Source organism: Carlito syrichta, unplaced genomic scaffold, assembly GCF_000164805.1.
Source record: "Carlito syrichta isolate Samal-C Ts95f unplaced genomic scaffold, Tarsius_syrichta-2.0.1 Scaffold304392, whole genome shotgun sequence".
Lineage (NCBI taxonomy): Eukaryota > Metazoa > Chordata > Mammalia > Primates > Tarsiidae > Carlito > Carlito syrichta.
This window is the reverse complement of record NW_007248488.1, coordinates 284,091-356,179: the sequence shown is the minus strand read 5'-3', so window position 1 is coordinate 356,179 and position 72,089 is coordinate 284,091.

The window sequence follows — 72,089 nt, the reverse complement described above, 5'->3', positions numbered from 1 at the left end:
TCTACATCTTTCAAACAAAATAAATAAAAAATAAAATAAAATAAAATTAGCCTAAACTTCAATAAACATTTTCCAAAAGAAGATATATAAATGGCCAGTACGTACATGGTAAGATGTTCAACACCACTATCAGGTATATGCACATTAAAGCCACAATAAGCTATCACTTCACACCTGTTAGGATGGCTATTCTCAATAGGTCACCAGATGACCTATTGGTGAGATTATGGAGCAAGAAAACCCCTGCACAGTGTTGGTGGCAGTGCAAATTGTTACTGTGGAAAATAATATGAAAGTTCCTCAAAAATAAAAAATAAAACTGCCAAGTGATCTAGCAATTTCATTTCTGGATATATATCTAAAGGGAATGAAATCACCACTTCATAAATATTTCTGTAGTTCCAGTCATTGTAGCACTACTCACAATAGCCAAGATATGAAAGCAATGTAAGTACCTGCTGAAAGAGTAATAGAAAAAAAATATTATAATATACTATTCAGCCTTAAAAAAATGAATGTGATCCCGGCATTTATGAAAACATGGATAAACCTGGAGTACACTACACCAAGTAAAATAAGTCAGACACAGAGAAACAGATACTGATATAACTTATATATGGAATCAAAAAAAGTTGAACTCATAGAAACACAGAGTAGAATGGTGGCTACCAGAATTAGGGGTGGAGGAAAATCAGTTTATGTTGATCAAAGGTTATCAGATGAATAACTTTACAGAAAAAGTCATAGCATAATTAAGGTTTAAACTTTACAAATATTTTAACAATTCAAGTTAAGGTTTTGTACTTTTAACAATTTAAGTTTTGGAGCTCCAATGTACAGTGTGGTTATAGTTAATATTAATGGATAATATAATGTCCAATGATAATAATGAAAAGTCCTAAGATCTTAAGTGTCCTGACCACTTACATACAAAACAAGTGTAACTGGGTGAGGTGATGGATATGTTAATTAGCTTGACTGTGGTAATCATTTCACCATGCATATGTATATCACATAATCATGTTGTCAACCTTGACTACATAAAATTCTTATTAGTCAATCATACCTCAACAAAGCTGGGGGAAAAAAAAGACCCATAGTAACTACAACCAGTAGAGGAATGCAGATTGGAAACCATGCATCTTAAGGGCATGGAATCAGACTAAACTGGGCTCACCTTTGTTCCGTTAGTTATAAGATGTGATTTCTGGAAAACCCTTAACTTTCCTGCTCTTTGAGGTTCTTAAAATCCCCTTCACAGGATGTTATGGTGAATGAAATGGGAATTATATGTATCAAGCACTCAGCACATTCAGAGGTAAGTAACTGGTTATTATTAACATTAACAGTAGAAACAGTATCACAAGGTCAGAGAAAAAGTCATAATGCCCTTTTCAGCTTTAACTCATCTTTTTAATAATACTTTCTACTTGATAGGCCCAGTGAAAGATGGTCATATCCAGACTCTTAAATTTTAATCACCACTGATAAATTATATAGTGCAGGTGCTGCTCTGAAGGCAGCTTTTGGAATGGAGGCTAAACTTCCACTAGTGGTTGGAAGTGGATAAATTAATTTATCTTTTCATCTTGGGTGAGCCCTTGGAGAAAATCATTATCATAAAACATTGTAAATCTATAGACTTGGCAGCTTTTGCCCTGCAGAGTCTCAGGATTGAGTAAATATGGAGATTTAGAGATTTACTGTCTTTTCCTTTGAAGAGGTGATTTCCCTTGGTAGGAGAAGATGGACATGGCAATGGAAAAAAAAAGAGATCTTGTTTTAACTTTGAACCTGCACCAGCTTTGAAATACATATATCCCTTTATCAGGCTAGATTTCATAGCTGCAAAGCCATTTTTATTAAATTACAATATTAAACTTTAGAGCAAATATGAGCTGTGGGAAAAGATCTTACTCAATATATGCACCTATCATGAATCAACATTGAAGTCTGCAAATCATTATCAACATTTCCTCTGAGGCCTGGTGAGGCGGAGAAATATCATTAGTATACATTGTCAAGCCAAGAAATTGAAAATGAAAAATAAAAGTAACAATTCAACCTACAAGTCAAAGGTCTCATTTGTTTGAAACAAACAAGAAAGTTTTGAAGAAAACGTTTGAGTAAGATTCTCACAATAATTATCAGGATTTGTTATCTAAATCTCTCGTGAGGTGCACACAATCAAGACGATTATATATTCTTCACATATGCTTGGATATTCCTTGTTTGAACAAAATCGTTTTATCAAGTTTCTTGAAGAATGGCTAAAGGGGGACTTTTATTCACTTGAGAACATGAGTCCTTGAAGTTAAGAACTTTTTCACCTGAAGTAAGCTATACATGGCAGCACATAACAAAGGGGGATACAAGCTACAAGCTCAATAGTATTATGTAAATAGAACAAAAGAAAATGAAGAAGAGTAAGTTTTAGGAATGATATGCTGATTCCTCAATAATGAAAAACCTTGTGACTTGAAATAGGTGGATGGTTGATGTGTGTGTGTGTGTGTGTGTGTGTGTGTGTGTGTGTGTGTGTGTGTGTAAGAGAGAGAGGGAGAAACAGATGGAGGTGGGGGAAAGACAGAGATAGATCTAAATCTGTCATGAGGTGCACAAAATTAAAGCCATTATATATTTTTTACAATGCATGGATACCCCCCCTTATTTGAACACTCCTAAGAGGGAGTAAAAGTAATATATGTTTGTGATCATGATCCAAGATCTCCAACTTTACTGCTACCAACAGAGACCAAGCCTTTTTGTGCTAAGAAAACTCTTCCCTTTTATCCTTTTGTCATTAATACCACTGAAAACAAAATGCTAGACAATTGGCTTAAAAGAGTAGTAATTTTCCCTCCAGCTTTTGTATGTTAATAGAGAATCAGTAAAATATGAGACAATTAAAAAGAGAGATAGCATATGAGAATGTCAAGTAGATACATAATCTGAATACCAAAAATATAGTAATGGCTTTCAAAAATATAACCCAGAATACATATATTGTGCTCTCCAAAAGATAATCAAGATAAAGCTATATCATTTATTTCATTTAACACTATTTAACAAGTTCAGGTTGAAAGATAAATTATTTAGAAATCCCCTATATCCGGAAGTGTCTGCCTCCATTGAAGTTCAAACACCTTTCAGAACATCTCCTCTGAACATCTAGAATAGCCATCCCACCCTCTCACTGCCTCTGCTCTTTTTTAAAAAAAATTTTATTTTAAAGATTTGGGGTACAATTCAGAGTTAGGTATATGAATGTTCATTATGCAGGTACCCTTGTTGATGAGGTGTGCCCCCACTCCCCTAACAGTTTCCCACTACTGCCAATTGCCCCCTTCCCAGGAAGTTTCCCACCACTGCCAATCGTCTTCTTATAGTATTACAATAATTGTTCTAGGTCCGCTTATAAGTAAGAACACGTGAGTCTGTTTCTGTGATAGATCTCTCAGTATTACAGGCTCTAAGTCCATCCAAGTTGCTGTGAAGTTCATAATTTTGTCCTTATTTATGGCTGAGTAATATTCCTTTGTGTCTATGTAACACTTTTTTTTATACAGTCCTCTTTCAATGGGCAGCATGGTTGGTTATATGTTTTTGCTGTTGTGAACAATGCTGCAATAAACATGTGTGTGCAGATATCTTTTTCATACAGTGATTTGAGTTCCTCCAGGTATATTTTCAGTAGGTGGATTGTGGGGTCATATGGAAGGTTGATTTTAATTTTTTTATTTTTTTTAATTTTTGAGTTGGAGTCTCACTCTGTGGCCCTGACTGGAGTGCAGTGGCCGCTACTGGTCACCACAGCCTCTACCTGCTGGGCTCCACCGATCCTTCTGCCTCAGCCTTCCAAGTAGCTGGAACTACAGGCGCGCGCTACCACACCCAGCTAATTTTTTTGATTCATTGTAGAGATGAGGTCTCATCAAGTTGCCCAGGTGGGTCTCGAACCCTCAGGTTCAGGGAAGGTTAATTTTTAGATCTTTGTGTCTGTTCTTTTAACTCCTGGTGCCCACTAGGGTTTTCCTTAAGATAACTTCGGTAAAAGAGGTCTCATGTGTCTCCTGACGCTCTCTCTGGTACAATTTAACTTAGCAAGTTGTGCTGCAATCCCTGTAGTCATTTTTGTCATTATAAAACCAAAGAATAGGTGTGCAAAAATACAATTGTATTTCACTTTCCCTGCCTCACTCCCAGACCTTTGTTAAAATCCTGTACTTTGACAACTTACTTCAGCTACAATAACGGAGAAAAAAATATGCACCCAATCCTCAACAAAAAAAACAGCCTGACACTGTTAATTTGTAGTTACTTTCTACAAATATTCTTGTTCTATAAAGTTTTAAAAATATGTTCCTAAAAGTCTGATTATAAATATGTTCATATCACTAATTTCAATAGCAGAGAGTCTTTTGTGTTATTTTAATGTCATATAACAAAGAAACAGGAAATAGTTTTAATTTTAGCATATATTTATTGCTCAAATGCTATATTTGAGCATATTATATAGCACATATTCCCTATTGTTAAAAAAGTTGTAAAATTTAAACCTTAATGACTCCATGACTTTTTCTGTAATGTTATTAGAGAACATTTTTACTAAAGTGGATATTGGAAAACTGTAGTTTTTAGCAGTAAAAGAATTTATCATTTAAATGTAGGTAATTCATCAAGAGTACACCAAGAAAAAAAAACAAATGGAACTGTTTACAAATATTATATATATCCACAGTGAAATATTATCCTGAGAAAATATTTTCAACATCTATTATTCACAAAATATTGAAAAATAATCATTAGAAGAATGAACACAATCTACATTTGCTTTTTACACTCTTTGCTGGTGGGGAAATAACACAGTGAACACCAGAAATATATTTCTCAACAATGAATTCTAAACACAAATTTGTACAATAAGTCATTTATTTTTCACTGTAATTACCAAGCACACATTTTAATTAGGTACATAGAGTCCAAAGGTGGAAGACTGGCTACCGCATTGGTACCACTGCCTGCATTTCTGTCTGGACTTAGTCAATCAAAGTTGCTTTATGTTAGCTGCGACTTTGGAAACTTGATGATTCCATTTAGATTTTAGTGTGAGAACAAGAAACAAAACTCTTCATAAACAATTAAGAATTTATTAATAGTTTATCTCTTCTGGGGTGCATTTTAAAGACTATATATTTGTTTATGTTTATATAAATAGAAAAAAACAGAAAAATACACACTGGGCTAATTTCTAGAAATGAATGAGCCACCATTACCACCCTGGTTGCCCACGGAGGCATAGAACTAGGAAGTCAAGAGAGGAGCAAGGGATTGACTTTCTAAATTAATCTTTGCATTACTTGACTACATATAATGATAAATAAGGTAGTCTCAAGAAAAATATAAACAATATTAAAAAATTCTTCAAAGTCCTCACCTAATGATTCTCAACCACTATTTTAAACAACAAAGTTCTTTTCTGACACTTTTATCTTATGCTTCTTTATTGTCTGCCTTTTCTTGCTTTTTCTACTTCTTTTGTACTTTCTCCTTTTTTGGGGAAGCGTATAAACAGACCCTTAAATAAAACTTTACTATATAAACCACAAAAAAGAAACAAAACTGCAAAGATTTAACACAAATAAGGGCAGAAAACTAAGACCTATATACCCATTAACCACCAATACCTCTATTATTATTCTTAGGGTCTGCCCAGAAAATATGCAAAACCACAGCATTTTGCAGAATTCATAATGAAAACTGTATCCTTAATTTTTTAAAAAATCAGCATTGATAAAATTTTACTTATCATTTCAGGCCTACAATATTTTAACAATGAGGTTGCCCACCTACAAACTCACATAATTCCACTAAGGTAATAAACTTTTCCCACTATATCTTTATCTCTGAAATTTCAGTGTCTTTACCGCTGAAGTGAAATTTTCCATATTAGTTTTTGGTCAATAAAAGGTATAATTTGAATTTCTAAACAATGTTATTCAAAATGTTATCGAAATTATGTTCGCTTCCCTAGTTAATAGAAAATGCTCTGAAAATGATATCCTCATGCTTCAGCAAGACAATTTTAGCATCTTATCAGATTACTTGTTTATAGAAAACAAACCACCTGACATAATCTGAAAGATATTTAAATGATGATAATGTATTCATGCCTCCTTTTGCTTTTCTTCTTTGCTATCAGTGGCCTTGTTACCTATGTTCATAGATGCAGTTAAGTAAATCAGTTCCAAGTGATTAATAATTAAGTTTGAGACTGATGGTGATCTTATTTATTTGAAGCCAGGAGGATGAAATCTTTGTGGTAAAGAGAAAGGGATAAAACACATACTAAGTGATAATATCTTATGTACTGACTTTTCTATAAATAATTTATCAATATATAAAGTATTTATAATGTATATGTAATATATTTGATCAATACATGTATGTTAGCCGGGCTCGGTGGCTCAGCCTGTAATCCCGCGCCTTTGGGAGGCTGAAGAGAGTGGATTGCCTGAGCCCGCGGGTTCAAGACCCACCGGGGCAGGCGAGACCTCATCTCTACAATAAATCAAAAAATTAGCCGGGCGTGGTAGTGCGCACCTGTAATTCCGGCTACTCGGAAGGCTGAGGCGGAAGAATTGCCGGAGCCCAGCGGGTCGAGGCTGCGGTGGGGCGACAGAGTGAGACTCCAACTCAAAAAAAAAAAAAAGTATGTTTACTTTTATTACAAAAATACATGGCCATTGGGTGAAATTTAAACAAAGGAAAGCAAGAAAAAGGAAAGGAACAAAAAAAATCTGTCACTATCTTATGCTCAGGGACAACATTTGTTAACACACTGATGTTTCCTGAATATTTTTTGTTTCCTCTTAATACATAAAACTATAAGTTCTAATTTATACAAAATTAATTTAAGTTTATATTAAGGTATACATTTTCTTACTTTTATTTTACTTAAATTAAATCAGGAACATTTTTCTATATCATTAAATATTTATTTAAATGTGGTTTTTAATTAGCTCCCTTATATTCCATAATACTGTGACTTATTTAATCATTCAACTATTAGGCATTTAGATTGTTCCCATATTTCACTACTATAAACAGTTCTTGGTAAGGATCTTTGAACATAGATCTTAGAACACATCTCTGAGTATTTCTTTATACTAGATGACTATAAGTGGAATTACTCAGACCACATAAGTACAAAATTCAAGGCTTTAAGATCAGGCTGCCAAATTACTCTTAAAGTTTTAATACTTTGTAGTAATCTCAAAGGGTTTTTCTAAGAAAACGCTTTCATCTGTAGTAAAGAATATTTTCTCCCCAAAGATATTTCTTTCTTTCTATCATTTTTGTAGTAAAGAAACTTAATATGAGATATACGCTTTTAACACATTTTTAGGTGTGTAATATAATATTTTTAGCTACAGGCATGGTGTTGGTTGATGAGGAACTGCTATTCATTCAGTGTATAGTTTCAGTTATTCAAGATAAATATATTCTAGAAATCTGCCCAACAAAAAATAATGAATTTCTCAACTAATTTACTCACTTTTATTCCTCTAAAAGCAGTTCACCTCAAACAATTTTCTTATGACAACCAAAACATAATATTTTTACATTCCTTTCTCAAAATGGGTGACACTAGGAGTAGTGAGTTTATCTTTCACTATTCTCCATTAAATTTTCTCAATCAGTACTATCAAAAAAGTTATTAAAAGTCATATTACAGAGGTACAATCTAGAGATTGTTTAGGCAATACCAATAAAGTCTATAAAACTGTAGTTTTGAGTATCCATATTTGATTTATGTTATTTTTTAAATATTTTGGCCAGATTGATGACATACAGCATCTTGAATCATAACAATGAAAATTAACTGTAAAAAGTTTCTAAAAATACTCTAACAGTATAGTAGTTAAGTAAATTTATGAATATATCACATACAGAATATAAGAAGCTATTAAAAAGTAGTAGAAAATCTTAGACATTGTGAGTATAATTGCTAAAGTGCTCTTAAAGTAAAAGTTCTAAAAAGATATAGTCTCTAATAAATAATTCAAAAGTACAAAGAAATAAATGCCAAAAATAGCCCTAGAGGTTACATGATCAAACCATAAAATTCAATAGATGATTTATAAAATTTCCTGAAAAAAGAAGAGTAAAATTGGACCATGAAAAATCAAATACAAATTAAAAGAGATTTTTCCGGAGTTGAAGACATAAATCTTCTAATTAAAAGCTTCCATTAGTGGTTCAAAAAAATAAGGAAAAATAGTTTCAGATGTGTACTCCTTATTGTGAAACTTCAGAGTACCAAAAATAAGAATAAAAGGTTGACAATTAAGTTTGCAAATATATTCTAGAAAAAGCACTACAAACTTCATTGCTGTGTATCACTGTGGTCACCTTGAAGTACTCCCCTTGGAAAGTTATGTACTCCTGTCAGCACCTAGTCCACCGTCAAAGCAATTTTGGAACTTTTTTTCTGGAATGATCATCAGAGCAGTCATCATATTACACTTGATGTCCTAAATGTCATCAAAATATTTTCCCTTCAATAGTTCTTTTAATGTGGGGTAAAGAAAAAGTCACTGGGGCCAGACCAGGTGCATAGGGAGGGTGTCCCATACAATTATTCGTTTATTGGCTAAAACCTCTCTCACAGACGGTGCTTTTTCAGCTGGTGCATTGTTGTAATGCAAGAGCTCCTTCAGGACAATTTTTGTACACTCCTTTCTCATGCCATGATTTTCAGTTAAGATTTTCCTGTTTCTCTACTGGTGTTTGTTTGGTCTGCTATGCTTCTCACAGATAGCCAATGGCTTTGATGCACAATTCAATGAATTTTCACAATGTTTTCATCAATTCTGCTCTTTACTGGCCATCCTGACCTCTCGTCATCAGTAATATTTTCTCTCCCCTAAGAAAAATGCTTAATCCATTTGTACACTGCCATTTTCTTCATAATGTTATCCCCATTAACTTGAACTAACATTTCCTGATTTTACTTCCACTCTTGCCACGTTTAACAAGAAATTCAATGTTTGTTCATTTCTCTAATTCATGATTAGACATTCTCGCAGTGGCACACAAAAATACGCAACAACAATAATGAATACCAATCAGCAAGATACCACTGCACATTTACACAAGCACACCTGTGAGACACTGATATACCAAGGTTATGAAACCTTACTGAATTGAATTATTTGTACAGTGCTACCAACAGAAATGCACGGTGGCAAGTTTGCAAAATTAATTGTCAGATCTCATATCTAAAAGTTTCTAATCAGAAAAGCAAAGCAATAAAGGAGGTTTATATCCCTTTGGCTAAAATTAGTACACTGTACAAGTATACTTGCACAGTGTACTAATGATAATGCAGCAATTTTATCAAAATTGTGAGACAATTTTAACCTGGAGTTTTATTATTCATATGTATAGAATTATATAGATAGCTATATTTAGCCATGTAAGGACTTGGGAAGTTTGCCTTCTACATTTTTGCATGTTAGGTAGAAAATCACTCAAGCAAAGGAGACATTTACTAAGAAAAGCAAACCATGTCTGCAAGGCAAAGTGGTTTCAACTTTGACAAGCAATTAAAAAAGCTCCACTGTAACTAATGTCACCAAGAGTAGGGCAAAACAAAACAAAACAATACAAAAAAAACCCCAAAAAAACAGAAAACAACAACAACAAAATGATTTAGGTAGAGTCAGAAAAATCTTATGTTAATATTTGAGAAAGGAATTTTTGAGAATGTAGGGACTAGTTTAGAGCATATAAGTTTGAAAGTGTATAAAGACATAGGGAAAGGTTAGAGTAATAATAATATTTTTTAAGCAATGTAAAAGGTTATTATTGATAAAATATGTAGATAAAAGTAAGAGAAAAACTGAATATAAGGTAATACATTAATGTAGTTGTCAAGTATTTGGCAAAGACAATAAAGTAAATAATATAAACAAGTTAAAATTTATCTCTTAATTTAGAAAAGGGAAAAGTATCCTCTACAGAGTTTAAGACATCAATTTCCTTATTACTATTACATATTTGTGAATACTTATGTGTTAATATAGGAACTAGATTTCTTTGACTCTACAATGAATATAAACTATAATACAGATACAAAAATATGGTATAGTATGTAAAAAACACTTAGAAATAAAATAAGTGAACATCAGATAAGTAAACGCTATATTTATTTTTATTGGCCATATGAAGAGTAGTTTGAGAGAAGTTCAGTGGCGGGGTAAAAAATGAAGGCTGTAGTTGTTGCTGCCATTTGGTGATGTGTGACAGTGAGACAGGTAATTAAAAGTATAAATATCCAAGATTTACTCAGTAGAACATGATCCTACATTGAAATACAACTACCTCAACTATACATACTCTTACCAAAAATATACCACGAACGTACTTTTCATATGCAAGCTGACTCGTTATCATCAGTTTTATATTCAGATTGTGGGTTTTGAGTAAAAATTGTGTGAATCATTTTAGCAAATATTTAGATAATGAGAATTAAAATAATAAGGCATACATAGATTAATTCTAAATATAAAGTCACCTGTCATTCTTTTTCTTTTAATTATAATTCAATGAGGATTTATTTTTCTCTAAGATGTAATATACGGTTTATTATTTCCTTTGTTACACATTAAATTATTGAATTTATTGATTTGTTTTCGAATACAGATAATTGTCTTGTTTTCCGTCTAGAAACAATATACATACATTGTTTTAATATTTTGTTTAGAAAATTATGTATAAATTGAATGATTTCTTTTCTTATTCTTTATTATTTGCACTATTATTTAATGTTCTTACATAAAACTAAAACTCAATTTGGAATCTCTTGATCAGGCTCTATAGAATGTTCAATAGCATTCACTTGTAACCATATCAAACACTGTCACCTTAAACATATATATCAATTATACATATTATATTATTTCATCCATATGTCAAATGAGGGTGTCTATATATGTGAGGAAACCTATTACAATAAAATTTTAGTACAGTCTTTATAAATTATTAATTTGTAAACTATTTGCTAGTATTTAGAAATTAGTATTTGATTTTAAAAGAATCAAAGTAATCAGTGTAGGAGTAAAAAATGTAGGAGCATAGAACCAATATAGGAAGGATGAATCTAAGAATAGATGATAAAAATTGTGAACCAAGATCATATCGTTACACAGTACAGGGAAGACAATAATTGAAATTGATTCAGCTAGAAAGGCTTGAACAGAGGCCAGGAGAGAAAACTATAGAACATAATTCAATTAGATAGATGTGTGAACATTGAGGAAAAATTGTAATTTAGAAATTAATAATACTCTGAAGCACATTCAAAAGTATCTTACCTTCTCTGTAACAATAAAAACAACAAAAGGGGTTGCTTAAAATAGTCACCTTAGAATCAAAATATTTGAAAACTGATAAACAGAATTTAAATGGTAAACCATGCCAATCCACTTAGGAAGTCCACTTCTACTAGATTGTATGCTGAAAATTCCTCTCAGTGTAGTAAACAATTTAAACTTTATTAATAGTTGTTTTATTAAGACCTGGGCAAATGAATACAGAGGACAAATGCCTAATCAGGAAGAACTAAATTTTACCTCAAGGACTAATTCTAAAAAGAAAACTTTAAATAGATCATAGCTGTGGTGGAAGTGCACTGAGGTGAACCAGGTAGTGTTTCCATTGAAGATTTTTTCAGCATTTGGTCACAAAGAAACGTTGATTTTAATGTTTAGTGAAGATGATGATTATTTCATGTATGTATTGGATTAATAATAAAAACTTAGGTATCCAATAGTCTCAAAGACATATACATGTGACTGTAGGTGTATGGTAGGCCTTTTCTGTATCAAAATGATTAATTGCACTTAAGTTTATTGTAGTTAGACTTTTATGTCTGCTATGAGAGCATAATTAGCCAACAAGTATTTGTCACATTGTAGACTATTATTTAGTATAGACTGATTTCTGTCAATGAAGATAAAATATATAAAATACACATATGGATACAAAATAAAATTTTAAATTTTTATAGCCTCTACCTAGAGGCAATCTCTATCACTACATTGGGAAATATATATTCTAGCTACTTATAAAATGACAGCTTAGTACTATTATTTCAAGAGCGAATGCTTCATGCTCATAAAATATATTAGCGTGAATTCAATAGTATAATTCATATTTTAAAAAGTCAAATGATGACAACTTGGTCAAACAGTGAAAAATCTCTTTAAACAAAATACTTCTAATTGAGAAACACACACACAACATACAAACACACACATAGGTATGTTGTATATGTCATATGTTTTTGGAAATGCAGGTTACCATATATCATTTTCATGATAACTAATAGAGGTAATACTCATATGTTTAAAGTATTTGGTCAATACCTGGCTTAGAATAAAAGTTCCATAAATTTTTGTTTTCAGTTGCTATATCATGAATTGGACTAATATGTATTATGCTCTTTATGTTGCTAAATAATATGAATATAAATAAGATCTTAGAGGAATATAAAAAAACTATCCACAACATTCATGCTAATTGTAAATGCTTAAGGACTTCCATTAGGTTTTATTTGAATTACTGCAAATTCCTAAAAGTACTATGTCTACATTTGTGGTGAAATTATAATTTGCTATTTTTTACATTTTTCTTTCTTTTAATTATTCCAAATTTGAGAAATATTCTTGTATTTGTATTTTACATATTGCCTTTTTACATGAAAATCATATTGCTAAAGTTGAAGATAATCAATTATTCTTCAGGAAGGTTAAACACTCATTTGCTGATCACAAAAAAGTTATATCAATTATCAAATGTAGTAAATGTCCTAAAGTATATCTCTGCCATAAATGAAGAAAATATTCAAGGTAATTAACTGGTAATTAATATCATTTTAATTAAATATTTCTGGTTGAAGCTTCATTCATCCTCCTGACAACTTGTCTTAACTTTTATTTTTAAATTGTAATTTTTCCACATCTTGTGTGATTATACCTACCTTTACTACTTCTTTAGTATCAGAAAATATTTAATGTTCATCATACCAGAACAATTGTGTTTCAATAACCTTCTCGAGAAGCACTTCAGAGTTCCATAAGCTTACTTAAATATACATTTCTAATACTCTTTCTTTTCACTGATAACATCTCTTTTCCCTTTCCTGATGTTATAAAACGCTATTTGTGATTTTGCTTCCTTTGAAATAATTAATCAACTCCTTCCCAGATTGGTTTTATTTTCAATTAAAATAACAAAACATGTTAGCAATGCTTTGTAAGAATGACCTTGACAACGTATGACGTACTGCATTGATTTTCCAGAATTGTTGAGGTATATAGTCAATTCTGAATTCTTCCTGCTACCATCTCTGGCAAGTCTCTTGCAGGACAATGCTTTTCCTTTCTTGTTTTGAGACATGTAATTAGGATCACTTGTTTATTTTTCGGGTCAAATTAACTTTAAGGTATTTGAGGAAGCATGTTAGTCATCCCCTTGGCATATGCTTAAGGCACAATTTAAACTAGTTGATCAAAGTATTATTTTTACCATTTATGCGAAGCCTTCCCTACAGCAGCAAAGTTTATGAAGCACTACAGTTAAAGCTACTAATCTAGATAAGTCTTAATAATTTCTTTCATAGGTGTAATCTTCATCTCAGGTAGGAGCTAAAACTTTCTCCTTTTCCATTTATGGCTTTTCAGGCCATTAAAATAGTATTACATGGTCTGAAGTAATAAAATGCTGATTAACAACCTGGTGGCCAGAAATGTTAATGTAGATTCCTAAAGCACCACTAAATAACATATACAGTGAATTGAAAAAAATCTATCTCAATAGACACCTAAAATAAAAAAAACTTAAGTAAAATAATACTATTTCCTAATACCCTTAACTTTCTTCTCTCTCAAGTCCTCTTTGAAAGCAATTCAGCAAGGATAATATATACATTATGTAATACTACTTAAAATCTTTCAAAAGGTATGTCAAGGTTCTTTCTTATTAACTAAATCCAAATTGATTTTGAAGAGAGAAAAGAGTATGTAGATTAAAAAAAAACAAGTCGAAGGTCACAAAAATGATAATCCAACTGTCATTAATATTAATGAAACATTCCCAAAAATAATCATCATAGACTTAGATTTGATTCAATATCTGTGTTATAAATCTAGAGAGTAAAACCCACAACGTCATAAAAAATGATTAAACTCTAAGTTGTTGAAATCACCAACGAGGTTAGAATCAAAGTATTTAAAAAGTCCAAAGAAAAACATAGGTGGGGAAAAATTATAAATTTTGGATCTAGGTATTTTTGTATGCTATACTGTAATGTATTAGTATGCAGTATAAGAAACAGAAAAGTCTGATATCAAATTAGGGATCAATATCTAATTAGCTAGGTGACCTTGGATACTAAAGATTATAATAATGGTCTAATGATAATATTAATAATTAATGTAATAACAACAGTTAACATGTATTGGATACTTTCTACTGGTCAGATATTGCATTAATTGTGTCCATGCATTCCATAATCTTCCCTACATTCTACTTATAATGTTATCACCGTTTATAGAACAGGTAATCCGATTGTGAAAAATAAAAGTAACACCCAAATTCATACAGCTTGAGAGTGGTGGAACTAGAATTTAAATATGCATTGTGTGACCCCAGGAACTGTATTCTTAAATTCTAGATTATGCTACCTCTTGATCATAAAAATTTTCTAAGTATAAATTTTTTTCACTTATAAGTGGAAATTCACCTGAGAAGCATAGTGGTATCCTCTCCCTAAAAAAATTTTAAAATTTGCTGAGTATGGTGGTGCACGCTTATAGTTCTAGATACTTGGAAGGCTGAGATGGGAGAATTGTTTGGGTCCAAGATTTAGATGCTGCCTTGAGCTATGATAGCACCTGAGCAACAGAGGAAGATCCTTCCTCTTAATTAACTAATCAATTAATTAGTTACTATTATAACTTAAATGTATAGGCTTGCTGTGAGTGTTCAAGTTTATTTTATTTTATTGTATTGTATTATAGAGATGTGAGTAATAAGTACTACACAAGGAGACTGCATGCAGGTGAAGTTTGGGCCTCCAACAGGCCACCACTTCCCCTGGTTTGGACTCAATTTTTCAAGTAAAAAATATTTAAACAACACTTACTAGCATTGGGCAATATGCTAAGTCTGGGGATACAAATATTTCTTTTCATTTTGGAAACTTCGGCATACTGAGAAATAATGAACAAATGGGTAATTAGGATAGAACGCGATGAGACATTTTTGATAGTGCTCCTTTCCTGACACTGATATCTAAATATCTCTAATTTAATTTGCCTCCACTTCCAATATATTAAGTCTAATCACTTGTCATCTTTATTGCTAAAATCCTAGATCAAGTAAAAAATCAATGTAACCTCCAGGGTACAAAGAAGACTTAATTAGCCAACTTGGGAACTGGACAAACTGATATAGAAATGAATATAAGGGACAGTTAGCACACAAACCAACTGTCAGGTCCTAAATAAAGAGAAGTCCATAGTGACTCCCTGAGCTTGTGTTAGATTTAACGATGACAAAGAGTTCAGAACACAGACTTTAAGGAAAGGGGAAACTACTTTGGTTAAGGTGAAAGAGAACACTTAGTATCTTAGTAATACTAAATGTTGGTTTGCTGGAAGAGAAGAATATCATAGGAGATACACCCAAAACAAGAGAAATTGAGTAGAATCATATGTAATCTCATCGGAGACTATGAAGATTTTGGAAAATAATCTTAGAGTTACAGAGATTCATTAATAAGTTTTAAACATGAGAAAATTTGTTAAATGTTGCAAAATATTCTATTGTCTTAATAACAATCTTCATAGCTGAGATATTTAGATCATTTGCAATTAATGTGAGTTTTCATATTGTTAGTTTTAAATTGATCATATTCTATTTGTTTTCTATTTTTCTATTTTTTGTCTTTTATCCTTTTTGGCCTTCTTTTAAATTAATTTAAAATATTTTAAAACTGTTTTATCTTTTTGTTGACTTATTAGCTACAATTCATTGTTTCTTCACTTTATGATTGCTTTAACTTATAATGGTCTACCTTCAGGTGTTATGATAGCACTTTCCCATCTCTTCCTTTCTGTACTTGTGCTATTATTGTCATCCCTTGTAATATTATTTATTCTTTAAATTTCATAATATATTATAATTTTTGTTTAAACCGTTATTTGTCATACACTATATATACATATATATATATTTGTGCATATAACTACCATTTATAGTGACTTTCATTCCATATTTACATCTAATTGTTTTTTTTTAATGTTCTTTTTTGTTGTTGTTTTTCTCCACCCTAAAGAAAATACTATTTTTGTAGTACAAGACTGCTGGTGATGTCTAAACAACTCTTTATGTCACACTGGTTGGAAAATGGGTTGACAGTTTTTTCTTTCAGTATTTTAAAAATGCTATTCCACTATTTTCTCATTTGGATACTTTCTGTGGGAAATAAATAACTCTTATCTTTGTTTCTTTTTATGTAATACCTATGTATTAAATACATAATTATGTTTTAAAAGATATATCCGTCTTCTGTTTGCTTTAATGATTTTCTATCACACTGTTTTTAGAGATTTGATTATGTTGTGGCTTGAAGTTGTTTCTTCTTTCTCTCTTGTACTCGAGTCTTATTGACAATATTGGACTTAGGGTTCATAATTTTATTCAACTTTGGAAAAATTTCAACCATTATTTCTTAAATTTTTTTGTCCCTTTTTTACTATATTTGATACATCCTATCTTTGGGAAACTCTAATCGCATCTACAAGAGGTCTCTTGAAGTTGTCCCACAGGACAACTTCATACTCATTCATACTTCCTTCATTATATTTTATTCTCTGGGTTTTATTTTGTATAGTTTTTATTGCTATGTTTAAGAGTTTACTAATCTTTTTCTGCAATGTCTAGTCTGCTACTAATCCTGTCAAGTGTAATTTTTATCTCACAAATTGTAGGTTTTATGTTTAAAAGCTTAATTCGTTTAAATATATATATATTTAATCTAAATATATACATGAAATATACATATTTGTGGGTCAACTTTTTTAACATATAGAAAGCAGCTATAATAACTTTTAAAGTACCTGTATATTGATTCTAACACCTGTGTTAGTTAGGGTCACTTTTGATTTATAATTTTTTCCTCATTATGGCTTATTTTTTCTTGCTTCTTTATGCCTTATAATTTTTACTGGATATAAAATATTATGAGTTTTACCTGGACATTAGATTTTTTTTATGACAAACATATTTTTAGCTTTGTTTTGGGATGCAGCTTAATTACTTAGAAACAGTGTTATCTTTTAAGACAAATTTTTTTTAAGATTTTCTAAAGAAGTACTGGAACTGTGTTAAGTATCCTTAATGATTATGGAAGACTGAGTACCTTTATGACTGAAGTAAGATCCTTTTGTGTACTCTATTCAATGCTCTGTGACCCATGAGGTTTTCTAGTTAGTCTAATGGGAACAAGTACAATATCTAGCCCCTTGTGGGCACCAGGCACTCTCCTTTTTACACAGATTATCCTATCAGAGAGATTTCCTCACAGATATGCGCTGATTGTGTGTTGAACAAACAGAGAATACCAGAGGGTGTCCTCTGTGGACGTCTAGTGTTCTTTGTTTGTGCCACTCTGTCTTCTTCGATACTCTGACCTGTAAGGTTTATGTGCTTAGAAAATTCTAGTTTGTCCTGACCCTCAGGTACATCTTTTCAACTCAGGAACTCTTCCTGGATCTAGATGACTTACCTCTTCCTGCACCATGGATTGGAATCTCTATTAAGACAGCAAATGAAACTGCTTGTATGGCTGACTTTGATTTTCATCAGTTAGGTTCTTCTTGTCCATATTTAGTTTATCACAAACTGTTGTCATATATTTTGTTGGTTTGTTGTTTTTGTTGTTAGTTTGGACAGCAGTACAATTCAAGACCCCGTGGATCTATCTTGTACAGAGTCAGGAGTTCTTTGTTCTTGGATTTAGCCAGATACCTGGCATTTAGTTAAAGACGGTATACATCCCTCTGTTCTTATAACTGACCAATAGGATAAAAGCAGAAATAATATGTGCAATTCTGGTCTACTCCTGTTAAAGGAACACAGCTGCACCCACTTGTCCCTTTGCCCAGTTGCTAATTGTGATATGATGAAAACAAAGACAGATGCCTGGAGTTAAGAAGACCATAACTGCTCTACTGGCTTGTACATCTTATCTCAAGGCTGTCAAGTGAGGAAAACCTTGTAGTTTGATAAAACACTGAATTCTTGCTGACTTGTGTGACTGAAAGTAGGTTGATAAAAATGCCCAGAATACAAGTATAAGATAGTGGTTCTCAAACTTGGCTGCACTGTAGATTCAGCTGAGGAGTTTAAGAAAATATATTGAATATTAGATTTCTCCTCCAGATATTCTGATTTAATTCCTATGGGGTATAATCTCAGCATCATGGCATCTAAAAACTCCACAGGGAGTTCTAATATGCAGCAAAATTTTATAACTACTTTTATTAAAAATGTTAATACTTATGGAAAAACAGAAAAATCATGTGCTCCCAAAAGAGAATGGTAATGAATAAGAAATGTTACAGAAATAAATCTAGGAGAATGTAGTGTTATGAACCATTTATGCATATAGTAGGTCCTAAAAGAATAAATGTCTATATCCCACTTTTGAATTTCACATGTTATCAAAATAACTGGGTTTGACAATGTGTTTGAGATACCTAGAGCAACTCACAAGATCAGAACCTCAACGTCATCTATAAAACACAGATAGTAATTCATTGCATTTTACCTCATCACTATAAGGATAATAAGGTATATGGCAGTAACTTACAACAATAATGTCATATCATTCCTAAGTGAAGTAATTAAAATCAAGTTATATTTCATGCCCAACTTTACATGTTTAACTTTTGCAGGAAGACAGCCTATCTATGTTTAATAAAAGTGTCTCAGAAAACCAAAAATGTTGGATGAGTTTAAATTATATACGATTGTTTGAACTTCCGTTTCTTCCCAGTGGCATAACTTTATCATCAATGTAATACTTAGAAACATTCCATTAATCATGTTGCTGATTAAATTGGCAGTTAGTAACAAGAAAAGACAATGTTGTCAGAAGCATAGGTTCCCTTTTCACTGTTGAACTTGCAACCAGGTACTCATTTTATAGAGCAATAGCAAAAAAAAAAAAAAAGCCATCATATTTCATGCCTAGAGAAGTTTACAGTGAATACTGGCAAAAATATATGATTTGCAATCCGCCTATAGATATTCAGGTTCAGCCTTGGAATGGAAGCATTAGGAGACACACTTATTGAACCTACTTAAAGTTTAGACTGACAAAAAAGATAAATACATCATGGGGAATAGCCCTGCCTAGAGAAAAGATTAAAAGGGTGACTTAACAGGTTATTTGCAACTCTAATTTCTTTGACTCTATGGAATTAGGAATAGTAAAGTGATCGTGGCTGTTCTGATTAGAACACTTAGTGAGAGCAAGCAATTAAATCCCAAGTGAATCAATAAATGACTAGCAGTTTAGAGGCAGTAAAATAGGGACTTACATCGTCATCTAAATATTAGATACCAAGAATGGAAAGGCAATGCAGCTACATAACATATTTGGAGGATACATCTAGATTCCCACGACTTGACCTTCAAACTAGTCTTCAAACAAATCCTGAATTGAATATAAAAGAATTTACACTAGGATAAACCAAAGAATTACATCAAACTAAGACTTATTTGGTGAAGCATATCACATTTTTATAGGTTGAAAAAAGCTTCAATTTAAAGAAAGTCTGGTTTCCTGAAAGAAAGAAGAACTTTTTTTTTTTGAGTTGGAGTCTCACTCTGTCACCCAGACATCCAGACTGGAGTGCAGTAGCCGCTCCCGGCCACTGCAGCCTCGACCTGCTGGGCTCTGGTGATCCTTCCACCTCAGCCGTAACTATAGACACTTGGAAAATGTATAAATTTGTTTAGTATAAATTTAATATAACAATCCTATGAAGTTTTCTATTATTGGAATGACTGTTTTAGTAGAGTTACTTTTTTGTTCCCCACTCTGTTAATAGTATGCTATTAGTATATTTATACAATAAACACTTTTTTGTGGTATGTGTGAGTGTTAATTAGCTCTAGTTCTACCTTTTGAGAAACTCAAATTCTTTTAGTATAAAAATTATATATTTAATATTAAAATACAAGATAGTAAGTGATGTAGACCACAAAATTATATCATTAAAATTATATAGGTGATAGGCAATATTTTCAAACAATGTATCTGACAAAGAATTAATATCTAGAATTTAAAAATAACTCTCAAAATCAACTGTAAAAATCAAACAGTCCAATTAGAGAATGAGGAAAAGTCAAGAATATATATATATTCTTTTTTTTCTGAGTTGGAGTCTCACTCTGTCACCCAGACACCCAGACTGGAGTGCAGTAGCCGCTCCCGGCCACTGCAGCCTCGACCTGCTGGGCTCTGGTGATCTTTCCGCCTCAGCCGTAACTACAGGCACACGCTACCACGCCCAGCTGATTTTGATTTATTGTAGAGATGAGGTCTCGCCAAGTTTCCCAGGTGGGTCTCAAACCCGCAGGCTTAAGCAATCTACTCACCTCAGCCTCCCAAGGCACAGGATTACAAGCTAAGTCACCAAGCCCGGCTGTGAATATATATTTCAATTAAGAGGATCTACAGATGGCAAGTAAGCACGTGAAAAAATGTAAAACATTATTAGTCAGTAAGGAAATACAAATTAAGACCACTACATTATATCATTCATACCTATCAGAATTAGTCCAAAATACATAAGAAGCTCAAACAACTCAATAGTAAAAAATCAAATATCTCAATTTTTTTTTAAAAAAGGACCTGAATAGACATTTCTCATAAGAAGACTTATAAGTGACCAACAGATATATAAAAAACTGCTCAACATCACTAATTATCAGGGAAATGTTAATTAAAACCACAATAAAATATTACTTCACACCTGTCAGAATAGCTATTTTCAAAAAGATAAAAGATAAATGTTGGCAAGAATGTGGAGGAGAAAAAAAAAACCCTTTACACTGTTGGTGAGTATGTAAATTAGTACAACTCATTATGAAAAATAGTATGGAGACTCCTCAAAAAATTAAAAATAAAACTATTATATGACCTAGCAATCCCACTACTGAGCATATAACCAAAGGGAACAAAATCAGTATGTTAAAGTTATATATGTCCGTGCCCCCATGTATATTGTAGCATTGTTCACAATAGCCAAGATGTGTAATCAACCTCTGTTCATCCATGAATGAATCAATAAATAAAATGTATTATTTATGCTTAATGGAATACTTCTCAACCTTAAAAAGAAAGAAACTGGACTGGGCATGGTGGCTCATGCCTATAATTCCAGCACTTTGGGAGGCCGAGGTGAGAGGATTGCCTGAGCCCACGGGTTAGAGACCAGCCTAGGCAACTTGGTGAGACCTCATTTCTACAATAATTCAAAAAAATTAGCTAGGCGTGGTTTGTGCACCTGTAGTTCCGCTTACTTTGAAGGCTGAGGTGAAGGATTGCAGAGCCCAGCAGGTTGATGCTAGGTGACTTTGAGCATGACACTGCACTCCAGTCTGGACAACAGAGTGAGATTCCAACTCAAAAAACAAACAAAAAAAAAGTAGATGAAGGAACTTTGTGATTTTTGTGATTGATATGGAGCAGTTCTGTACCTTGCTTGTGGTAATGATTACATCACTTTGCATTTTTTTTTAATTGCATAGAACTTAACACACATACAAACACACACACAAACAGCAAATAATGAGTGAATCTAAAATCAGTGAATTCCAAATAAACTCTGTGAATTATACTAACTTCCTAGTTTTGATATTGTACTATAATTTTGTAAGATATTACCACTGAATAGCACTGGGGAATAAATGGATGCCAGAAAAACAAAACTGTCCTCTACAGTTTTGTTTCTGTTTTTGCTAATTTATGTGACTCTCTGTTTCAAAAATGAATAAATGATATGGGTATTCAGAGTGAGGAGAGCAGAGGTCATTTTGTGGAAACAAAATGGGTGAAGAGATTTTAAGAACAAGAAGAATTTAGATTGTATAACCTTTAGAGGGGTCTGTGTTCACAACAGAAGGACTTGTATAGAGATGCAAGTGTTTAAAATATAGAGATCACATGGAGCAATTCTACAGAGATTCAGTCTAGGGTAAATGAGGTAGTGAGAGATAAGCTAGGAACTTAGGTCAGACATTGACTTAGGTCATACTTAGACATTGTAGAGTGCTTAAAAATGTTCAGATAAGAAGTCTGATATCAATAATTATGTAGCTGATAAGTGATGGAAGGCTTGTGAGATGGTAAGGAAAATGATTGAAGCTGTGCTGAATTGACTCAAGATAGAGTAAACACAGAATTGTGTGGAATATATTTCAGTAGCACAGATGATAGATAATGATGCTATGCTAAATCAGAGCAAATTTGGTGAAAATGAAATCTATCATTTCTAAGAATTGATTGGCTGTAGGATGCATAAAAGAGATTGAATCTGTGACTCTCGAGATGTGTCTGTAAGCAGATGAAGCTATTGAGCATAAAAGCTTCTTTGCACTGTAAATACAGTTTGTGTTTGTTCTCCCAGAAATCGTTTTTCGAGGTTCATATCATTTTACCTTTGTTAGGATTGGGCACTTAACTGAGCCAACATATGTGAATACACACACACACACACACCTTTATCAGTATGATTTTCTTAAATGAAAGTATCTTTTCATGAAAGAAAAGACAAAAAAGGAAATAAAGAACAAGTGTATTTCTTTTAGCCTATGCTTCACAAGTACATGACAGAAGACTGAATGTATTTTACTCACCTTACATTCAGCTGTGTTCTACTAGAAAGTATTTAATTTTTTAAGATTCTTTATACTTTTAATAAATGTGTGTATCTTGTTTTTATTTTTAAATAATAATTTGCTTTTAAAATCAACCTTAATAAAATCAAAATTTATAATCTAAAATTCCATTTATGTACCTTTGTTGAAGGTGAAGGGAAAAGAATAATGCAGTTTTGAGAAACAAATATTAATGTCTTATTTACTTGAGGCTTTTCATATGGAGCATTTTGCTTTCAAAAAAACATGCAAAATAAATACTAGTAAAGAGTTTTGAAGAACACTATACCTTCCTCTATAGTTCTTAAATAAGGCCTATACTCAAACCATTCCCTTCTCTTTATTGTGGATTGATATTGTGTGTAATTACTATGTTTCACATATACTTTGCCTTTATCTATTTCAGAAGTACTCATTCGCTTTTCCAAAACCTCAGGCTCTAAATCCAGGCTTTTGCAGACCACTGATCAAAATCTACATGCTATTTCTCAAAGTAACTACTTGAAGATAAATTGCAAAAATCAAAGCAAAATATAATCTCTTGCCACAATTGAAAGCACAGGTTGAAGTAAATGAAAACCTTTCTTGGAATCAATATTGTTTATGAAGTATGTAGATAAAGGTCTGCTTTTTTTTTTTTCATGGAAAGTCTGCCAGTTTTCAGACCTTAAGACCACAGGTAAACATCTATGGTTCAGAAAAATCCCATATACAGTTACAGTTACTCCTTAGTTCATGACACAGCATCATAATCAGTCTGCATAAGTATCTCCTCTTTTAAAATTATTCATTTCCTTTTATTCCCATATTCCTCTTCCATTTCCTTCCATTTATAGACAACCATTCTGATACAGGTAACACATATTCTTTAGTCTATTTATGTTCTTATAAAATGGGTATGCTGTTTTTGATGTATTTTAGTTTACATACTAAAATTGTGTAAATTTTTTTCTGTGTATTAACCTTTATGGTGTTTAGAACTGTGTTTAAGATCTGCCTTATCTATGATCTGTAAATCTGATCTGTTACATAGAATCCCTATCTAGTGTAGCATTGTATGAATATGTATTTATCACATCTTGTCTCTACACTACCCCAGAAAGGGAATGAAGGTGACAATCTCCTCCCTACTACTGACAGATTAATGAACATTCTTACAAGTGGTTTTTTTGTTTTTTGTTTTTAATGGACCTGTGTGTGTGTTCAAAAGAATAACTGCTAGATAAAGACATGTGTATACTTAATTTAACTAAGAGCTGCCAGTTTCCTCTTCAAAGCCAGCATACTAGTCAACCATTCAATCATCAGATCACTGGGCTATCTATCCACGCATCTCTTTTAATACTGACATTAGCTAGCATTTACTTTTTCCCTGTCTGATATAAAGTGATAATTCATTGTTGTTTTATTCATTATGTCTCCAATACATAATGAATTTTACGATCTCTTTACATCTGTTGTACTTTTAGTTTTATTCTTATGTAAATTGCCTGTGCATATATATTGCCATTTTTCATTCCAATTTGCCAGTGTGTGTGTGTGTGTGTGTGTGTGTGTTGGGTGTTTGTGTGTGTGTGCATGTGTCTGTGAGTGTAGTTGATTTGTAGCCATTTCTGTTGTCTTCTTTGCTCTTTTTTCTCTTATCAAGGCTTTAGAAATACAATTCAAAAATTGTAGTATATAGACAATCTACATCAGCATAAATTTAGGACACTATTAAAACTTTTATTTCTAGTTCAAAAACCAAGGATTCTATGTCTTAATAATTCACTAGATGTCACTTATGAAAACTATATTATGACATCTAATAAAGTTTGCTTTATCTTCAAAATAATAACTCATTACTATGAGACAGTGGAGGTAAAAAGTGAAAAAACAATGCAAGGTATTAAGTTTATAAAGATTAAGCTGGTCTGTATATAAAGATCAGTCTAATCTGATGCATGAATCATCATTTCCAAAAAATTGAGCAGCTATTCTTTTTCTTTATATATTAATAGATACACAGTTTAATAATATTTGTAAATTTTGTTCACAAAAATTTTGAAACATTCACTGTTTAAAATGAGATTAAGATTTGCTTGCTCTTCATAGTTTGCATTTAGACATTGTATATATGTATTATATATTTTCAAAGTATCTGTAGTTGATGCTTATAAGATCATAAAATTATAAATTCCACATCATTTAAGCAGTGGGTAGAAAAGTAGTAAATGTTATAGGCTATAAGTATCAGCTTCCAATGGATAATGAAGATTCTTAATATTAAAAAAAAATTTAGGCACAGGTGTTTTGAAATAACAAATCCTAACATATGCAAGGATCCTGAATGTCTAACTCAGATATTAAACATTTTTATAAATGCTAAGCTAGTTATGATGGCACAGGGGAAAAATTTCACTTAAAACTATAATATATGCTTATCAGAATTTGATTTTTCAACTTCAATCCTGTGGGAAAAATAATATCAATGATATATTATTGTTGCTATAACTTTAATAATCTCAATAGATAAAAAAGTTGCTCTTTTTTAAATGTTAAGAATCTTTGTAATAATATTTTCTCAGTACAAAAAAAGGGGGGAATGAAATATCTAACATCAATAATAGCCTGTAATAGCTTGCTTAACATAAGTAACTCCATTTTGTAACTGATTCTCCATTTTAGTTGATCATACCCAGAGATGACCCCCCCGTATAACCTTCCCATAATCACAAATTGTAACCTTCCCGTGATCACAAGCCCACACCTCTGTTCCCCCTCAGTGCTTGGAAACTCCCTAATTGCAAATTCCATAGCTATCTGTACCCTTGCACAACCAAAACCAAATGTTCTGCCAAAAATGTGATCATAACTCTACAGCTTTTGTGGTTTTTCCTTTATAAACCCCCTGTTTACTCTGTTTGGGATTGAGAGTTCTTTGTGGCACTAGCCTGCTCTCAACAGCCGGCTAAAAAAGGACTCAAATTGGACTCTCTGTGTGTTGGCAACTCCTATCTCACAGTCTGGCTATAACATTACCATTCTTCTAAAATCCTACATTTAAAACACAATGTATGTTCTTGATTTACATCAATATGCTGTAATCTCATAAATGCCAATGTAACTGGCAGTGATTAATTTAACATCTTCTAATTCAGAATCAAGCAGTAATTGATGTATTAGACTTTCAGTAAAAGGCCTGTATTTATTATTTTTAAAATAAAATTAATATTTTATAAATTACAGCCATCATGTTTATGGCTTTATTGCTCCCTAATATTTTAGCAGATTATAATTTGTAAACATGCAAACAAACTAGTAGTGATAAAAAAGCAAAAGCAAATATCTGCCTTTGGCAAGTTTGATCTAACTTGTCAATTTCTTTGTTATGCTTCTCCTAAGCAAACTCTATACCCTAAGTCACTTTACATGTTTCAATTTTGGTACTTGCTGCCGGTAGCTAATTGCTTGAGTGGTTAACTTTAGAAAAGTGGGTATATTTTTGCAGAGTAATTTTATGTTTTTAAAATGAGTAACTTTATGAGCTTCCCCCCATTTTTTTTTTTTTTTTTTTTTAAGTCGAAGGATCAGGATCATGGCTTATTATAGCCTTAATCTTCAGGACTCAGACCATTCTTCTGCTTCAGCCTCTTGGATAGCTGGAACTACAGGTTTGGGCTGCCACTACACCTGGCTTAATTTTTTTATTTTTTTGTAAAGACAAGGCCTAGACCGCTTTCAAACTCCTGGGATCAAACAGCCCTCCCACCTCAGCCTCCGAAAGTGCTGGGATTACAGGCAGGAGCCACCATGTCTGACCTTTCCCCTATTTTTTTGATAGTTTATTTCCCATAATCATAGAATTCAGGTTTGGGTAGCCCCTACTCAATACATTCCCAAATGCTTGTCCCAAATATTTATGTGTGTACATAGTCTTATACTGAAGTATATTAAAGGATTAGTTGATAGAAAACGATGTTTATGTTGTAAGGTACGGAGAGCTGTTCTTCCCTTTTTTCCCAGTGATAAATTTTTTCTAGGAAAAATATATGGTCAGGATATCAACTGTATTTCCCAATTCCCTCTGCATTTTGTTGGGGTCATAGGAACAAGTTTTGCTAGTTTAATAACAGTAGAAGTGTTGTGCAACACCTTCTGGGAAAATCTCTTAGAGACAATAAATGCACTCTTATTCTTTTTTCTGTTTTTAACTATTTTTCCATAATTTCCATCACACTGCCCAAAATGCTGACTGCCAACTTATTGAGCTATGGGAATAAGAACCATAATCTGCAGATAGAAAAAGAAGAGAACTCAATAAAGATGAGCCTTCAACATTTTAAACAAGAGAAAAATATTCTAATAGTGACAGAAAGTGACAGGTTAATCCAGATATATAATTTTGTTTCTACTAATAAATTACATATATTTTTTTAAGATTTTATTTTATTGATTTTGGAATAGTGATGTGAAATAATTCTCTGATGCGTTTAATTTGGTTTCTCAGATACAGGGACTGAGTATAAGTAGTTTATAATGTAATTCAAGCGTGTGCAATTCAGGACTAGTAAATGTAAGACAGGGAATGGAGATATTGTCAAAAAGATGCCAAACTGTAAAACACTTTTAAAATGGTTTATTCTGAAGCAAACTTGAAGACCTAGACCGATGATGTTTTGGCCCCAGGAGGTTCTGAAAATATATGCTCACCATGGTTAAATGGTGACTTGGTGATATATAATTTTAGGGTGGCAGAAGTTACAAAAACCTAAATCAATTCATGTGAGATTTTCATTGGTTTGGACAGAGAAGGAGGGACATTTCTAAGCAGAGGCTTGAAGGTCACAGGTAGATTCAAAGATTTCTTGACTGGTAATTTGTAGTTCTTTAACTTGCATTTCTTTGATGACTAGTGAGGCTGAGCATTTTTTCATGTATCTTTCGCTGTTGATATATCTTCTTTTGAGAAGTGCCTATTCATATATTTTGCCCACTTTGTAATGGGGCTGTTTGTTTTTTTCTTTTTTGGCATGATTGAGTTCCTCATAGACCCTAGATGTTAAGCCTTTGCCAGATATAGAGATGGGAAATATTTTTTTCCCATTCTGTGGGCTGTCTCCCTGCTCTCTTGATGGTTTCTTTGACTTTACAGAAGCATGTAGTCTGATGAGTTCCCACTTGTCTATCTTATCTCTTGTGGCATGGGCACTTGGGATTTTGATCAGGAATTGCTTACCCGTTTCAATTTCCATAAGGGTGTCTCCTGCATTTTCTAAGGTTCTTATAGTTTCCAAGGTTCTTAGAGTTGATATTTGTGTATGGTGATACGTAGGAGTCTTGTTTTAATCTTCTGTGTGTGGTACACCAGTTTTCCCAGCACCATTTATTGAATAGGTTAAAACCACACTGAGATACCACCTAACTCCAGTCAGGATGGCCATCATCAATAACTCAAAAAACTACAGATTCTGTAGAGGATGCAGGGAAAAGTGAGCACTTCTACACTATTGGTGAGTATGTAAAATAGTACAACCTCTGTGGAAAATATTTTGGTCATTCCTAAAAGATCTAAAAATTGACTTCCCATATGCCCCTGTAATTCCCATTCTGAGAAGATACTCAGAGGAACTCAAATCAATCTATGAAATAGATACCTGCATATGCATGTTTATTGCTGCATTGTTCACAATAGCACAGACATGGAACTAACCATGCTGCCCATCGAAAATTACACAGCCATAACAAAGGACAAAATTATGAACTTTGCAGCAACTTGGATTGACTAAGAGTCTGTGATACTGAGTGATCTATCACAGAAACAGAGAACTAAGTACCACAAGTTCTCACTCATAAGCAGGCCTTGAACAATTATCATAAGACTATAAGAACGGGATTGGCAGTAGGGGGAAACTGCAGAGTGGGGTGCCTCATCAACAAGGGTACTGATACAGACACCTACTAATATCTTTCCATATTGTCAGAGCCCCTAGAGAAGGGCATAGCAAGGGTGCAAGCCCTCCTGTACATTCCTGAACAATACTCCTGAAAGCTAATAAAAGGTGAGCTTCTCCTTATTTCCTATGCACTTCCAGTAAGTAGCTTCAGGGGATCCTTTACTTCCCTGTAGCCTATCCCAATCAGCAGAAAGATGCAAATCTCCTTTTACCCCCTTTTTCTGAGTTGTTACAAGATTGAATAATATAGTATCAGTGTAATTATAAGCCTTGTGATTTATATAACTTTTGTATCAATGTAATCGTAAATTTTGTGATTTGTATAATGCTTGCCTAATGTATGATATCTTAGGCCCTTTACTCTACAGCAAGTTTGATTAACACTTCTGCCAGGCCCTACTGATAAAAGCTATGAGATACCTTTGATACCTGGCACCAGGAAGTCTGGACCAAAAAATGTCACTATCAATAAATGTGGCTGAAACTCAAGTTCTAGAAAATGCTCTGCTGGTCACATGGCTAATGCATAGGTACTAACAACTTTGCACTTATAAGAGTGAACCATAAAAGCCTGGAGGGTGAGCAGAACCATATTAGAAAGCTTGAGTCTGGCTCTGCTCTCTGGATTCTAACTCAGAAATAAACTTCTTTCTACCAGTTCCCTGCCCCTTTGATTTATTGGTATCAAGAGGAGCAGCCAAGCAATACTAGGACCATGATAGTACCTGTATAATGAACATTTGTATACCTAACACTGAATTGTACTCGACATCTTTAAAATAAAAAATAAAATAAAATAAAAAGGAAAAAAATTCGTAGTTCTTATCTGAAAATTTGGGGAATCAGGGAGAGAAGATGTTTTCCTGAGATAAGAGGTTGAAAGACTCCAGGTTTGTTGATATGTAGATGAAGTCCCATATGTGGTAGACTTGGCAGAGGATAGACAAGTATCTTACAAGGCTCCCAGGTGTCTGAGAATCCACAAGATGACTTACCAGGGCCATAAAATACTTTTATTTCGTCAAACTCGGTGGCTCAGCCAGTAATCCCAGAGCTTTGGGAGGCCGAGGTGAGTGGATTGCCTGAGCCCATGGGTTCGAGACCAACCTGGGCAACTTGGCGAGACCTCATCTCTACAGTAAATCAAAAATTAGCCAGGCGTGGTAGCGCACACCTGTAGTTCCAGCTACTTGGAAGGCTGAGGCAGGAGGACTGCCGGAGCCCAGCAGGTCAAGGCTGCAGTGGCCAGGAGTGGCTACTGCACTCCAGTCTGGTTGACAGAGTGAGATGCCAACTCAGAAAGAAAAAAATTTTATTTCTTTATTATTTATTTTGTGATGTTATGCCAGAGTCAGGTTGGAAAACAAACTTTGGGATATAAATAATAGTACCCTGTCTGGTGATTTCATATTAGTTGTGACTTCCCCAAGCCCCTTAGGAATTTGGATCAGAGGGAAAAAAAATGGTCAGATTTAGTCCTCAGAGAAAATTCAAAAACACGTATTAATAGATGTATTTTCATTGTGAAAAACAGGGCTCAAACACACTAGTTGAAACTATGTGAAACACACCTCTGAATTGTCAGACAAGAGATGAGTATGCTGATGTGCTTTGCCCAGGAGACAGTACCTTTCTCACTCTTCAAGATTTCAACAAACTCCTGCAATACCTGAGACAGTGCTGTCTCAAACTCCTAAGAGAGAAGTGAGCCATTCAGGCATCTAAATAGAAAGCTATCAGTATGTTGAAATGGCTTATTACAACTTTAGGTAATATACATGGACCACAGGGATTTAGGACAGGACATCGACAGTATCTGCTAAAATTGATGATTATGAATCCACATTTGGGATATAACATAGAGATCAACATCAAGTGTTGAAAATACTTTATCATTCTTCTTATGTAAACTGTTTAGCTTAATTATGCCATTTACAAAAACTGTGGATAAATTGATTAATTGCATTAATTTTTCCCCTATCAATATGTAGGCAAAAAATAAAAAAGAATGTGACCAAACTAAATGCTAATCTATAAGACCCAGGTTCCAGAAACTTTTAATTTTTCTCCAAAAATAGGTAAAGAAGAAATGGAATAAAAGCAATTTTTTTATCCTTAATTATTTTTGTGTTATAAATATCTTGCACATCATATGCTAGAAATGAACTTTGTGCTAGAATATCTAACTCCTTTCCCCAGGGAAGTCAAATAACTCAATGTACTGAATCTTTAAAAAATTAATTAAAAAAAAAAACTCTTGGGGTTAGGTTTTATTATAACACACTGGTCAGGATTCTATTTTGAAAGTAGAAATAGATGTAACATTTTGCACTAAAGCAATAAGACATGTAGGAGTGAAATGAAAAACATGTATATGTGTTATTTACCTTCACTTTATACTTAAAATGAGAGAATGTCTGTGTTGACAAGATTGCCAGGTACTTTTCCAACTATGGAATTACTCCCTTTCTTCAAATTCAATAGGAAGGGCAGAATGTTCATCAAAGCAAGTAGAAAACTTCATGCACAATTTCTCAGTCATTTTAATGAAAATACTGTCTTTAATTCCCCATGCTTGCAATAAGCACATCTTTTAAGACGATGCTTTAATCTATTTAATTGTTTTTGAAGTTTGATATTTCTTCCTTGAAAATGACTTCGCTACTAAGTTGTTTTTATTCATTCTGAAGAAGTGGAGCATAGCCATTTTATTCACATTTTAAGCAATGTCTTTAAAGAAAAACATCAAAAAGCAAATACCATTATAGAATAACAATTAGAATGTTAGAAATCTAATAAAATATAATAAAGATATTATTTGCAAGTGTATGTGTGTGTAGTTCAATATTAACATATTAATCTTATTACAAAACCAAAATAGTACAATTTATTTTTTTAAATTTTGTACTTTTTGCACTTTAGGAAATTTTATGCTTTCTTTATGCAAAGGGCTAAATTTTGATTTGAGTTATACTGTTCTTACCATTTTTTGACTCTAAGATGAGATAAATATTATAGACTTCTGGTTTACCATAAAATTCATAAAATTAAAATCTCATCAAGGAAAGATTTATACCCAACTAATGGGACTTTGACAATGAGAGAATGTTTCCAGATAAACTAATCCAAGAGCTTTCCTTGCAGTCAATTAAAGATGAGAGGCAGAAACTGGAAAAAAAAGCAAGGAAATTTGTTTCTGCAATCAGGTCATAGGGAGACAGGCAGCATCATTACCAAAACCCTGCTGAAAGGCAGTATCACTTATTCAGACTTTACATTCCATATCTCTACACACACTCCTAGGGCTAAATTAACAATAGCATGACTCAAGATCTCCTAATAATCCTTCATTTATCCCAAAGCTAAGTTTCTTAAGAGGGAAACAGAAAGTTACAACAGTTGAAAGAAGTTACCTTGGTACATTTAGATAAACAACTTGAGAAAGGTAAGAAATTCTTGTTCCTATAGCTTTGGCTAATAACATCCCCGACTGTCAGTTATACCCATGATTTCTATTATAGGGTAGTTGACCCTTTCTGTTTGAACATTTGAATGACCTCTCCTCTGATTTTTTGCATCATATACGGCTTTGACCATATGCTAGGGTGTTTTAATAATACATGATACACAACACTGAAACAATAAATAAAACAATAATCATATACCAAAACAGTTATTATTAATTTACCCATACCAAAAGGGAATCCTTAAGCCAGAGGGAATCATGAAAATAGGTTAAAAAAACCAGTTCAGGCCAGGTTCGGTAACTCAGCTGTGATCCCAGCTCTTTGGGAAGCCAAGGTGAGTGGATTGCCTGAGCCCACAGGTTTGAGACCAGCCTGTGAAACTTGGAGAGACCTTGTCTCTACAATCAATCAAAAATTAGCTGGGTGTGGCAGCACATGCCTGTAGTTCCAGTTACTTGGAAGGCTGAGGCGGAATGATTGCTGGAGCCCAGCAGGTCAACATTGGGATGACCATGAGCGAAACACTGCTCCAGTCTAGGCGACGGAGTGAGACTCCAACTCAAAAACAAAAACAAAAACAAAAAACAGTCCAAAGTTCCATCTAAAAAGGGCACAGTGCATTATAGTCCTTGAGCTGCTGATAGGGAGGGCAGGTTTCAGCATCTAGATGGGGTAGAAGCCATTCACCAAAGATCATCTAGTTTCTTTAGTTTGTCCTTCTTTATCTGTTATGTGACATTATGCCAGAGTCAGATTGGAAAACAAACTTTAGTATAGAGGGTAATAAGGTAATAAAAACCCTTTCTGGCAAGTTCTTATCAGGCAGTGACTTCCCAAGTCTTTTAGATAGGAATTTAGGTAAGAGAAAAAGATCAGGTTTAGTTCTCAGTGCCCTCTACATGGACTTCATGTGTGGGTCAATAAACAGCAGGAGGTCCCATGTCACTAGAAAGACTTATTCTTACGGTTGTCTATTCCATTTACCTGGCAAGGTACCACAGAGTTAGAAGGCCTATCCCTAGCCACATTAGCAATGTTGGATTATAGAGAAAGGACATGGTTTGACCTGATTTTACAGCCAATTGTTTAAGGGCAAAGAGGGAATCAGGACCAGAGCTCAGTCTGAAAGAACATATCTGTATCAGGTCTATATTAAAAGCTATCATGATCTGGGCCCTTGACTTTGTCCTTTTCCTTTTCTTGTATCTGGCATAGCATTTATGAGAGACACGTATAACTCTAAATTAACTTCATCTCTCAAAAAAATAGCCCGTACGATCTCACATGAATAGTACCTAGGCCTAGGGAGATTTAATAACTTTAACTTTTGACTCTTCGTCTCATAAAGGAAGTTCATTTTGACTGTCACCTTCTCTTGGGCCTGAAGATGAGATGCTGATATACAGGATTTAGCAAGTGCTACTGCCTTTTCCAGTCCCAAGAGCCAAAGCCCTGTTACTTAACATCACAATAATTAGTTAATAGGAAATATTCATTGAAACAGGATGATAATCAAAATTTTAAAAGAAATGCCAAAAGTTACATGGATTTAAGAAAAATTATCTTTTAAAGCCCAATTTCCCAAAGAAATAAAAAACCTAATAAGGCAACATAGGAATTATTTTGATGAAATGCAAAATCTTTTTTTCTCAGGCTAGTTACCAAAGAAGGAAAATAAGAATCTAAACCCAATAATTAGAACCTGCTGAAAAACAAGGAGTGTTCAAACATTTTTCCTTATCTGCACATCAAGCCTGACCAACCTGCCAGCAGAAACTCAGACTTATATGAGTGCAAGCCTATCCTTTAAATTTATGTTTAACATAATAATCATTGTAAAAGTCTGTCAAGTTCCCTGTTAAAGACAAATACTCAAGCCCACCCCTAAACTCATCAAAGGTGGGAAGATAATCTTTCAGGAGCAGTTATTTACAGCCCAGTCTTTATCATAATAATAGAACTGGAGGGAGAACAAAAAGTTACAGGATCAGACAAAAAGTTGAAGGAGAGAGCTACTATCTCAAGTTTTCCCAAGGGAATAAAAAGCTGAATGCAGTGAGATACAATAAAAGTTGAACTTCTGAAATATAAGTCTTAAAAGTCTTCAAAAATAAAGACTATAGAACCAAAAATCAAAACCTCTTGCAATCTTACCAAGAACAAATTAATAATACCCAAAAGCCTGTCCCAACATAAGGAAACAAAATTCAGAAAAATCATTACAAATAATTTATTTTCAATTAGAACCCACTTAATCATTTACAAAAATTCCCTTCACAAATTCCCCTTCATTAATCCAATTCCAGCTTACATAGACCATATGACTGTCAAATAGAATTCACTTATTTTCCATATTAAAATAAAAGACAGAGACAAGACAGACAATTATAAAAAGCAAAACCAAAGGATATCCCAAAAGTGCAAACAAGTTACAATCACCTTCCTTGACACTTACAAGTGGTCATTACAAGCCCAAATGAGAAGAGGGTTAAATTTCCAGCTTCTAGTCTGGTCTGACTTAAACCAAAGGATATTCCAAAGGGGCAAACAAGTTACAACCACCTTCCAAGATGCCTGAAACAGCTATTAATCCCAAATGAGAAGGAATTAAACCCCCAGCTTATGATCTGGTCTGACTTACTCATGAGTGCCTTTGCTCACAACAAAACAGATAGGTATAAACAATGAAACCAAAGTGAAAGGACAGACTGAGTGGAAAGTCATTTTTCATCTTGTTCTTAAACCGTGACACAGTGATGAGAAAGTAGAAGCTATGCTTTTGGAGAAATGCACACTTTAGGTATAATTAACTTTACCGACTTTATCTTTTCAGAAACAGACTTCCAGGTATCAGAGGTATCTCATAGTGGCAATCAAGCTTGCCTAGAGTAAAGGGAATTTACAAGGTCTACAACATCATGCATTGGGCAAGGACTGTAAAAGTCAGGAAACTTGTAATTACAAAAGTTATAACCGCTCAGAGGGAGAGCAGGTGGGGATTCAATCTTCCAGTAAGTTGGGCACTACCTACAGGGAAGCCCCGAAGCTACCCACTGGGAATGCCTAGGAGATAAGGGGAGGTGCACCCTCCACTAGATCTAGGGAAGGTTGTTTGGGAAGGTGCAGGGGAATTAGAATCCTTGTCATGCCCTTCTCTAGGGGCTATGATAATGTGGGCAAACATTAATGGGTCTCTGTGTCACAGGTTCTCCAAGTCATCCACAGGTGGTTGATAAAGAAGTCAAAGCAGTCAGAGCAGTCATATACAACATCTCCAAAAAAAGGATTTAAGCCAGGACTCTGGGGGACTACAATGCGACCCTCACCTAGAGTGTAGACCCACTCCCTGTTTGTGGGGAGTGAACTTTTCTTAAATAAATCTTTTCTTCTCTCACCTCTGTGTGTTGCAATTCTTTACAATCTACTCGGATCTCTGGGTTCCCAGCATGGCACTCCCGGCTTGCCGCCCCAGCGGTGTTCGCCCCTTGCTCCATCCATTTTCCCTCACCCTGTCCAGTACCCTAACACAAAGGATATCCCAAAAGTGCAAACGTGTTACAACTACCTTTACCAGGTGATTGCAAATGGCTATTAAAAGTTCAACAAGAAGGGGTTAAATTACCAGTTTAAGATCCAGCTTGACTTGTGCATGAGTAAGTCTACTCCCAACCTCCATTTTCTCCCAGTCAGTCACAGGGATGTCCATGGTTGACAGGGATGTACGTCAGAGAGCCTCCAAGTGAAAGGGATCCAGCAGCTGCAGGGACTTTCCATAGGACATCCCAGACTCACCAAATTTGTTCCCAGATAAAGTAGTTCAGCTGCTTCCTTAATAGTCAATTGAAGACAAGAGGCATAAACTGGAAAAAAAGGGAATTTCTTTCTATAATCAGGTTAGGGGGTGGCATCATTACCAAAACCCTGCTCAAAGACAGTACCATTTACTCAGAGTTTATATTCCATATCCCCTCACCTACCCAAGAGACTAAATTAACAAAAACATAATTGAAGATCTTCTAAAAACCCTTCACCTACCCTAAGATTAAATTCCTTAAGGGGGGAACAGAAAGTTACAAAAATCAAAAGAAGCTACCTTGGTACATTGAGATAAACAACTTTGAATTAAACATGAGCAATGTAAGAAACCCCCATTCCCAAAGTCCTGGCCTATAACAAGAAGACATGCTATAAAAAAATTCTTCAAAACAAAAAAGTATGGGTATCCAGATTTTATAGGTTTTGGTTGCTGGCACAGTGCTTCTTGGTCATGAGACAAGAACTTGAGAATCTAAGCTGACAGTGCAGTTGAAAATTCCTGCAATGATAGCATCTTATAAAGTTAAACACCTATTTACTCCTAGGTATATATCCAAGAGAAAGGGAAATATATGTCTGTACAAATGTAAGTTTCTAAATGTTTATGGCAACTTTATTTAAAACAACCAAAATCCAAAACCACTCTCTGATGTTGTGAAATATATATTTGGTCTTCCTCCCTGTTTCCTGGCATACAACTCCTAAAATCTTTGGCATCCTTCATATGCTAATATTGACTAATAGCTCAAGATGGGACTGGTCACCTGACTTTCAGCCCCACCCCCAACCTCCTAGAAGGGTAGATGGACTAAAGATCAAGTTGATAACTAATGGCCAATAGTTTAATCAATCATGTCTATATAACAAAACCTCCATAAAACTCTAAGAGGACAGGGTTCAGAGAGTTTACAGATAGCTGAACCCCTGAGGGTTCTGGAAGAGAGGGCATGGAAGTATGACACCCCTTTCCATATGCTTGCCCTATGCATTTCTTCATCTATATTTTTTTTATAATAGCCAGTAAACGTGTTTTCCTGAGTTCTGTGAGCTGCTCTAAAAAAATTAATCAAACCTAAAGAGAAGGTCATTGTAACCCCAACTTAAAGCCAGTCTGTGAAAAGTTCTAGAGGCCTACCTTGAGACTGGTGGGAAGGAGATGGCAATCTTCTAAAACTAAACCCTCAGTCTGTGGAATTTGACACTGTCTCCAGGCAGGTAATTTCAGAATCCAACTGGAGGACACCCAAGTGGTTATTTTTGTATCACCGATTGCTAGCTTGGTGGTGGAAAAAAAACTTCCCTGGAACATTTGGTTACTGAAGTCTTTTGTGTTGATTGTTATTGTGGTTGTGTGAAAGCTGAGGAAAACATGGTTTCAGTGTTTTTCCCAAACACATTCAAATATACATCAACTTGAATGTATAAGCAAATTGTAATATGCTTATATGATGGAATACTACTCAACAACAATAAGAAACTACTAATCAAATGACAGCAGGGATGAATATCAAAAGTAATATGCTATGTTAAAAAAGAAAAATGCTAAAGACTGTGTACTATGAGGGAATTGCCCAGACATTGCCTATTTTCCCCTTTTCTGGTTTCCATCTGCCCCTTCCAGGTCCAACTGGTCTCTGCGGGATATATGCATATTCCCAGTAGTAAGTCATGGGATGCTGGTGACCCATTACAGGATGCAGTTAACCAAGCAACCTAAAGTTAATATTATTGTCACTCTTAATCAATGTGATTGTAAACACTGTATAGGAATTTGAATAATTAACTTGCTAGATCATAAAACTGTTTGCTATCCTGTATAAGGTGCAGATCCCTCACTGACTTCTTGAACATCAGTGCTCTCTGGGTGACTTCTTTGGAACAGGCAAATATTATTTGCAAGTCCTCTCAGATTTGGGGTTACTGTTTTACATATACTTATATGAAATTCTATAAAAGTAAAAATTATTTAACAGGACTGAGTGAAATATTTTAATTGCTGATTGTGGGAGTGGGGGATTAACATAAGTTTATATATTTCCCTAATCTCATATATTATACAATTAAAATTACACACACATATATATAAATACACACACACACATACACACACACATCAAATAAGTGATTATGCTTCAAGACATATATCATTGTAAAATTTTGGAATTCTAGGAACAAAGAAAAAATGCTGAAAAGCATCTAGAAGGAAAACAAAATAATCAGAACACATACAAAGGATTAGATAAATTCAGAACATATTGCAGCGATATGTTTTCTGCATTGAATTTTGTAACTAAACTGTTTATCAACATAAAGATAAAATAAATTTGCTTCCTAGCTTGCAAAGGGCAAAAACAAGCAACAGCAATAACCCAAAACTCAATATCCTCTGTGCACTTATTTTCAGAACGATTCTGGTCAATGTACGGAAATAAAATAGGTGAGCATAGCCGGGCTCGGTGGCTCAGCCTGTAATCCCGTGCCTTTGGGAGGCTGAGGTGAGTGGATTGCCTGAGCCCGCGGGTTCGAGGCCTGCCTGGGTAGTGAGACTTCATCTCTACAATAAATCAAAAAATTAGCCAGGCGTGGTAGTGCGTGCCTGTAATTCCGGCTACTCGGAAGGCTGAGGCAGAAAGATCACTGGAGCCCAGCGGGGCGAGGCTGCGGTGGCCGGGAGCAGCCACTGCACTCTAGTCTGGGTGACAGAGTGAGACTCCAACTCAAAAAAAAAAAAAATAAGTGAGTATAAGAGAATATACTTTAATATGTAAAGAAAGGAAAGGGATTAAATATTTAGAGATGGAAGATGAATTTCCCAACATGATGAAGGTGGTATTTTAATCAGAGAAAGTCCCACTTAAGCCTGTGGCACCAAGGTTTAAAACTGGTTTAAAATAATTGCCTAAGCATAAACCATTTAAATTTTCAAATAACTCAGGAAAGTTCTTTACAATTTCAGCTGCAGCTGCAGACAGGTTGGTTTTCTGGACATTATAGTCTTTTCACAAAGACATAAGCATCAGACGACATCAACCTCCTCATGTAAAGTCCTCTCCTTTTCCTCTGTCTTTAAAATCTACATTAGTGTCTCACATTGGTTAACTGTAATTTGGAAATATTCTAAAAGGATGGCAAGGATAAGTAAAGTGATTTTGAAAAATGTAGATTCTATCTTCTAAATTGCAGAAGAGAATGTTGATCAGTTAATGTGATACCAAGTTTAAAATAATTCAGCACTGGTATTTTCAAGGAAAGGTTAATTAATGTCAGAAAAAAATTATGTTATGGTACAAATATAGTTAGGAGATTTATTAGCAAGTTGATTTCACTGAGATTTTAGAAAACTAAACACATTAAATACGCTAATGATTAACTCGGAGAAAAGCAAAATTATCTAATAAATGAAAAAATTTAAAGTGTAGTTTAAGGTTCAGCTTAATTTTTATGTCAATAATAAATAAACATTAAATTATGACAACCAAAAATTTATTTATAACTATATTTGAACAATGGGGGAGAGATATATTGGTAGAGGGTAGCAGCAAGATGATACCCAAGTTCTCATTTTTTATAATAAACGCTAATAAAATGATGTGTAACTCTGAAAGAAAATAAGAAATAGTAATTTCCACTGGTGCGATACTTCAGTCATTCCTCTGTCATTTAGTGATCAACAGTCATGCCATCTTCAACATGGTCTGAATCTCAGTCTCAGAGAGATTCCCTTGTGGGCGCTTTATCTACTGCCACTTTCATATATCAGTTCTATATTATTTAGAGTTATCTTTGCCAATACTTCATTACTCTAATCTCAAATTATAGTTATCAATTCTTTATATTACTTTTCCTGTTATATGTTCAAATTACTTTGTGATTTCTGCCTCCTTATTGGACCTAACCGAAGCAACCTTTAAAATTAGTTCAAGTATTATAAATGTACATTTATGACATATGATTTTGAAAAAAAGTAAACACATGCAAACTCAAGTGACATAATTTTTTAAAAAACCAAATGCTTAAGCAAGAGTAAGCAAAGTTTGAAAAGAAAATTCTTAATTATATTGCAAAGGCATTTGAGAAACATGAAATGTTGGAATAAAAGAGAACTTTAACATAATATCTGTTTATCATGTACTGGGTAATTTTGCATATTGATGCATAAAACTCCACTGTTTTCTTTGCTAAGAACAGGAAAAAATAATAATAATAAAATTCTTCAGGGTCCTTTGTTTAAAAAAAATGACTACTAAAACACCAGATATTATGTCATGTAAGCTTTCCTTTACAGCTTATAATTAGTTTTGAAAAGCATAACAAGAACATAGTTAGCTCTCTTTGAAACTATCTTGTTGCGACAACATTTTCTACTACATTCTTTCTTCGAAACTTTTTTTTTTTTGAGTTGGAGTCTCACTCTGTCGCCCAGATTGGAGTGCAGTGGCTGCTCCCGGCCACTGCAGCCTCGACCTGCTGGGCTCCTGTGATCCTTCCACCTCAGCCTTCCGAGTAGCTGGAATTACAGGCGCGCTACTACGCCCAGCTGATTTTTTTATTTATTGTAGAGATGAGGTCTCGCTGCCCAGGCGGGTCTCGAATCCTCGGGCTCAGGCAATCCACTCACCTCAGCCTCCCAATGGTGCGGGATTACAGGCTGAGCCACCGAGCCTGGCTTCTTCGAAACTTTTACTCTTTAAAGACAATAAGCTTGATACTCTTCCCTTGTATAGTCAAGGACTCATCCAGTTGATTGAATGAGTTAATTGTTTTTCTTCCTTTTTTTTTTTTTTTTTTTTTTGGTAATTTAAATGTTTGTCTCACCTTCATGGATTATTACACTTCATAAGAAAGAGAAGAAAAATTAGGAGACAATAAAAACTAATATTGCCAACTTCAAAATTTTGTTTACAACTATATCTTTTTAAAAGAATCATACATACTCACATATGTCCTTGTAGAAATCTAAAAATGAAATGCAATACCTTGTAAATTATAACCAAATTAAGAAAAATATTACTAAAATTGTTTTTAAATTTTTTAAGTAATGAAAATTCCCAGTGCAATTTTTGTACATATGTACTACTATTACCTGAAACAGTTGCTGTTAGTTTATGCCTCAAAGCATAGTTGATTTTTGATCTGATTTTTTGGGTTGAAAGCACTTAATCATTAAATAAAAAATTGTAAAGCTTTAATTAAAATAAGCTTGCTGTGAAAATAAGTTATAATAGTTTATATACAGGTAGTAAAACAGAATTAAGGGGTGAAAAATCAAGCTACTAAAATCATTGAACTCTAGAGTTGGTTAAAGTGGTCAAAAAATAAGTGGATTATTTAATTTGATATCAAGTAATTGCAAAAATAGATGAAAGCATAATAAATGTTTTTATTTATCCAGTAATTATGCCACAAATTACCAGTAGGTATAGGTAATATGCCAATATGAAAATAAATTATTTTTAGAAATAATCACTGAGAAACCAGGAAAAGACAAAAAAACCAAAGAACATATAGAACAAAAGAAAATAAAAGGCAAGTTGATACATCTATGCTCAATATTATAGAACAGTAAATTAGTTATAAATGTGTTATAAATTCAAAATGAAAGGCAGCAAAGATTGAATTTTTAAAAAGTGAATCTATATACTGACTTCAAGAAAGTCACCGTAATTATAAACAGGTAAAAAGCTAAAGGACAGTTTCATCATATTTTTTAAAAGGCAAATAGTAAGGCAAATAATAGAGAAGACTATATCTTATAATCATATCTCTAAAAATCAAGTGTATGTATATTAATAGTAACCAAAATGAAACTTGAAAACAAAGTATGCTCCTTGGGATAAAGAAAAAATTTGTTTTTAAATGATAAAACAATTGGCTCACCAAGATGATATAATAATCTTAAATGTCTATATACCTAATAATAGGACTTTTAAAAACACAAAGCAAAAACTAAAAGATTTGAAAGAAAAATAGATAAATTAACAATATGAGACTGAGTTTTCAACACATATCTGCCTGTAAGTAATTAATATAACATTTATAGAAAAAAGAAATATGGATACAGAAGATTTGTATTACATTATTAAACTATTTTGTCTAATTGACATTTGTGGAACATTCGGCCTCAAAAAGGAAGAACATACATGATTTTCAGATGCAAATGGGATATTCATTAAAATATTTACATGATTTAATAAATTTGGAAAGAATGGAATAATCTATTTTTAAAATTACAATTAAAAAGTCTAGAAATAGGTAAATTAAACATCTATAAAATTCCTATTATTTGGAAATATAGAAACACTTTTAGGAGAGACGTGTTTTTGGATGGATGGAGTAGAAATACTTTTTTTTATTTCTTTCATTAAGTAGAACTAAAACCTTGAATATTATATAATAAATAAACCAAAAAAAAAAGCTTGTGAAGATGAAGAAAGCAGATCAATTAGGAACCTCAGGAACAAAGAACAACATGATAATAAGTTTCCTGGGTTTTGTTTTGTCTCATATATACTAGACATGGGAATGAAGAAGGTCGTTATCTGGAAATGCCAATACACACAAGCAAAATGTCTTCAAAAGATGGTTGTTTTTTTCATCCAAAGGACTAGAAAAAGAGGCAACCTAGGTAGTCAAAAAGCATTTACACAAACCACTCCAAGTGAATACCAAAGACCAAGCTAAAACAAAAAAAAATTCATCAAAAACTGTGACTCTGGGACCCACAGTTGGAGACCCAGGCACTCAGGATCATCTGCCATTCCCAGAGCTCTCTTGAGAGGAGGCAGCAGAGAACAGCTGCCCCTTGCCACCTGGCACCCGGCCCATGCCATCACCTACAGCAGCAGATCTGGCACAAAAGGCAGGTAGGGGAAATCTGGAATAAAGATCCAATGCAGGTGTCAGGATGCCGATAGGTACCATATTCTCAGTCCTGGAATTGGGCAGAGACTTGCATTGCCCCACCCAGCTCTGCCTAGGCTTCATCTTGGGACCCAGAGGCTATAATCTGAACACTGAACACATAGAGACAGACACCCCTCCCTCATGGAGGAACAGGCACAGACACATCAGGTCTGAGTGGGAGACTTGACAGCAGTAGCAAGTAGGGTGAGTCTGGATCTGACCCATCCTCCTCCAACAGTAGTCTGTGGGGCATCTGACCCATGCTGAGAGCAACCCTATCAGCCTGTACTGAGAGTGGAGGGGAGGGGCTAGAGACCAGAGCTGCTCCCTGAGTCAGAGGCCTGAAAGGAACCTAGAATCACAGAAAGTGCCAGAGAATGAGTTTTATTTTCTTGTTTGTTTTTTGTGTTAGTTTTAGTTTTTTTCTTCTCTCTTTTGTTTTTTTGTTTATTTGTTTGTTTGTTACATTTTGTGCTTGCTTTGTTTGTTATCTAATTTTTTTTTTTTTTTTTTAGATTTTCTGCTTATGTATGAGTATTTTTGAGAGATAGTACACCAACAGGGGTGGGGATGTTTGTTTGTATGATTCTATGTTTTTGTCTTCTTTGTTTTTTCTGTTTCTGTAAGTCTTTCTGTTTATTTGTTAGTTGGTATGTCCATCTCTTTTCCCTCTTCTTCTCTCTTGCAACATCCCTTTCATCTTCCTCTTTCCTTTTTCCATTATTTTCCCTTTTCTTATCTCAATTTGTTTTCATGGGCAAAGCAGACACCCCCACTGCATGAACAGATTGTAAGGTAGTGAGAAGTAGGTTCCAGGGGGCTGACACACCTGTCAGCAGATACTGGGATCTGAAGATAGCTTCTGAATCATAGCTCCCCCCTCAATTAAATCTCAAAACTGCAAAAAGCACAGACCCCTGCCCCTAGTTCAGCTTCAGAATTGAACAAAATCAGAGGATCAACATAAGGAAAAATAGGAGATTGAGCTAACAGAAATAAAAACTATCTATCCCCCATCACTAAACAACAGAATTAAAGAAGAGGTTTAAAAAAGGGGAGGAGGGGGGAAGAAAACCTACACAAATAAAGAAAAACCAAAGGAGGAATATGAATCTCATACAGACCCCTGGGAGGTCAGCCAGTGAGAATACAGACTCAACAACTCAAATAATGAAGAGTCTCCCAAATGACTGGTATCAAACCACAAACCCAGATATCAAGATATTAGTAGAGAGAATAAATAGAAATGAGGAGAGACAAGAGGAAAGAATGAAGGAGCTGATAACTGAGATAACAGCAGTAAAGAATACACTGAATGAAATAAACAACAAACTAATAAGCATGGAAAGCAGAATTAACCAAGCAGAAGAAAGACTCTCAGAGCTTGAGGACCAAAATATGGAACTAGCTCAAACAGTTAAAAACATAAAAAATAGCCGGGCATGGTGGCATGCATTTGTAGTTCCAGCTACTTGGAAGACTCAGGCAGAAAGATCGCCTGAGCCCAGCAGGTTGAGACTGCAGTGTCCATGAGCATACCACACCACTCCAGCCTGGGTGACAGAGTGAGACTCCAACTCAGAAAACAAACAAACAAAAAAACATAAAATAGAAGTTCACAAAGATGATACAAAACCTCCAAGAGATGAGCGATTATTTCAAGAGGCTGAACCTAAGAGTAATTGGACTTCCTGAGGCAGATAGAGAGACAGAGACCACCTTGGAATAAAACATTCCATGAGATTATCGAAAAAACTTCCTTCATCTCATCAGTGACATGACCACTTAAACACAAGAGATTCAGAGACCCCTGAAACACAAAAAATGAGGAGACCAACGCCTAGTCACATAGTAATTCACCTACACAAAGTAGGTATAAAAGAAAAAATCCTAAAGGCAGTTAGAAAGAAATGTCAGACTACCTACTGGGGAAAACCAATTTGAATAGCAGCAGACTTATCTACAGAAACACTTCAGGCTAGGAGAGCTTGGAGCCCAATCTTCGAAGACCTCAAAGATAAATAATTTCAACCAAGAATTATCTACCCAGCTAAGCTAAGTTTCATCAGTGATAGAGAATTAAAATCCTTCCCAAACATTCAATCCCTAAGAGGTTATGCTGCTTCCAGACCACCTCTATAAGAAAAACTTACGAAAATATAAAACACAGAAGAAAGAAAAAAAGAACAACATCCTTCACAAGAATGCAGAAAAAAGGTTGAAAACACACATGAATCAACCCCCAAATCAAGAGAAGGACAACAAATAAACAAACAAACAAGAAGCAGCAACAATAACAAACTTTATAAGAACTTCATAATAGGGATAAACTCTCACATCTCAATAATCAACCTGAATGTAAATGGGCTAAATGCACCACTGAAAAGACATAGAATGGCAAATTGGCTAAAATATCATGAAACTACAATATTTTGTCTCCAAAAGACTCATCTCACCAGAAAGGACATGCACAGACTCAAAGTAAAAGGATGGGAAATCAAAATTTCAGATTAACAAAACACATAAGAAAGCAGGAGTCACAATCTTAATATCAGACAAAATATCCTTTAAGCTATCAAAAATTAAAAAGATATGAAAAGTCACTACATAATGATAAAAGGTTTAATCCATCAACAAGAAATATTCATCCTAAATATATATACACCCAATAGGAGCACCAAATTTCATAAAGCAGCTTCTAGGTAAACTAAAAAAAGATATTGATTCTGACACTATCATAGCTGGGGACTTAAACACTCCACTTACTACCCTAGACAGATCATCAAGACAAAAAGTCAACAAGGAGTTATGGAACTTCACATGATATTTGACCAAATGGACTAAATTAATACCTACAGAACCCTCCACCAACAACCACAGAATATATACATTCTATTCATCACCACATGAAACTTGTTCTAAAATTGACCACATCCTCGGCCATAAATTAAGCATAAATAAATTCCATAAGGTTGAAATTCTGCCATGCACCTTCTCAGACCACAGTAGAATAAAAATAAATATCAACACTAACAACATTCCCCCAAAACCCACAAAAACACGGACATTAAACACCATGATGCCAAACAACTTCTGGGTCAACCCAGAAATCAAAACAGAGATTAAAAGACATCTAGAAACAAAATAAAAGGAAGAAGTATCTTACCAAAATCTCTGGGATGCCTTGAAAACAGTAATGAGAAGGGAATTAATATCTCTGTGAACACACATGAAGGAAATGGAAGATCACAAGTTAACAGCATAACAAAGCATCTAAAGAAGCTGGAAAAGTTACCAGGCTCGGTGGCTCAGCCTGTAATCCCAGTGCTTTGGGAGGATGAGGTGAGTGGATTGCCTGAGCCCACGGGTTCAAGATCCGCCCGAGCAACTTGGCAAGACCTCATCTCTACAATAAGTCAAAAACTACAGGCATGGTAGTGCATGCCTGTAGTTCCAGCTACTTGGAAGACTGAGGTGGAAGGATCGCTGGAGCCCAGCAGGGTCGAGGCTGCGGTGGCTGGGAGCGTGCCACTGCACTCCAGTCTGGAAGACGGAGTGAGACTCCAACTCAAAAAAAAAGAAGCTGGAAAAGTAAGACCACCAAAACACACCAAACTCAGCAGAATAATCCAGGTCACCAAAATAAAAGCCCAAGTTTGAGACATAGAAGACAAAAATTTAAAACAAAAAAATCAATGAAACCAAAAGCTGGTTTATTGAAAGAATAAGCAAGAGTTATGGACCCTAACTAGATTGACCAAGAAAAAGACAGAAAAAGTCCAAATAAACAGTCAGAAATGCAAAATATGAAATCACAACTGACCTCAAAGAAATACAAAAGATTATCAAAGATTACTATGTACACCTGTATAGAAACAATCTAAAAAACCTAAACAAAATGGAGGACTTTCTTTCATCACACAACCTCTCCACGTTAAAACAAGGAGAAATCGAGACCCTAAATAGACAAATAACAACCCAGGAAATTGACTCTGTCATAAGAAAACTACCTACAAAAAAAAAAAAAAAAAAAAAAAAAGACCTGAACCCGATGACTTTCCAGCAGAATTCTACAAAACATACAAGGAGGAACTAACACCAATCCTATTGAAAGTATTCCAGCAATCGAGAAAGATGGAATTCTCCAAAAATCACTTTATAAAGCTACCATCACATTGATATCCAAACCGGATAAAGATTCAACGAAGAAAAAGAACTACAGACCAATATCCTTGATGAACACAGATGCAAAAATTCTCAACAAGATTCTAGAAAATTGGATCTAACAACACATCTCAAAAATCATCCACCATGACCAAATAGGCATCATCCCTCGGATGCAGGGCTGGTTCAACATCCTCAAGACCATAAGCATGTTTAAATACATCAACAGATGTAAAAACAAAACCCACATAATTATATCATTAGATGTGGAAGAAACTTTTGGTAAAATCCAGCATCCCTTCTTGATAAAAATCCTGAAACATTTTGATGTAGATGGAATATACTTCAAAATAGCAAGAGTCATCTATGAGAAACCCACAACCAACATATTGCTATACAGACAGAAATTCGGACAATTTTCTCTGAAACCCAGAACAAGACAAGGATGCCTACTCTCACCCCTCCTGTTCAACAAAGTAATGGAAGGCCCAACTAGAGCAATCAGATAAGGGAATGAAATCCATGGTATCCAAATAGCAAAAGAGGAAGTTAAGTTATCCCTCTTTGTAGACAACATGATTCTATAACTCAAAAACCCGGCCTCCTTACACTGATAAAGGACTTTGTCAAAGTCTCAGGATATAAAATAAATGTGCAAAAGACAGTCACATTTCCATACATCAACAATAAGCAAACAGAAACTCAAATAAAAAGCACAATCCCATTCACAATAGCCACACAAAAAATGAAATACCTTGGCATCTTCCCAACCAGAGACATGAAAACCTTTACAACAAAAACTACAAAGCACTGCTCAAAGAAATAAAAAGATAGCACAAACAAATGGAAAAATATCCCTTGCTTGGATTGGGAGAATCAACATTGTTAAGATGTCCATCTTATCCAAGGCAATCTACAGATTTAATGCAATACCCATCAAATTACCAGCAGCGTTCTTCTCAGACCTGGAAACGACAATACAGGAATTCATATGGAAACTTAAACAACCACAAATAGCCAAAACAATCTTCAGGAAGCAAAAAACAAAAAACACAGGAGGTATCACATTCTCAGACATTAAGCCATTAAGCTTTATTATAAAGCTGCAATAATCAAAATAACCTGGTGTTGGTACAAGAACGGGCATATAGACCAATGAAACAGGATAGAGATTCCAGAAGCAACACCTTAATTTCTCAACCAACTCATCTTCAACAAAGCCTCCACCACCAACCAGTGGGGAGAGGAGAACCTATTCAGTAAATGGTGCTGCGAGAATTGTCTGACCACTTGCAGAAAATTAAAACAAGACCCTTAACCATCATCATATACAAAAAATCAACTCTAAATGGATCAAAGACCTAAACGTGAAACTTCAAACCATAAGAACCTTAGAAAATGGAGGAGATGCCCTTATGGAAAATGGAACAGGCAACCAATTCTTGATCAAAAACCCCAAGTGCCCATGCCATAAGAGATTAGATAGGGCAACCCTCTCAGGTCCCCTTTCACTGTGGAAAGAAAGATACTCATATCACATGTTTTCACTCATAAGTGGACCTTGAACAATTATCATAATACTGTAAGAAAAGGATGGTCAGTAGTAGGAAATTGTCAGGGGGGTGGGTGAGATTGACAGGAGTGAAATTCTCTGGGGGATGGGAAGTACACTTCATCAACAAGGGTATCTGCATAATGAACATTTGTATACTTAACCCTGAATTGTACCCCATATCTTTAAAATAAAAAATTAACAAACAAACAAACTGTGGCTCTACTTTGAATTGTGTCAACAAAGACTAAGTGGGAAATCTTGATTTTCACCATCACGGAGTTGTTATTTTATCATAAATACCATGAAACCCCTGTTCTGATGGATGATAGCAGAGATGATCAAATATGGATCTTATACTTACATCACCACCAGCCTGTAACCGTTCCCAATGTCAAGCAGTGTCAGTGAAAACCATTTGGAGAACACATACTTCTACACCAAACAAGAATGAAGCACCCCTCTCCTCCATTCTGGGGTGGAATCAGAAGAAGCCTACAGAAGAATCAGGAATTTCAATCACTCAGTGGTAACAAAGTCACTCTCACCACTATGTCAGTGGCGTTGATGTGAAAAACCAAAATCTTAGTCACCTAGCAGCACCAAAGGCCTACTCCTCCTGGATGTCATTGAAGGATGAATGAGGAACATCTTGTATTTACATCCAGCAATAATGAGGTCTTGCCCAATTCTTTGTTAGAGCAGTGTCACAAAAACCAGTTAAAACAGAAAGTTTAAAGAAAACTTAACATAATACAAAAACATCAAAGCTTAATAAGAAATCACTTATACAAAGAACTAGGAAGATATCAAACTAACAAACATAGATGACCAATAGATGCCAACAGTGAGTTGTCAGAGATGTCTATATTATCTAAAAAAAATGTTAAGCACTTACAGTAAACATCCTTCAGTAAGCAATTACAAATATGTGTAAAATAATGATAATAAAAATAGAATGTGCCAGCACAGATAAAACATCTTAACAAAGAAAGAGAATATGTCAAGGAGAGATAAATAAGAGTTGCATTTATAGCCAGGTTTGGTGGCTCAGCCTGTAATCCCGCACCTTTGGGAGGCTGAGGTGAGTGGATTGCCTGAGCCCGCGGGTTCGAGACCCGCCTGGGCAGCGAGACCTCATCTCTACAATAAATCAAAAATCAGCCGGGTGTGGTAGCGCATGCCTGTAATTCTGGCTACTCGGAAGGCTGAGGTGGAAGGATCGCCAGAGCCCAGCAGGTCAAGGCTGCGGTGGCCAGGAGCGGCCACTGCACTCCAGTCTGGGCGACAGAGTGAGACTCCAACTCAAAAAAAAAAAAAAAAAGAGTTGCATTTATTTATTTTTATTTTATATTTTGATTCAAAGGGTACATGTACAGCTTTGTTACATAGAAATATTGCATGACAGTGAGGCTTGAGTTTCCTATGAGCCCATTACCCTGGTGGTGGATATTATACCCATTGGGTAGTTTTCAGCCCTTGCTTCTTTTTCTCCCTCTCCCCTTTAGGACTTTCCCAGTTCTGTTGTTTCCATCTTTTTGCTCATGTGTGTACAGTGTCTAGTTTTTGCTGATTAGAGACAACACATGGTATTCAGTTTTCTGTTTCTGTGATAATTTGGTCAGTATGACGGTCTCTAGCTGTGGCCATGTTGCTACAAATGACATGAGTTTGTTCTTTTTTATTGCTGTGTAGTATTCCTTGGTATATATGTACCATATTTTCCCTATCCATTCCACCATTGGTGAACACCTAAGTTGGTTTCATGTTTTTACTACTGTAGATAGTGCTGTGATAAGCATGTAAGCATGGGATTACTGGTTTTTATCTTGTTTATTCATTTGAGTTATTTGTAGATTCTGGCTATTAGACCTTTATCAGATGCGTAGTTTGTAAATACTTTCTCGCATTCCATATGTTGTCTGTTAACTAGACTGATGTTTAGTTTGCTCTGCAGAAACTCTTGAGTTTGCTTAGGTTCCACTTGTCAATTTTGTATTGTGCTGCTTTTGAGGTCTTTATCATGAACTGATTGCCTAGGCCAAAGTCTAGAAGAGTGTTTCCTATGCTTTCTTCTAGAATTTTTACAGTTCGAGACTTACATTTCGATCATTAATCTAATGTGAATTAACTTTTGTATATGATGAAACGAAGTGTCCCAACTTCATTCTCCATATGTTTCGACAATTTTCCAAGCATCATTTGCTAAATGAGGTATTATTTTACCAGTTTGTTCTTGTCATTTTTGTCTAAAATGATTATTTTTGCCAGCAGTTTATTTCTGGATTCTCCATTCTGTTCCATTGGTTATGTGACTATTGTTACATAAGTACCATGCTGTTTTGGCTATTGTTGCTTTGTAGTAATGTTTGAAATCTGATAATATGGTGCCTCCAGCTTTGTTCTTTTTGCTTAGGACTGCTTTGGCTATCTGGGATATTTTTTATTTTTATATGAATTTAAGTATTTTTTCTTGATCTGTGAAAAATGGTGCTGATAATTTGGTAGGTACTGCATTTAACCTGTATGTTGCTTTGGGCAGTATGACATCTTGACAATACTGATTCTTCTAATCCAAGGGCATGATATGTTTTTCCATTTGTTTGTGTCATTGTTGATTTCTTTCTGCAGTGTTTTGTAGTTCTAATTGTAAAGTTTTTTCTATTCTTTGATTAGGTTTATTCTGAAGCATTTTACTTTATTTTATGTGGCTCTTATAAATGGGATGTGTTCCTGGTTTGGTTCTCAGCTTGAATGGTGTTGGCGTTTAGAGGTGCAATTAACTTTTAGTGTTTATTTTGTATCCCAAGACTTTATTGAAGTCACATAAGAGTGCTAGAATTCTTTTGGTGGGTTCTTTAGGGTTCTCTCGATATATAATTATATCATATTGAGAGATAATGTGACTTCCTCTTTACCTATTTGGATGCATTTTATTGCTTTATCTAACGTTATTGTTCTGGCTAGAACTTCCAGTACTATGCTGAATAGGAGTGGTGAAAGTGAGTACCCTTGTATTAAGGGGAATTATTTCAGCTTCTGTCCATTAAGTATCATGTTTGCTGTAGGTTTGTCATACATGGCTCTGATTATTTGGAGGAATGTTCCTCCAATGCTTAGGTGGTTGAGGATTTTTTTTCATGAAGAAATATTGTTTTTTACTAAATGCTTTTTCTGTGTCTGTTGAGATAATCCTTGTTTTTAATTCTTTTATGTGATGAATTAAATTTATTGATTTGAGTATGTTAAACCCACCTTACATCCTGGAACTAAATCTCACCTGATCATGATGGATAATTTTCTTGATGTATTGTTGGATGCTCTTTGATAGGATTTTGTTGTGACGTTTTGCACTTATGTTTTTCAGGAAAACTGGCCTGTAGTTTTCATCCTTCGTTGTGTCTTTGCCATTTTTTGGTATCAGGATAATGTTGGATTCATAGAATGAATTTGAAAAGAGTGCCCACTTCTCAATTGTTTAAAGTAATTTTAATAGTTTTGGTACCAGCTCTCCCCTGTGCATCTAGTAGAGTTTAGTTGTGAAGACACTGGGTCCTGTACTCTTTTCAGTGGATGTATTTTTTTTTATTACTGATTCAATTTCATGGTTCATTACTGGTCTGTCCAGGGTAACAATTTCTTCCTGTTCCAATCTTTGGTGGTTGTGTGATTTCAGGAATTTATTTCCTCTAGAATTTCTAATTTGCACACATACAAAGGTTATAGTAATCTCATGATCCCTTGTATTTCTTCTGGGTCAGTTTTGATATTGTCTTTTTAATTTCTGAGTTATTTATTTGGATTTTCCCTCACCTCTTTTTTGACAGTTGGACCAGGGTATGTCAATCTGTTTATCTATTTAAATAACTCGCTTTTTGACTCATTGATTCTTTTTTGTTTGTTTGTTTGTTTTTGTGGTTTCAATTAAATTCTTTCTGCTCTTATTTTGATTATTTACTTTTTTTCCTATAAGTTACAGTTTTAGTTTATTCCTGTCTTTCCAGTTCCCTTAGATGAGATGTTAGATTAATTTAAGCTCTTTCTACTTTCATGATATGGCTTGCACTGCTTTCCCAGAGGTTTTGGTATGTTGTGTCTCCATTTTCATTTATTTCAAAAACTTTTAAAATTTCTGTCTTGATTTTGTTGTTTACCCCAAAACCATTCAGGAGCAACTTTCCTTGAATGTGTATGTTTTTGAGTATACTTCTATGTGTTGATTTCTAGTTTTGTTCCACCGAAAAAAAAACTGCTTGGTATCATGTCACTCTTTGGCATTTATTTCATGTTGATTTATAAGCAAATATGTGGTTGATCTTGGAGTATGATCCACGTGCAGACTAAAAAAAAACATATTCTGTAGATGTTGTGTTAAGTACCCTATATATGTATGTTAGCTTTGGTTGAGCATCAGATTTAAGGTATTTTTTGTTTGTTTTCTGCCTCAATTATCTGTCTGGAGCTGTTAGTGGGGTGTTGTGGTCTACCACTATTAAGGTGTGCTTGTCTATGTCCTCTCTCAGATTAAGTAGCAGTGGTTTTCTAAATCAGGGTATTCATATGTTAGGTGTATATATATTTACGATAGATAATTATTGCAGTTGGTGAATCCTTTATCATTATGTACTATGTATACTATGTATCATTGTGTACTATGTTGTCTTTTTAAAAATTTTGCTAACTTAAAGTGTGTTTTATCTGTTATAAGAATAATGAACGTGCTCTTTTTTTGTTTTCCATTTGCATGGTAGATCTTTGTCCATCCCTTTATCTTGAGGCTGTAGATTTCACTAGAGGTTGAATGTGTTTCTCAGAGACAGAAAAAGTATGTCTTGTTTATTTAAATCTAATTTGATACTCTGTATCATTTAAGTGGGGAATTGCTGTTGTTAATGTTCAGGGTTAGTATATATATATATGAGTGTTTGTTCTCATCATAGTGTTGTTGAGGAGCTGCTTAGTGGTCTCAGTTTTATGAGTAATTTATGTGGTTTGTTAGCTATGCATTCACTTGTACTTTCATGGTGGGTAGTGGCTCTCTTTTGTATCTGTGAATAGAACACCATTAAGCATCTCTTGTAAGGCCAGACTGGAGGTGACAAATTATCTTAGTGCTTATTGTATGGGACAGGCTTAATTTCACTTTTATTTATGAAGCTTAGTTTGGTAGGGTAGGAGATTCTTGGCTGGTGTTTCTTTTTGTCCCTTCTCTCTAACTGCTTTAATATTTTTTTATTTCATAATAATCTTTGATAATCTAATGACAATGTTCTTTGGAAATGGTCATCTCATCTAGTATCTTTCAGGAGTTCTCTGGATGTCTTGTATCTGTATATTGTTTTCTTTAGCCAGCTGTGAGAAATTTTTGTGAATTATGTCTTCATCTACTGTTTCCAGAGAGCTCTTATTTTTCCTTCTCTTTCAGGAATGCCAATTCGATGTAGATTTGTTATCTTTATATAATCCCATACCTCCTGAATGGCTCTTGAAGGCTTTGTTTATTCTTTGATAGCCTTTCTTCTTTATTTTTATCTGCCTGGGATCTTCAGTGGTTGGTATTCAAGGTCTGAAATTCTGTCCTCTACTTGATCAAGCCTGTTGTTAAGCCTTGCACCTGTGCTTTGATATTCTTGATGGAAGTTCTTTATTTTTAGGAGTTCAATTTGGTTCATTTTCAAAACATCCATTTCAGTTTTCAGTTTTTGAACTGTTTTCATGGTCTCTCTGATTTGGTAGTCTACTTTCTCTTGGACCTTGATGAGTTTCTTTGCCATCCATATTCTGAATTCTATGTCTGTCATTATGAACATTTTGTTCTGTAATTGATCTATTTCTTGGGAACTGGTGCAATCACGTGGGGGTGGTGCAACACTGTAGTTCTTTGTGTGGCTGAAGTGTGTTTTTTTGTTTTGGGATTTTTTGTTTGTTTTTTTTTTTGCTGGCCTCTACTCATCTGTGACTTTTTAATTTTCTCCTTCCTGTTAGGTGTTATAGTACAGGCTATAGTCTTGTAGATGGCAAAAGAGGACCTGTCTACTGGGTTTAGGAGCCTGCTTGCCTGATGATGGAGCCTGTGCCATGTTCAATTGCCTGCAATGGCTCTTCTTACTTCCAGGTCCAGAAGTGCCAGCAAGCCATGATTTGAGGAAAAAACAAAGACAAGGGATGCTTTTGGGTACCCTGGTTGCTCTCTACACACAACTATTTGAGCAGCAAGGACTATGCTGGGAAGGGCTAACTCTAGTGCACAGACAGCCTACCTAATGGCAGGAAACCCACTCCATGTCATAATGCCTGTTTTAAGTCACTGGTAGCTGGCCTTTTCAAAGGTCAGGAGAGAGGAGGGTCTGCAGACTGGTAGCTAGTAAACAGCATCTAGTTAAATCAGCCAGGATGGGAAAAGGAGAAGAGTGTCCTGTATCCTTCCTGCTTCTCTTTATTGGATCTGCAACTTCTGGTGGACACAGTTATTTATCTGTTGTGTTGCTCCTTCCCTAGCTTAGGTGTATCAGCAGCAGGGGCCAGTCAGTACCTGTTCCTCAGTGGAGAGACTTTGGGTCTCCTCTGTGTCCTACAATGGTAGCTGCTGGTGCAGATGTGCACAGGTGTCAGTGTCCTGATGGATTCTGCATGGACTTGGGTGGTGTCTTATTATAGGTGGGTCAGAGGTTTTTCCTTGACTACAGCAGGTATGGTTGAGGCTTTGTGATGTTTTCTTGTTTGCTTATACTCACCACTTATCCACATTGGGAAGCTCTCTCTTGGCACTGGAACCAGGTCCCTGTTGGAGAGCTGTCTGGTTACAATACAATTCTCTTTCTCTCATGGGGCCCATTGCTTCCCTCTCAAATCCTGGGAGTAAGTTTCTCCACATCCTGCTTTGAGTGCAGTGACTTGCTCCCTGTTTTCAATTCCTCTCCGTGGGAGAGGGGCTGACCAACTGCTAATAGTAAACCATCTTGCTCTCTGTCTCAAATAAAAATTTTAGAAATATAATATCCTATTATAAAAATATAAAAGTCAATGAATAAGCTTAAGAGTAGTATGGAGGTGAGAAAAAAATGAGCCAGAGACTGAAAGTAGAACAATAAAAAAATGCATTTTGAAAAACAGAGAAAAATAGAAAAACATTCCTTTGGTGACCAATAAAAATACAGTCATGTATCACTTAACAATTAAGATACGTTCTGAGAAATGAGTTTGTAGATAATTTTGTCATCGTGCAAACACAAACCTAGGTGGTATAGCTTACTACACACCTAGGTTATATGATATATTTTATTGCTCCTTGGCTGCAAACTTATACAGTAAATTACTGTGCTGAGTAGTGTAGGTAATTGTAACACAAGGTATTTGCTTGTCTAAACTTATCTAAACATAGCAAAGATAAAGTAATATAATAATATTACAATATAATAATATAATCTTATATGATAAAAACAAAAATCACATGCTCATTAATTTGTGCAGAAAAACGTGAGAAATTTCAACATCCATTTATGATTTTAAAAACTTTCAGAAAAACACAAATACAGGTAAGTTCCTCAAGTTAATAAAAGGGAATTTAGGAAAAACTCTACAGCTAACATTATAGTTAATAGTGAAAGATTAGCATCAGGACTGTCCGAAGCAGACAGCCCCTCGTCCCAGGACACGGGGCTCCATGGGAAAGGCAGCCATTCCCTTGCCCACCACCCACACTGCATGTTAGTGGGGAACCTGGTACTAAACCATTCTAGACTACCTGCTTCTGGGTTGGGGTTTCGTATGTAGCAAAGCAGCTCCCTCACTGCGATCCATTGAAAGTCATCCCTTGATAAAAGGATTTGTAGAAAAAAAAAGATAGTGAAAGATTAACCAGTAAATCAATACTTGAAGCATAATCAGAAAGAAAAAAGATGACCAGAGACATAGGAGTCACTGAACCTGCATAGTTTTGGGGTTTCCTTAAGTGCTATGAAAACATTATGTCACCTCTTATATTTTGAGAACGTAAGAGGGATGAATCAGGACTCTGAAGAACTGAACATTTTACCTAAACAGGCTCTCAAGTGTCATTCAAAAGACATTTTTTCAATTAATTGTGGTAGGGAGTTGTATGAGGATCCTCTAGCTCCTGTAAAAGTTAAAAGATATAAAGTCTTACAATAGTACAATTGTTTTTTTCGGGTTTTTTTTTTTTTACCTTACAGTTCTGATAACTAGAAGTCCAAGATGAGTCTTAAAGAATTAGGCTAAAGTCAAAGACTTGGTGGTTTGTGCTGTTTTTGAAGACTGGTAGAGAATCTGTCCTTGTGTGTTCAGCTTCTATATCCTACCTTCATATGTTGGCTCATGGCCTCTTTCTCCATTTTCTTTTTTGTTGTTGTTGTCGATTTTTTTTTGTTTGTTTGTGTTTTTTTGAGTTGGAGTCACACTCTGTCGCCCAGACTGGAGTACACTGGCACGTTCCCGGCTACTGCAGCCTCTACCTGCTGGGCCCCAGCGATCCTTCAGCCTCAACCTTCCAAGGAGCTGGAACTACAGGCATGCGCTACCATGCCCGGCTAATTTTTTATTTATTGTAGAGATGAGATCTCGCCGAGTTGCCCAGGTGGGTCTGAAAACCACGGGCTCAGGCAATCCACTCGCCTTGGTCTCCCAAAGTGCTGGGATTACAGACTACAGACTGAGCCACTGAGCCTGGCCCCTTTCTCCATTTTCAAAGTTCAAAGTGCAACATCTTAAAATCTCTCTCTGAGTCTGATCTTCCTGCTTCCCTTTTATAAAGACCCTTGAGATTACATTATTCTACTGAAAAATCCAGGATCATCTCCCAATCTCAAAATGTTTGATTTAATTACAACTACAAAGTTCTTTTTTTGCCATGTAAGGTAACATATTCAAGTTCTCAAGATAAACACATTTGTGGGGAGGGCATTATAATGATTTCCACAAAAGGTGAAGTTGGAATAAATTAAATATATACAAAACATCATTTCTTATTAAAAATAGACAAAAAATGAGGCAAATCTTGTAGAATAGAAAAGTGACATATTTCTCAGTAAATCTGAGTATATAAATTTTCTTATATCATTACAAGTATATGAAAAACAGCAACACAAAAACAGCAACAACAAAAGTTCACAAAAAACTTGTATTAAATTATTCACTGCATCCTTGATTTATATAATGCTATTAAAATGGCAAAATCACACATACGAGCATGAAGTTCAGTCCTTATAATGTTTAGGTTTGAAATTATATTTTAGACAAATTTTAATAAACACTAAAAGTTTATGAAGTCATGAAGCCATCAGTATTCACTGGATTTGTTTATCTAACAAGTGCATTTTGCTGAAACTTTTTGCATTTTGCTGAATTTATTTTACTGAAAATTGACTAGTTAATAAAGGGATACATAAATGACTAAGGCATATGTCTGGTATGTATAGTGTGTTTAAATAAAAAATGATATATTCTTAAGTAAACATATCATCACTTAAATGTAGCTCACTGCAACAAGGGGGGTTAACATTTTAATTTTTAAGGAATAGTAACTGACAAAGTTATATAAGAAGACCATATGCACATGATTTGGTGGCCATCATAAGGAATGTGGCTTAGAAATTTACTAAGACCCTAGGACCCTCTTATATTTTCTAGTAGTGATAATGAAATAAGGAAATTATGAATAGAGTTTTTTTCCTAGCATCATTTGCTAAAGGCTCTAAAGAAAGTTCTGGTTGCTATTTCTTCTCTTTTTGAACAAAAAATTGTATTAATTAATAGCTATTTAACAGCCATATGCTTTATGGAGACATATGGTTGTTGTTACATTAAGACAAATATGTAAGGTAGAGAACTCAAATATGAGTTTTTGACCTACTGTTTAAAATACAACTTTACTTCTGTTTAAATAAACTCCATCAAGTTGAAGATACTTTTGTAAGTAATGGTGCCAATCATTTAGTCATCTGTAAAGAACTGGGAGTCCTGGGAATTTAAACATGTCAATGCAGTCTTTTTTTACATTGTTAACTGAAAAAAAGTTGCCTTTTACATTTTTTTTAAGATTAGGAAGCAAATATAAAGCTGTTCTACAATTAGCATTATAAGATGTGAATTCAGCACTTTTATTTGTCTATCCAACATCTATTGTCCACATTTTCTTACTACACGTATCTCAATTAAGGTAGCAAGGTGTACAGATCAAAATCACACCTATTATACATTCTTTTGAGGCAAATTTTGGTCATGTAGGAATTTGATTAAATGTTTCAGGCAGAGTCTTAGTGCCTTCCCAATAAAAAGTTTCACACATTTCTCTTATTTTTATTCCTTCTTCTGTCTAACTGAAATACAGATTGATACCTGAAAGAGCATCTTGTGACAAGGACACAGTAAATTCTTTATATGTTTAAGCCACTGATATCTGGATTTTCTGTTATTTGTAATAAATGACTTCATAAAGGAAGTACTTATTTGTTGTGTTTTAAATTGTTAAGCTTTTTTGCATATTAAAAAAAATCTGAACACAATAACATTTACGCTAGTTCTCCCAAAAATAAAGCTTTAAGCATTAATTTAACAAACTATGTTCAAGTTTTATGTGAGAAAAACTACAAAAATCTGATTTAAAAAAATAAACTAAATATCTGGGAAGATATTCCAGGTTCAGCCGGGCTCGGTGGCTCAGCCTGTAATCCCGCGCCTTTGGGAGGCTGAGGTGAGTGGATTGCCTGAGCCCGCGGGTTCGAGACCCGCCTGGGCAGTGAAACCTCATCTCTACCATAAATCAAAAAATCAGCCGGGCGTGGTAGTGCATGCCTGTAATTCCGGCTACTTGGAAGGCTGAGGCGGAAGGATCCCTGGAGCCCAGCAGGTCGAGGCTGCGGTGGCCGGGAGCGGCCACTGCACTCCAGTCTGGGCCACAGAGTGAGACTCCAACTCAAAAAAAAAAAAAAAAAAGATATTCCACGTTCATGGATAGGAAGATTCAATATTGTCAATCTCATTCCTTCTCACTTAATGTATTGAGTCAATGCAATCCCAATCAAAATCTCAGTGAGTTATTTTGTAGATAATGACAAACTGACTCTAAGGTTTATAGAGAGAGAGAAGATATGCAAAATAACAAACACAATATTAAAGAACAAGAATAAACTTAAATGATTAACACTAACCAAATTTGAGACTCATTATAAAGCTATGGTAATCAACACAGTGTGGTATTGTCAAAATAATAGGTCAATGGAAAGAATGGAAAGCCAATAAACAGATTCACATAAATATGGTAAACTAATCTTTAACAAAGAACATAAGTAATAAAAATGAAGAAAAGAGATGAGGGGAATTCAAAAAGTTTGTGTAAAATGGAATTAGAATAAAAAATATAAAATATAAACTTTATTTCTCAGCATGAACTCCATCAAGGTGAAGATACTTTTGTAAGTAATGGTACCAATCATTTAGTCATCTGTAAAGAACTGGGAGTCCTGTCTTTTTTAAAATTGTTAACAGTCATTTTTAAAATTGTTAACTGAAAAAAAGTTGCCTTTTACATTTTTTTTTAAGATTAGGAGCATTAAAAAGTCAGAAGAAGCCATTAGAACTGTTTAAGGGAACTATTTAATGATTTCCCATTAAAACTCTTACAAAATTTCCCTCCTTGGATGAGAAGAATGAGCAGGAGTATCATCGTGGTGGAGAAGAAATCTCTTATGAGGATTGTATGGGGTTTTTTTCCGGCTGAAGTTGTGGCTAACTGTCTCAAAGCATTCTCGTACTAAGTAGATGTTATCATTATTTGGCACTCCAGATAGTCAATAAGCAAAATGTCTTGAGGGTCCCCAAAAAGCGTTGCCATGACATTTGCTCTTGACTGGTCTGCATTTTGCTTTTACTTGTTGATAGGCATTGCTATTATTGTGCTTTGTCTTCAGAATTATACCGGTAACATCATGTTTCATCTTTTGCTACAATTCTTCAAAGAAATGCTTCAGGATCTTGATTCCACTTGTTTAAAATTTCCATCAAAAGCACTGCTCTTGTCTGCAGTTGATATGTGTGCAACAATTTTGCATCCATTGAGAAAAAGTTTGCTCAACATTAATTTTTCAGTCAGATTTGTGAAAGCTGAACTAATTGGTGTTGCTATTGTTTGAGTTGTTAATTGTCGGCCCACCTCAATTGGGCTGCAAGCAAAATAAATTGTTTCCTCACAAATTGATGTGAATGGTGTGCCACGGAGAGATTAATCTTCATCATTGCATCCCTTATTAAAGTGAGTTATTTATTTGTAAACTGCTGATTTCTTTGGGACATGGTTATCATAAACTTTTTGTAAGCGTCAATGACATTATTTTTCCACCCAAAGTTTTCCATATATTTGATGTTTGTTTTTGCTTCAATTTTAGTAAGCTTCATGTTTTTCTGATAGAGGTTCTTTTCAAAGTTATGCTTTATACTGCTCAGACATGTTACTTTTTTGCAAAAAATTAAAATCCAGGCATAATTTTTTTATTATGCACATTTTTCATGACCTTTTTGAAGATCCCTCATGGTGATTCAGTAAAAAGGTCCTGGAACAAGTGGTTATGCAAAAGATGAATCCAGATACAGACCTTACACCAGTCACAAAAGTTAATGTGAAGAAATGTTAAGTGAAAAACCATAAATCTCTTAGAGATTACATAGGAAAAATTTAGATTACTTTGTATTTGTTGATAACATTTTTGACAAAGACACAATTGATAAAAGAAAGATTTAATAAACTGAACTTCATTGGAATTAAAAATTCCTGCCCTAAGACAGACACTGTCAAGAATATAAAATGACAATTCTGGGAAAAATACATGCAAAAAAATGCATCTGATAAAGGACTGGTATCCAAAATATTCAAAGCATCATTAGAACACAACAATATAAAAACAATTAAATTTAAAAATGGCTCAAACACCTCATCAAAGAAGATACACAGATGGCAAATAACCACTGAAAACATTCTCCACCATCTGTCCCTAGAAAAATCCAAATTAAAACAACAATGAAATACTACTACATACTTATTAAAATTGAACACATTCTAGAACACTGACAACACCAAATGCTGACAAGGATGTAGAGCAACAGGAACTCTCATTATTTGCTAGTGGGAATGCAAAATAACACAGACACTTTCGAAGACAGTTTGCCAGTTTGTTACAAAATTAAACATACTCTTTCCATAATATACAGAAATCACACTCCTTGGTACTTCCCCAGAGGAGCTAAAAACTCATGTTCATGCAAAACCTGCACACAGGAATTTATAACAGTTTTATTTATAATTGTCAAAAACTTGGAAGCAACCGTGATATTTTTAGTACATGAATAGATAAACTATGCTATATCCATGGAATAGTATATCATGCAGTGTTAAAAAAATGAGCTATTAAGCCACAGATAAACATGGAAGATACTTAAATATATATTAAGTAAAAACTTACCATTTGAAAAGCTATATACTGTACAAATATATAATATCTAGAAAAGGCAAAGCTATGGAGACAGTAAAAAGAACAGTGGTTACCTAGAGTTGAGAGAATGAGGGATAAATAGAGCACTCCATATGATACTATAATAGTGAGTACATGTCATTATACATTCTTCAGTCCCATAGAATTCAAAACACCAAGAGTGAACCCTAATGTAATTTATAGTGTCTAGGTGATGACATATCAATACAGGTTTATCAGTGATAACATGTATCACTTTGATGGGGGATGTTGATAATGTGGGAAGCTATGCATGTGTGGGGACACAGTGTATAAGGGAAATCTCTGTATTTTATATAAAATTTTGCTTTGAAAATAAAACTTCTCTTAAAAATTGTCTTTAATTTTCTTTAACCTGGTATTGGTATCCTCCATTTGTGAAGTAGTAGTCCAACATTGCTGTTGAGTAGAGTAGATCATCTCTCCAACGAATATTTCTTTTTCTTTTTTTTTTTGAGTTGGAGTCTCACTCTGTCGCCCAGACTGGAGTGCAGTGGCTGCTCCCTGCCACCGCAGTCTTGAACTGCTGGGCTCCTGCGATACTTCCGCTTCAGACTTCCAAGCAGCCGGAATTACAGGCATGCATTACCACGCCCGGGTGATTTTTTTATTTATTGTAGAGATGAGGTCTCGCTGCCCAGGAGGGTCTCGAACCCGCGGGCTCAGGCAATCCACTCACCTCAGCCTCCCAAAGGTGCAGGATTACAGGCTGAGCCACCAAACCCAGCTGCGAATTTTTCTTTTAACTGTGCATATTTAAAATTACTAAATCTTTTTGCATTGCTGCTGTCAGTAGTTCAGACATCTTGAGTTAAACCAGATTCTAACACTCTATTTAGATTATCTTCTGATGATGCAGAAACATTTGAGAAAGGCCAGGCACGGTAGCTCAGGCCGAGGTGGAAAGATTGCTTAAACTCAGGAGTTTGGGACCAGCGTAGGCAACATAGTAAGACCTTGCCTCTACAAAAATTTGAAAAATTAACCTGTAGTCCCAGCTACTCAGGAGACTGAGATGGAAGAATTACTTGAGTCCAAGTTGTCAAGGCTGTAGTGAGTTTTGATCATGCCACTGCACTCAAGCATAGGAGACAGAGTGATACCCCTTAGCTCAAATAAATGAATGAATAAATAAATACATATGTTTGAGAATATCATTCTTAATTATGATGCATCATACAAGACCTGTTTTTTTTTTAATCTTTTATGACTTAGCTCTAAGTGAAGAAAAGTAATTAAATTGCTTTCCTATGATGTATATAATTCCAGGTTTGTCTCTCAGTTAAGTAAAACAATTTATTTTTTTTGAGTTGGAGTCTCACTCTGTCACCCAGGCTGGAGGGCAGTGGCACGCTCTCGGCCACCACAGCCTTGACCTATTGGGGTCCTGCGATCCTTGCCTTAGCCTTCCAAGTAGCCAGAACTACAGGCGTGTTACCATGCCTGGTTAATTTATTTTATTTTATTTTATTTTATTTTTATTTATTGTAGAGATGCAATCTCACCAAGTTGCCTGGGTGGGTCTCGAACCCGTGGGCTCAGGCAATTCTCTCGCCTCAGCCTCTAAAAGCGCTGGGATTACAGGCTGAGCCACCGAGTCTGGCCAATAATTTTCTAGATAATTTAAAGAATATGGGTCATTATGAAGCACAGAAGAAGTATGAAAAAATTCGAGCTGCTCTCAAGTCCCTACGTTTCTACTTTATAGTAAATATATTTCACTCTAAAATCTGACACAGATTTCATATATGGGTTCTCAACTATACTTGGGGGCAGTAGTCACACAAAAGGGAGCTATGTAAATCAGGAAGTATATTTATTTTATGCTCTGAAAACTATCTGGCCTATAGGATATATTTTTTAAGGAGACATGCCAGGTTTATTTATAATAAGCAACACAGATAGATTAGGTACTGCATGTGTTATGGGCTGAATTGTGTTCTCTTCAAATTTATATGTTGAAGCTATGATCCCCAGGATCTCAGAATGTGACTGTATTTGGAGATAGGACCTTTAAAAAGGTAATTAAGTTAAAATGAACCTGTTAAAGTGAACCCGAATTCAGTGTGATTTGTGTACTCATCAGAAGACATTTTGACACACAGAGACACCAGCAATATGTTCACACAAAAGAAAAATTATGTAAAGATACAGTAAGAAGGTGACCATCTGCAGAATAGGAGAGAGGCACCAGAAAACAACAACAACAACAAAAAACCTATTGGTACTTTGATCTTGTACTTCTGGCCTTTAGAACAGTAAAAGAATTAATTTCTGTTGTTTAAGCCACCCGGTCTGTAATATTTTGTTATTGTAGCTGTAACAATCTAGTAGTCAATTAAAATGTTTCAAAGATAAGGGCTCATCCACTGGAAAATATTGATATCTGTTTCATAGAAGGTGTGACAGTAACATGCTAATAAGGTGGTTTGACTAGCAGACCTACCTACAGAGGGAGAAAAACAGAACTCAGGCTTATATTAGCCCTTTCCTTTCATGAACCATGATGCAGAAGTTCTACTTGATGTATACCCAAAGACATCACCAGCGAGGTATGTATAAAGGAACATATTTAAGTATGTTTTTACAGTGAGATTTGTTGTAGTAAGTTGTACATAATTAGGTGAGTGTGCAGTTAGTTTTGATGAACAAGCACCGTGGATCATCAGTCAGCAGTTAAGGCAAAAGTCCAGTTATGAAGACAACAATATGAATGGATCTTCAAAACTTGATATCAGATATTTTCATTATGTAAATTAAAATGCCAGTACTGAATATAAATGCCTGTATTAAAAGAATGTATACCCCCAATTTTCCCATATTAAGCATTATAAAATGGATTTCTATATAGTATAAGGAAGAGGATGAGAATTAGGAATACAAAATAAAGTAAACTTTTTTAAAAGAGAGAGTTTTGTAGTGATCACAGAACAGTGATTATGATGTGCCATAAACAGAGGAGTATTATGAATTCAACACACTGAGCCTGATTTCCTTAATTTAAAATTATATTTTAGTGATAATAAAATTCAAACAGAGAAAATCCTGAGCCAAAAACTTTAAATAAATTGAAGTTAGTGACAAATATAAATACATAGTGTACATTCGATACTAAAGAGAAGCAACCTGAAAATTATATAAGAACAGAAGATACAATTTGTTTTAGAAAGATAATTATAGAAAATTATAAGCCCAAGAAAATAATGCCAAAGATAAAGATTTTATAACTGATACACATACATACACATGTGTATGTATATACATATGTATATATGTATAGATAGATATCACAATTCCTTTTAAGGTTAAAAATCTCATAGGAAAGGAAAGAAGAAACAATTTAAGAAAATTTCCTCAAATATGAAATCTAAAGATTTCGGTGACTTACTGAAAACAGAAATAGAAGTCAGATATGACACTGAAGTAAAAAGAAGAAAAGCGATAAGGGTATTATCAACAAAAAGGAGGACAGTGAGCAAATATCTCTAATGCCTATTCATTATATATTCATTACATGTCTTGCCCATAAGACTGCACACTAAGAGGGTAGAGACCTTATCTGTTTTATTCATCTCACTACCCAAAAATCAACCTCAGTATTGAACTGTAGCTGATACATAATCTTGATTTAATAACTGAGGAGTGTATTTGAGATGAAGAACAATAGGAAGAGGAAAGTTTTATTGATTGGCATGGAAATCTCCAGCAGGCAGGTACAACTATGGGATGTTAGAAGAGTTAGAGAGTCATTCCAAACTTTGCTTAACTTACTCATTTACATTTAAACAAAGGCATTGCAGAAAGAATAACATGGGCAGGTAGACTCCTGCTCCTCATTTTTTCTGGTTAGCAGAAGATGTGGTCTCTCTTTTTGTATTTTACTCATACAAAAAAATAGCATGAATGAAACTAGACAGTCTCTTCACCTGCATTACTGTACATAATGGATTCAGATTGCAATCCCTTTTAAGAAATTCTAAATTTTCTTTTGAACCATTCTCAACAAGAATGCAGGTGATAGCTGATCTATACATATATATGAATACAATACTTTCAGTTGCCTGGGATTAAAGTTCCTTCACAAGCAGTGTATTCCTCCCTGTCTATTTAGAATTGACAAAGTCATTTGTCTACTCATGTAGAGATGCCTGATAACTTACTTCTAATGATCACATGTTCCACAGTTGTGACATTTTAAGATAATAGATCAAACTTATCTTGAATTTCTTTTTCACTTTCCATATGATTGCTGCTTGGGGGAAAATAGGGAGAGAGTAGAGAATAGCATTAACTCACAAGATAAAATAAATTATTTTTGGATAATTATACTGTACTAGAATATAAAACAGCCTCCTAGTTACAATGAAAAATTCAGCAGTACATAGTTAAAAGTCTCCTGCCATTACATAGCTTTGTTACCATAGCTGGTTTTCTCTGGTGTACTCCAGATACTTTAGAGTAGTAAGAATAACACATAACTCTTTGCAGTGTAGTTATTAAAAACACACACACACACACACACACAAACTATATGACAGCTTGTCAACTGATTAGAGACTGGATATAGAGGACAGAATTTCTAAATTTGAATCTGAGCACTACTATTTATTTACTCTGTAACAATGAACATGATACTTAATCTGCCCAAGACTCATTTTTTTCCATTGCAAACATTAATAAAATATGTATGAAATCAACATGCATTTATACATATTAAAATAATTAAAATATGTCAAGTCCTTGAATGAGTTTTTAGAAAAGATTAAGAATTAAATAAATGCTATCTAATATCATATGTGTATGTATATGCATATATTTCTATATGAAATGTATATATCTATACATTTTTGTCATATCATTGTCTATTATACAACTTTGAATTTGGTAAAATTAAATAGTAGCCTTTAAGTAAATTTTACTGAAATTAAAACAGTAATATTTTCTTTCTTCTATTTAACTTCATGCTTTAGCTTTTATTTCCAAGATATGAAAATGTACAAATACCCATATACCATAAGCAAATAAAACATTTACTTAAAAGATAGCTTTAGCCACAGTGAAAAAACGATTCAAGCTCCATATATATGCCCTATATCTAAAGTGACTATGTAACTTATCATCTGAACCAGGACAGTTTAAGAATAAATTGTGTGTCCTTTAATTATCACTCCAAGAGACCATGTATGAACTGAGAGTGTTCCAAGAAAACTAGGAAGATTTGTCACCCTACCCTAAACTCTAAAACATACAATAAATTAGAAGCACACATTTTACATGTTCCAAGGGCAAAGACATTTAAAAAGTGGTGCCACCTTTTCTTTATGGTGAAATAGTATCATCAAGGTTATCTGTAAAGCTCAGGTTGAATATGAAACGCAGGAAAAATATTCAATTTTTTATTTTCAGATTTTAAAAATTATGCATAATGCGTTATACCTCATTGTTACAACAATTGTTCTACGCTTCCTCGAGCAGCTAAGGTATAGCTACTGGGATTTAGTGTGGATCACGTTGTTTGAGGCGTTAGTTCAGCTGTCTGTTGAATCCCCTGCAACTAATGCTCAGTCTATATTAATGTCTCAGTCCCGGGAAACCTCAGCCTGTTCTCTCCTATAATTAATCTTGCAGGTACTGCCTTGACATTATTGGTTCACCAACAGAGCAGAACTGCCTCAGCCATCAATAATAATTCAACGCATTAGGATGAGGCCTACGCATAGGCCACAGAGGTAGCCAAATATGCACAATCCCCTGCATTCCTCTCCAGTTGAAAGGAAACTCTGCAATTGAAACTAGTTGTTTTGGTGGCTCGCTAATTTGTAATAGAGGGGTCTTGGTGTTACTAATTGTTTTGCTTTATGCTTTTCTCCAAATGTAGCCACTGGTTGGCACAAGGGAAGTGATTGTCTGTTTACTGAATCTTTAATATTGAGGCTGTTACAAATTGTCTTTCACAGATGGTGGGAGCTTTTCAGATTGAGAGAGGCAGGGAATTTATTACTCAATATTTCTGTATTACTGATTGGGACGTGAGGAGCATAGACAATCTGTCCTACTGCAGGGTTTGCCGCATGGTTTTTTCCTCTGTAAAATTATGGCTGGCTCTAGACGTTTTTCTCATTTTGTATAGATAGCAGCTGTGTAATTTCAAGCAGAATGTTTGCTTTGATCCCCCTTCCTTTAATTGAAATTCGCAATTATGAGATTTGTTTCTTTTATGTTTGCGAGTTTATTGGTTTAATCTACAAAATGTGCTGTCTTGCTGTCTTACACAGTTAAAGGCTACAGCACAGTTGGGACTTAAATGACAAACATTGGAGGGAGGGGCTTTCCTTTTTTCTGTTGTTGACTGCAGAAAAAGTCAATAGATATTCTTCCCCTCAGATGTCAGGCTATATGACAACTGAGTCAACTAACATTCTGTAGAATTTGAAGCTGTGTCTCTGAGACATACAAACACGTGCATGCAAGCACACACACACACGCACACACACACATATATGATTAGTCTTATTTCCAAAAATGAATGAAGTGTGTGTGTGCATGTGTGTGTATGTGTGTGTTCATAGAATGAAAGGGGAAGATGCCTGCATAAGAGCATCTCTCTGATTATAGAAACTATTATCATTCCCATAAAGACAGCTGTATCCGCACCTTTTAGGGGAAAGAGAGTGAAAGGATTATAAAGTAGAGCGGTATAAGAACAGGATTGCCTAGCTTCTGAGATAGTTTCACAACAAATAGTTTCAATGGTTATATGCTCCACCATGGGAACAAGCCACAATTTTCCTAAATGGTAAATTTCCAGATATTTGGAACTTTTTGATCAAAATAGAAGAAAAAGGAAAGATCATGTAGAGAAGAATGAGAGTTTTTTTTTCCAAATTTACAGTTCTTTAACTCATGATTTGTCATAAACTATAGCCATGTTTTTTTAAACAATTTTTTGCTAATATTTGTTATGCCTTTGTTATATTTTTCTGGCACAACACAGGGCATTTTAATTTGGAGCTCTGTACTGTGTCATTAGAGAGGAAATCCCAGCCAGGCATGATGACTTATGCCTGCAATCCCAGCACTTTGGGAGGCCAAGATTGGAGAATCACTTTAACTCAGGACTTCGCGACCTGCCTGGGCAACATAGCAATACCTCATCTCTACAAAAATAAAAAAAAAAAAAAGCTGAGTATGGTGGCACATACCTGTAGTTCCAGCTCCTTGGGAGGATGAGGTGAGAGGATCCCTTGAGCCAGGAGTTTGAGGCTGCAGTGAGTCGAGATCATGCCACTGCATTCTTCCCTGGGTGATAGAGTGAGACCCTGCCTCAAAACAAACAAACAAACAAAGAAAAACAAATCCCACATTAGTTGGTATTAGGTCAAATAGTTTGTAACCAAATTAAACTTTCTATAAAGTACCCTTACCCTAACCCAACTAATACAAGTGTTTTAACAGTTTTGGTATCATTTGGGCATTTCTCTCAAATGCTCACGAGTAATTAATTCACTTAGACTTCAGAAAACAAGAGCTTTTTAACACAATTGTTTCATTTGTTAATGGTTGTTTTTTAGACAAACAAAACAAGTGATTATATGGATATTTTAAAATACTTTAGAACTACGTATTTCAGCTAAATATGCCTGCAGATCACCCTATGGTCTTCTAATTACTATGTGATGAAGTATAATGTCATTCAACTGTGGTATTCATTTTTTAAATCTGTATTTATATGAGTTGTGTAGTTTGAGTTCAGAAGATATTTTCTCTATTTTCTCATATTCCAGCATAATAGTTAAAGGATTCTAAGAAGAAAAATTCTCCAAAAAATAAGCCACTATTAATAGACTATTTCTAGGCTGGGCACAATGGCTCAAGTCTGTAATCTCAGCACTTTGGGAGGCTGAGGTGAGAGGATTGCCTGAGCACACGGGTTCAAGAACAGCCTGGACAACCTGGTGAGACCTCGTCTCTACAATAAATCAAAAACTAACTGGGCGTGGTGAAAGATGGTGGCGCACAGTGAGACTCAACACCCAGTTAAGGCCAAGAGTTTTTAATGGGATGAGTGTGGTGGCTACAGAACCTGAGAATCAGGCTGCAGTGTGGAGGCAGGGGTGTGGCAGGTTTTATAGAAATTTTTTTTTTTTTTTGAGTTGGAGTCTCACTCTGTCACCCAGACTGGAGTGCAGTGGCCACTTCCAGCCACCGCATCCTCTACCTGCTGGGCTCTGGCGATCCTTCCGCCTCAGCCTTCCAAGTAGCCAGAATTACAGGCATGCGCTACTCACTCCCAGCTGATTTTTTGATTTATTGTAGAGATGAGGTCTCGCTGCCCAGGCGGGTCTCGAACCCGCGGGCTCAGGCAATCCACTCACCTCAGCCTCCCAAAGGTGCGGGATTACAGGCTGAGCCACGGAGTCCGGCTGTTCTTATAGAAATTTAAAGCGACCTGTCGGTTACCTATTGGATGGCAGATGAGGCATTTTTGGGATTGGTGGGGGCTTTCATGGGTGCGGAATGGTGGGTTTTGTTGTGGAAGAAGAACCAGGAAAGCCTTGTCTGATCCTCCATGTTAGTTTGTCTGGGCGCCTTCTTAGGCGGGAGCGCCATTTTAGGTGGGGGCCACGCCTAGCCTTAGCCTTTGGAGGGGGCGGGTTCCTCATCGTGGCTGGCTGGGGCCTTTCATTCCCACCTCTTTGGTTAAGGGATAAAGGGGCAGAGTTGATCGGTCTGGGTACTTCCTGCTGGTGGAGGGTGTCATTGGGTGAGGTGGGTGAAAGGACCAGCCACATGAGGCCCCATAAGAAGGCACCAAAAGAAAAAATTTTGCTGGGGTGGAAGTCTTGGAAGGTGCCCTGGAGGTAGAAGAATGCAAGTTGGTCCAGCTAGTCGTCGAGTGGACACAGGAAAGGGAGGAGCCATTTGTCATGAAGAAGATGGTCAAGGAACGCTGAAAACCTGAGTTGGAGGTAATAAGGCCTGAAAGCCATATCTGTAATGAAAAATGGGGTGAGAAGGTTTAGGAGGCAGTAAGGCTTGGATTGTTGAGGCCTGGGTCCTCGGTGGGTAGGAGGTTGTAACTTTGTAAAAGAAACTGGTTAATGGTTTGATTTGAAATTTTTTGGAATTGAGATTGAAGAAATTTTATAATGCAAGGGAGAAAGGAGCACAAGTCGAGAAGGAGAATGACTGGAGTAATGACAGGAAGAAGCCACGTGAGGAGGGAATTTGGAAACCAGCTGTTAATTTGAGTGGGCTTTGTTCGTTGAAGCTGTGAGAAGAGGTCACTTAGTTTGTTGATATTTTGTTCAATGAGCCCTGATTCATTGACATAATAGCAGCATTCTTCCTGGAGGAAGAGGCAGGTGCCTCCTTTTTCAGCTGTTAGGAGGTCTAGGGCTCTACGGTTTTGGAGGGTTACCTGTGCTAAGCTAGTTATTTGTCTTTGTAGTGACCCGATGGATTCTGAGGTGGTGTTTAGTGCCATTTGGATTTTGTTTTGTAGGTCTTCTACTGCCCATAGTGAGTAGCCAGGAGCTCCTCCTACCAGGCTGAGGGAGGTAAAAGTGGATGCGAGGGACAATCCAACCATAACCGGGAGGAAGATGGCCCTTTTGTGTGAATGCCTGGGGGTTAAAAGTGTCTGGAGGTCAGTCATGGAGTATAAAGAGAGGGACCAACGTGACAATTATGCAGGGATGAGTTAGGC